Genomic DNA, 72,089 nt, shown 5'->3' with positions numbered 1-72,089 from the left:
GGGGATTCGAACCGCCGACCATGCGATCAGCAAGTCCTAGGAGCTGAGGTTTTACCCACAGCGCCACGCGCGTTACTGATAACCTATACTGATATACTGATAACGCTATACTGATAACCTACCTCTAAAAGACAACAGAATGAAATATAAAATGGAGAAAACACTGGAATGATAATTCGGATTTTGTTGTTGTTGTTATCATTATTATTATTATTTTAAGGACGAAGAAAAATTACAGGGGCATTGCTATACCTCACGCATCCCTTTCTGCATGAGAAAAAATAGGCTTTCAGAAAAGGGACCATTGACTCCAATGGCTGAGAAAATATAGCAACTTTCCTGAAGCTGAATTAGCTATTTCATTTTTGTTTAGTACATGTGGCTTGACAGTGGAGATAGAACATAGCCATTGTGTCTAGTAGTCTTTGAGTCTTGTCCTCCCTGAATTTGTTCAGTCTTTTGAAGCCATTGAAGTTGGTGGCCATCACTGACTCCAGTGGGAGGAAGTTCCACAGTTTAACTATGTGGTGCTCATGGAGCATATTGGGGCAGGGGAAGATATTTAGGCTGTGGCTTCTAACTGAAAAAAGTAGTTACTCTCAATATCTTGAAGTTGTCAGAAATATTGGGAGTATATACTACCTCCCCAGCAGTAAAAAAACCCCATGTAATTTATAGGGAAATTGATCTATTACATTATAGCTTGAGCAGGAAACCAAATAGCTAACAGAAGTATAGAGAGTCGATTTTTATAATATACTGGAATGATAAGTACAGAGATAATAAAGTTCTATGTTCAGTATTTTCTCTTTTATAGTTGATACTTCATATATATATATATATAGAGAGAGAGAGTCATCTGCTGAATATATATATTATAATAAATAATATAATAATAAAATATATAATAATAAAAAAGAGGGAAAGAAGATTGCAAGCATGGCTAGTCTACACTCAAATGAGGTCTCCTCCCTTCTTTTCTTTTCTCATTTGCTTTCTATCTTTTCCTAAGGAGTTCACGGTAACTTGTGTACATATCTTACATACCAATACATCTTTTCTTAGTTTTCTTTTAATTAGTACGTAGAAACCTGAGCTTTCTTCCAAAGAATTCAAGGGGGGCAAGCATAGCTCTCTACAATCTTTCCCCTCGCCACAACCCTGTGAGGTAGGCTAAGCTGAGAGATTTTGTGATGAGTGCAAGGTCACTCTGTCTTAGAGGGGGGAGAGAGCTTTTGCAGACTGAGTGATATAGCGGGGGGGGGGGCAGGACAACAGGGGCAGTTGCCCTGGGTGCAAAATGGTTAGGGGCGCAAAAATGTCAGTGCCCGGTGCTGCCTTAATACAGCTGCATGCTAATAATAATAATAATAATAATAATAATAATAATTTATATCCCACCCTCCCCAGCCAAGGCCGGGCTCAGGGCAGCTAACAAGCAATAATAAAAACAAGTTGAATGAATACAACTTAAAAACAAGATTAAAATACAACATTAAAATATTAAAATGCAGCCTCACAGGAGGAGAAAGGAAAAGAAAGAGGGGGAGGGAATCAAATTGGCTCCAAGCCAAAGGCCAGGCAGAACAACTCTGTCTTACAGGCCCTGAGGAAGGAAATCAGATCCTGCAGGGCCCTGGTCTCATGAGACAGAGCGTTCCACCAGGCCGGAGCCAGTGTTGAAAAGGCCCTGGCTCTGGTTGAGGCTAATCTGACTTCCTTACGGCCCGGGACCACTAGGGTGTTGCTATTTATGGACCTTAAGGTCCTCTGTGGGGCATACCGAGAGAGGCAGTCCCGTAGGTACGAGGGTCCTAGGCCGTGGACCCTCTTACCTACGGTCCAGGGTTGCTGGACCCTGTTGAAAACGGCTTCCCTGTGCAAACCAGACAACGGAATGATTCTTCTTTTCTTATCTCTGCAGCTGTGATATCCTGGGTGACACAGATGCCGTTAGGCAGTTGAATGGGGATGGGTACACCGTCTGTTTCCCTCCCTCCCAACCCTCTGCACAGCCTTGGGTTCTGGCAACCCATGCTACACCACTGCGCCGTTCTCATCTGCACAACCTTTTGGGCGCCTCATGCAAGTGGTGGGTGGAGCTAGATGCAAAAATGGACAAAGCAGTGGATGCCATTTTTACCCTTGTACAGCAAGCCAGTTTCTACACACCCTTCTCTAGCCTCCACTAATGCAAGCAGGAAGCATCGCTAGAGCTCAAGGACACATTTCAGCCAGACAAAAGCAGTCGGGGAAGGCATGAAGGGTGCGTGGGCTGAGAAGAAACTCCATGAAAGCGAGTGTTGGAAAATGCAAAAGAATGTACACAATGCATAGTTAGACCTTGGAATTTGCTCTTACAAGTGGCAGTTAAGGCGGTCAATAGCTACTAACCCCAATAGCAATGTTCCACCTTCATGGTTGGAGACAGCAATACTTCCATAACCCTCCAAGTGTCCCTATTTCCCAGGGACAGTCACTGATTTACAGAAGAAGTCCCGGTTTCTGATTTGATCCTGAAATGTTTTCCCCAAATTTCCTTAAAAAGGTCCCCTGACAGTTAAGTCCAGTTGCAAACGACTCTGGGGTTGCGGCGCTCATCTCGCTTTACTGGCCGAGGGAGCTGGTGGTTGTCCGCAGACAGTTTTTCTGGGTCATGTGGCCAGCATGACTAAGCTGCTTCATGCGAAACCAAAGCAGTGCATGGAAACACCATTTGCCTTCCCGCCAGAGTGGTACCTATTTATCTACTTGCACTGGCATGCTTTCGAACTGCTAGGTTGGCAGGAGCTCGGGCCGAACAATGGGAGCTCACCCCGTTGCAGAGATTCAAACCGCCGACCTTCTGATCAGCAAGCCCTAGGCTCAGTGGTTTACACCACAGTGCCTAATTTCCTTAGAGTGTCCCGATTTTCACTGGAGAAATGTCGGACGGTACTGTATTTGCTTCTGAATATCAGTTGCTGAAAAGCACAAGATGGGAGAGTGCTCGTGTGCTCTGGTCCTGCTTGTGAGTTTCCCACAGGCCTCTGACTGGCCACTGGGAGACCAGGATGCTCGATTAGGTGCCTCAAGGACCGCCTCTCCCCATATGAACTGACTTGTACCCTGCGATCATCATCTAATGCCCTTCTTCACATGCCTCCTCCATGAGAGGTCCAGAGGGTGGCAAAATGAGAATGGGGCCTTCTCTGTTGTGGCTCCCCGCTTGTGGAACACTCTCCTTGGGGAAGCTCGCCTAGTGCCTTCGTTACATATCTTTAGGTGCCAGGAGAAAACGTTTCTCTATCACCAGGCCTTTGGCTGATTAAACATTCTACAGTCTTTTAAACCGGGGGGTATTGTTTTTGTTTGTTACTATGTTACATGTTCTGTGTTTTTTATATTGCAGACCTCCCTGTTATCCTCGGATGAAGGGCAGTGTAGAAATTTTAATCATTATCATCATCATCATCAGTACTATTTTTCTAGAAAAAAGAGGTGCTGGAACTCAACATGAATTCTCTAATAATGGCAATGGCAATGGCAACGGCCTGAGAGGTGCCGGAACTCAGTTCTGGTGAGTTCAGGATAAAAAAACCCAATAATAATAATAATAATAGTAGTAGTTGTAAGTAGTAGAAGATGGGCTGCAGCCCTGATCCAGTAGGCTGTTCTTTTGTAAAATAGCAGCTGCCTCTTGGCAATGAGTGCCAGTTTTGAAAGAGGCCCCCAGGACAGACATAATCTCATTGGAGCTCTTGCAGCTTCCAGCGGTGCTGTGGGTTCCAAGGTATCATCGCGCAATGTGTACGTTCAATAAGCTTGCTTCCCGTGGTGCTCGGATCACACTGACCTTGACTGAAATATAGATGATGGGGGCAGAGTTCGCATTCCTTGGGGCAGGTGCACATCAGAACGCATCGTGGATGACTCCGACCGGCAGCTGTGCAGAGGCATTCTGCCAATTATTTACAGTGCAATTTGCTGCTTACTGGTGCACAAACGTAACACGCAAGATTTCGAGGAACTGACTGTATAATGAGCGCGAAGCGCCAGGCATTCCTCAGAATGACTTTTGCTCTCTGTAGTTTGCAAGACTTCATCAACAGCATGCTCCTGTCTCGGAGTCTGATTTACACAATGCTACACACACACACACACACACACACACACACAAACACATACATACACAGTCATATCTTATGTTACGGAAGCTTCAGGTTACGTGTTTTCAGGTTGCGGACCGCAGGAAACCTGGAAGTACTGGAACAGATTACTTCTGGGTTTCGCTGCTTGCGCATGCACAGAAGCGCTAAATCGCACTCTGTGCATGTGCAGAAGCGCCAAATTGCGTTGATGCCTGCACAGATGCGCGCTTCAGGATGCGAACTCCGCGGGTTGTGGACGTGCCTCCATCACGGATTATGTCCGCACCCCGAGGATCCACTGTATGTATGTACAGTATATGTGTGTGTGTGTATTGTTGTTGTTTAGGCGTTTAGTCATGTCCGACTCTTCGTGACCCCATGGACCAGGCACTCCTGTCTTCCACTGCCTCCCGCAGTTTGGTTAAACTCATGCTGGTAGCTTCGAGAACAGTGTCCAACCATCTCATCCTCTGTCGTCCCCTTCTCCTTGTGCCCCCCATCTTTCCCAACATCAGGGTCTTTTCCAGGGAGTCTTCTCTTCTCATGAGGTGGCCAAAGTATTGGAGCCTCAGCTTCAGGATCTGTCCTTCCAGTGAGCACCCAGGGCTGATATATATATAATTATGGCCAAAGGGAAATATATCTGCAGAAATATTTCAAAGCTTCTGGACCCCAAACTAGATTAGTACTGCCACTAAAAACAACCCCATCCCTGCAGTCCTGATGAGTTTGCAGATCAATAAATAGTTTGTTCTCCATTTCAAACACAGCATGGGAGGGATGGCCAAGTATATGGGTTTCTGGAGTAGTCATACCATCAGGCACATAATGCCTGCAAACCACATGGATCCCCTTCCTGAATACAGTGGTACCTTGATTCTTGAACTCAATCCGTTCTGGAAGTCCGTTCGACTTCCAAAACTTTGAAAACCAAGTCACAGCTTCTGATTGGCTGATTGGCCCCAAAAACAATGGCAACACCTGTAACGGATGTTTGGCTTCTGAAAAAAATTCACAAACTGGAACACTTACTTTTGGGTTTGTGGCGTTCGGGAGCCAATTTGTTTGTCAACTAAGCTGTTCGGGAACCAAGGTACCACTGCAATTGTGGTTTGTACCTAGATTGCCAAGCCAACAGGTGGGGCTGAACAGTGGTATGGAAGGCATAATAAGTCATGGCACCACTGTGCCTATAGCTCAGGGCTGTGTGAGGTCTTCTGCCAGCCCTACAGCACATTTGGCCTCATGCAGAAGTGAATGGCTATGACTGGCACAAACAAACAGAGCCATCAGAACCATGCAATGGCCATCCAAAGAGCTCTGATGTCGAGGTGCTAGTTTTACCTCTTTAAAAGGTGGTTATGCTATGAGCTTTCAAGAAAGGATCATAGGAACCTAGGAAGCTGCAGTATACCAAGTCAGAACATTGGTCTCACTAGCTCAGTACTGGTTTATCATGACTCGCAATGGCTCTCCAAGGTTGCAGATGGGAGACATACCTGGAGATGCTATGGATTGAGCGAGAGACCCTATGCATGGCACTCTCTCAATCTGGAGAAGGTGGTTTTTTTAAAAAAATAAAATAATCAGTGATGAAGAACTAAAGTCAGATCCAAAGACAGTGGCATTTCATACCAAATCAAACACGCAACAATGTCCTGCTTTGAGAGTGAAGGTTGACCATGATGCAACCACAAATCTAGAATCTAGCTTGCTGATGAAATTGGCCATGCCGGCTAGGGCCAATGAGAGTTTCAGTTCTGCAACATCTGCAGGGCCACAGGCTCACCCGCCCAACACAGCTCTGGAGCTGGCCCTGTCTAAGACAAACCACTGCATCCTCTGGCTTGCCATTGTCTGTTCCAGGAGCAAACAAGATTTTTGGCTTGGAAGAGCTAGTTTGTCTTTCACTAGAAGGTCCGCCAACAGGAGCCAAGTCCAAAACAGAGACTCAAGGAGGAAGACATGAGGATGGGCCATAACTCAGTAGCAGAGCATCTCCAAAGTTCAGTCTTTGGCATCTGCAGGCAGGACTGGGAGAGACTCCTGTCTGAAACCCTGGAGGACCACTGCCAGTCATTGTAGACTATTCTGAGCTAGATGGACCAATGCTCTGATTCTGTATAAAGCATCTTCCTATGTCCGTATCATAGATTTGAGGAATTAAGTGCTCTGAGCACATGCTCAGCCCAGAAATGTTGAAGAGTGCACATAGAAACCATTTCTCTCTCACACATCTATTTCTGTTCTCTCTCCCCCTCCCAGCTTTCTTGATTTCAGCAGCCTAATTTAGGAGGAATGGGGAGAAGCCTTTTTGTTGTCAGCATAGTTAAGCCATTAGGAGCCAGAAACTCTTGCTGTCGGCAAAGCCACTTCAGATCTTCCCAATAGTGTTGGGAAATTGGTGGTGGAGCTCACACACCCAGCGCAGGTTGGGATGATACTTCATGTGCCCCCGCTTCACCTCCCTCCTTTCAGCACTTTCACGGCCAGGATGGAATTTGGAAGAGGGCTAATTTATCTTTCTAATGCAGATATGCGATATGATCCAATCAGCACAACAGCTTCCCAAGAGTCACAATGCAACCGGATCAACTAGGCCTTTAAATTTTGGCTCAGAAGCACGCTCAGAGATTGCTTGGGGGGGTGAATATGGTCTGGATCAGCACGATCGCTTGACCCTGCAAAACTCTAACATCTGAAAATAGGTGCATGGCTTAGAGACGCAATGATATCACACTTTGCTTGAGCTATTGTTGCCTGGGGACGGAGGAAAGGGGATGGAACTACAAAGGGTTACGTTAGAGCTGGCCAAGCATCTGATAAGGTGCGATTCCAGCAAAGCAGTTTCTCCTCTGCCTGTAAAAAACCTCGCTGAGCCATCATCTTCATCAAAAATGGGAGATAAGCTGTCAGCCACAGCTCTAAGCTCCTCGACGCTAACAATACGTCTGAGAACCATCATGGATTTTATTTTTTTATCACTTCATTTATTGTCAAAGTTCTTACAGCCTTGCATTTTCCATTAGGCGATCCAGATATTTCAAGTCAGCACACCACAAGGTACGTATGGCCTGCATTAGTGGGATTGATTGTTTATCCATGTCAGTTGGCTGTTATCGCCCATCCATTTTGGAAGCTGACTTAAGATATCTACCAGGCTTTGGAGAGTTTCTGTTCTATCACATAACCGGAGCTTTGCACGTTATAGCACCTTAATTGCTTGCCTTTCCTGACATCTTTGTCTTCCGGGGAAATAAATGCGAGTTGGAAAGAGCCATTTGCAACATGGCGTGTGGGGAGGGAGGGCAGAAGAGGGAAGACAGTCTGAAAGCCCTGCGGCGGTCATAACAGGAATACACACACACACACACACACACACACACATATGTATGTGTGTGTGTGTGTATATATATATATATATATATATGCGCATCTCCAAGAGGTGCCTTGAAAGTCAAATTGAGGATGTCTGCCAAATCGTCACTAGAAGCAGGTTCCACAACAAGGAGGGTGGACATCTTCATTGCTTCTGTCCAGTTCTGGCCATATTGCTGCCTTCTTCAATTCCTGGATCGTGACGCCTGAATTCTGTGTCTTCTATTGCTCTCAGTTGCTGAAGAACAAAGACAGGACAAAGAGTTCTTTCAAAGGTCTTTAATGCTTAGATTACTACAGTATCTGCAAATTATTGTCTTAAGGCAAACACAGCTACAACAATGGCAGGTGCTCTAGCTGGCAAGCTTTGAGAGTTGACCTGGCACTGTCACACCCGTTGGGGTGGAATGGGATGGGCTTTTCTTAAGGCTGAAAGCATTTCTGCAATCTCTCGCTATGTGTAATAGGCAATGTTAAGTATAATTGCTTAATTGACATTGAAATGAAAAAACAAACAAACCTATGCATGTGTTTGAATGTATATTGCTGAAGGTTTAACATGGGAAATTCCACTGGGCTACACAAAAGCTAAGAAGAGCTCTCTGAGCATCTAGACAGGTTGATAATTAACTGCTGATGTTCTCTGCTAGCTTTCACATGGTGTTTAACTTTAGATCATGTGAGAGAGGTATTCAATTGCAAATTGATGTCTTGGGGAGTTGGTCTTTGAGTCTTTCTCTGGAAGCCACAGAGAACAAAGGATGTGATAATGAGGTTTCTCCAGGCTAATGGAGGCTGTGTGGAGAGAGACGGACCTCTGATATTAGGTCTGTTTGGAGTTATTTCAAATCAATAAGAAGATGAACCTGTGCTGGACATGCACAAGATATTATACAGCTATTATACATGTTTATATGTTTGTTTGTTTGTGTATTGTTGTTTGTAATGTCTTATAATATATGTTGAAAAACTAATAAAAATTTTATTAAAAAAAAGATATTATACAGCTATTTGGATGTATCATTATTTGCTTTTGTACCAGTTTTTGGAACATGTTCTGTAAGTAAAGCTTGTGAATCATATTTATGGCTCTGGACAACCTTTATTCCAAGAGGAGTCAGTTTTTATTCATCCTATTTGTTCAAGCTGCTCAATATTTATTGCTACATTAGGCAGAGCCCATTTGTTCCTTTCTCTTTTGATTCCTACTGGACCTAAGAGATGCGAGAGGTATACCCACCTCCTGAGAGGTGGCCAGGACCAGTGAAGCAACCCCCTCTGGGCAAGCAGGGGTACTCCAGGTTTCTGGTGGCACAAGAGTGGATGTGTCAGAGAGAGGCTAGGACTGAGGAGGTGAGAGAAAATGTTGGGGAAGTCCCACCTCCAGAATCCTCACTTGCAGATTCCCCCACTCCTGGCAGAATGCCCTACATCCTGCTGTAACCATCCCCCAGGTCCATGGCATAACCTCCATCTTCAGTGTTCTGACACAGCCAGCCCATGACATGTACCAGGACTTGCCAAGAAAGGCATGGAAGAGCCTCTGTTTGTGTCTGTTAGCTGGGGGTCAGGACAGAAACCTCAGAAAACCACTGCCAGGTAGAATAGACCAGGCAGAAGGTGGATCTCATAGCAGATATCCTGGAAATTTATAGTAGATCAGCAAGCAGTAGCTGCCAGAGTGGTGGGGCAGAACAGAACCAGACACATGTCTGTGGCCTCGATTATTGGTAAATTTGCAAAATGCTTTGCAAGATAATCAAACAAGGGGGTAAACGGTTTTACAACAAAGCCATTTCCGACTCAGGAGGAGAGGGGGTTGCGGGCAAAACCCCCTCCCACCCTCGCGGGGGCTGGCCCTTTGCCCCCGCGAGACCCAGGGAATTCCCGGGGTGTGCCTCCCAATCGGCCCGCCAATCGGCGGGCCGAAGGGGGCGTGGCCAAAGCCGTACTTAAGGCCAGGCACGCCCCGGGATCTCCCTCTTCCCCTCCTTTCGTCAGCTGTGAGGTTTCCGTCAGCTGTGAGATTCTGGTTCAGCGCTTCAGGATACCTGGTGAAGTATTTGGGGCGCGTTGGGGGCTTGGATCGGGGCGAGCTGCCGGAGGCGCAGTTTCTGCCCATTGGAGGCTTTTCCCCTGTCGTCCGTTTATTTTGCGGTGCAGTCTATCTCATACACAGGGCAGGCGCGATGCGCCTGGCACCTTTTTCCCTGTTAACTCCGCCAGATCTGCCTCCCTGCCCCGGGGCTTCGCTGCCCTTACCATATTAAAGCCGGCTCCCTTCCCCTTTTCGCCTATTTTACCTTCCCTCCTGCTAAAAACTCCAGCTGCCCCTGCCTGCTCCCTTCCTTTTCCGCTTGCTTACCTTACTGCCTGCTGCCTGCTAACTCCGGTCGGCGTGCTGGGCTGCATTGTTGCTAGGGATATCGTTGCTCCACGCTGCTGCGTGACGGGCATTGGGAAGCTTCAGCGGCCATTTTTAGTGAGGGCACCGGCGCCATCTTAGGTGCACACGTGGCTGAAGCGGGGGTGGCCATCTTTTGTCAGGGCACATGGTAAGGATCCCTTGTCGCTGCCATTTTGCATCACCACTCACTGAAGCCGAGGCAGCCATTTTAAGTGAGGCGCGGGCATTGGCAGGACAATTTTAAACAAAAAATTGTGGCTCTGAATTTCAGTTTCGCAGCGGTATTTTCTTTTTCTTTTATTTGGGTTTGGTTTTTCCATTATTGGGGTTATAGGAGGAACGGTTGGGGATTGTTGCAGGTATTAATATTACAGGGTTCTCCTGTGAGTGAGGCAGTGCTGAGTGCCAGCAAATATTAGGCGTCGCTTTGAGGAACGGTAGGGGATTATTGCAGGCATTAATATTACAGGGTTCTCCTGTGAGTGAGGCAGGCTGAGTGCCAGCAAATATTAGGCGTTGCTTCCCCTTGAGATCCTCAGTCCTTTGCGCATAGAGGGATGGGGCGTTGGTCGAGGATGTAAAAATATCCACCAACCAGGCCACTGATTTCATACTGGGGAACCATCTGTCCCAAAAGAAGAGGAATAAGATCCTCAACGGGGACTATGTCGATATCTTTACCCTTCTCCCCCCTGCCAAGCTAACGGGAAAAGGCGAAAAGAGGCGCACCTTTGGCAAAAGGAGGTATAGAACGCCTAGGGCGGAACGCACTTTTGAGAATTGGTTAGATGGGTACCAGGTCTTCATGGGAGTCGTTTGCGCCGCTTATCCCCGGCGATCTATGGATTTAGTGGCCTACCTGGCTCACGTGAGACGGGCGCACTCTCTCGCAGGAGAGAACGCTGCTTTAACGTATGATGAGAATTTCCGTAGGAATGCCTCTCTTCTGCCGTCCACCCGTTGGGACCTAACCGATCCTAATTACTGGGGAGAGGACGTCAATCCCTACATTGAAAAGAAAAACCTGGACCCAGCCAAAGCGGGTAAGACTGAAGCAAAACGGCGGCGACAGTGCTGGGAGTTCAATCGGGGTGTGGGTGCTCGCCCCTTTTGTAAGTATACCCATGAGTGCGAGCGGTGCTGGGGAAACCACCCTGCCTCCTCGTGTTTTAAGAATAAAAAGCAGCCCTTTCGGGGGGGCAGGGGGTACTTCCACGGCGATGCCAGAGGTGCCCCCGGACCCTCCCACCAGGGACCCGGTAGCCGCCAGTAATTACAACCTCGGTCTAGCTTCCTCCCCTATTCGTCTGCAGCCCCTAAAAACTATGCTTGATCAATATCCCGACAGAAAAGCGGCACAATACCTCTGGGAGGGGTTTTCGACGGGGTTCAGAATCCCCGTGGCTTCCTCCCCGAGCACTGGAGAGCCACAAAATCAAAAGTCAGTTAGGGAAAGACCTGATATAGTCAAAAAAAAAAGATAGAAAAAGAAATTAAAGCAGGGAGGGTCGCAGGCCCATTTACCGATCCTCCAGTGGTAGGACTTCACCTTTCCCCTCTGGGCATTGTACCAAAAAAGGCCCCGGGGGAATTCCGTATGATCCATAACCTCTCTTACCCTAGGGGGCACTCTGTTAATGACGCAATCCCCCAGGAGCTTTGTACAGTGAAATACGCCTCCTTTGATAAGGCAGTAAAAATAATCCGCAAGTTTGGGCAAGGGGCCCTTTTGGCCAAGTGCGACATTGAGTCGGCGTTCCGCCTTCTCCCAGTACATCCCGATGATTTCCGTTGGTTGGGTTTTAGATTTGAGGGGGCGTATTTCATTGACAAAGCTATGCCGATGGGCTGCTCCGTAGCCTGCGCTGCCTTTGAGACCTTCAGCACGTTCCTTGATTGGGCCTTACGCCACAGGACTGGATCGTCTGGGGTGTCTCATTACCTGGATGATTTTATTTTGGTGGCAAATAGTGCCCAACGGTGCTCTGCCCTCTTGGTGGCTTTCACTACCTTGGCAGGGGAACTGGGGGTGCCCCTGGCCGCCGATAAAACAGAAGGTCCAGCAACTACTTTAGTCTACCTGGGCATCGAGTTAGACACAGTGGCCCAAACATCTAGGTTGCCCAAGGAAAAACTGGCCGCCCTTAAGGCTTTGATCGAACAATTACTGCCACTAAGGAAGATTACCCTGAGGCAAATTCAGTCCCTTCTGGGTCACTTAAACTTCGCTTGTAGGGTGGTAGCACCAGGCCGCCCTTTCTGTGGCCGCTTGGCCAGATTGGCAGCGGGACTCAGAGCACCCCAGCACAGGGTTCGTCTCTCCAAAGAAGTTAAGGCGGATTTGGGTGTCTGGCTTCGATTCCTTGACAAATACAACGGGATATCCTTATGGCAAGATTCCATGGCGCTCGAGACAGACTTCCAGGTCCAGTCTGATGCTGCGGGGTCTTTGGGTTTTGGGGTATATTTTAGGGGCCAGTGGTGCGCACAGAAGTGGCCGGCTGAATGGCAGGGCCAGCCCATCACCCGGGACCTCACTTTCCTGGAGTTTTTCCCTATTGTAGTGGCAGTACACCTTTGGGAAGAGCAGTTTCGCAACCATAGGGTTTGTTTCAATACGGATAACCAGTCAGAAGTTGGGGTTCTGGCCAGACAGTCCGCGCGCTCCACCAGGGTAGGAAACCTTCTAAGATCCTTTGTCCTCCTGTGTCTGGAACGGAATATATATTTCTCGGCCAAATTCGTGCCTGGCGTTAATAATGACATCGCTCACGCTCTGTCTCGCTTTCAGATGGAGCGCTTCCGCTCATTAGCGCCGGACGCGGAGCCATCATCAATGCCTTTCCCGGAGCATCTCTGGAGTCTTGGGAGCGTGAAGTGATCAAGGGAGTATTCGGAGCCGTGGCCCCTTCCACAATGAGATCATATAAAAAGGCTTGGGCCGATTTTTTAAAGTTTAGGAGGGGTATAGCCAGCACAAGGCAGCATTCCATTCCCACAACGAAGGAGGTTCTCCGTTACTTAGCTCACCTGAAACAGCTTGGCAGGGCACCAAAGACGCTTAACATTCAATCTGCAGGAATATCTTATTTTTGTAAAGCCTTTTTCGCCACCGACCCGTGCGCTGCATTTATCGTGCGCAAGTCTTTGGAAGGTTGGCGTAGGCAGCAACCTCCCGGATCAGATAAGAGGAGGCCCATAACTTATGACATCCTGACCCGGATTCACAAAACTTTGCGAGCCATATGCTGGTCAAAATATGAAGCTCGCTTATTCTCGGCTGCTTACTCCATCGCCTTCTTTGGCGCCTTACGAGTCGGTGAGGTAGTCTGCGAGGGGGGTGACGCCCATTCCCAAAGGGGCATTATGTTAGGTGATATAACCCTCTCCGAGTCTGACCTCTTTGTTCGGGTCCGCAGCTCCAAGACTGACCAACAGGGAAAGGGGGCCCTCCTTCGATTACCAGCGGCACAGGGCAAGGGACCCTGTCCGGTTAGGGACTTGAGGCGCTTCCTATATTTAAGACCCAATGGCCCTGGCCCCCTTCTGGTACATGCGGATGGATCCCTCTTGGCCAGACACCAATTCACCCGTGTGATGCGCATGGCATTATCGGCGTGCGGACTGCCCGCGACCGAATTCGCGGCTCACTCCTTTTGAATTGGGGCGGCTACCACTGCGGTGCATTGGCAGGGGTTAATTGTTATGCAAATGGACGGGGGGGAAGGAACTGCCATCACCTTCCCCCAATGGAAGGGGTAGTCCGTTAGAGGACTCCGGGGGGCGTTGCCTTGTCCGAAACCTGGGAAGGTAAGGGCCTCCGGCACGCCCCCGAGCGGTGACACCCGTGGGATCCTAGTTGGCGTACTTCAACAGGACCCCCACGGCTTGTGGGCAACCCCCCTCCCGGTCACCATGCCGGGTAGTCGATAGGTGCCAATGCCTAAGGCCAATACCTTCAATTCTCTAATCAATAAAGTTGTGGCCTTTTACGCCCATTAACCTTAATTAACGTGTCCGTGTCTTTATTTCACATGGGGGAGGGGACTTGCCATGCAACCTATCCGCTAAATTTTAATGTCTGGAACATGGACTTTTCTGGTTTTTAAAAACAGAAAAAGAAATCTTGGAAGAACTAGGTCATGTTGTCTGATGGAGATGTTTGTCCTACAGTAATTCATGGCTGAGAGTTTAATTGAATTTTCATATGCATTATGAAGTCGAGACTGTAAGCTCCCTCCCACACTAGTCCAAATGCGTGACTCATTGGGACTTACAGTAGAAAAAGCGCTTTTATTTATAGTTTTCTTCCCACATTTGTCTGACGTTTGAGTGCCCATTGATTTTTTCCTATTGTCCCATTTAATTATGAGCATTAACATCAGTTAGAGGATTTATGCCTTTAATTAAGTGGGCCCCAATAGGAAAGCTTCAAAATAATACGTGGAGATATATTTTTCAAGCTGTTATACGACTGTACATTACTTTTCTTAATCAAGAGGTATGAATAACAAGAGTTAATTGCTTTATTTTCTATAATCAAGGAAGAGCATTTTTTTATTTATTTTCTAAAAGCCAAACAAATAAACAAAGGAAGTAATGAAAGCCCATCTCAACAGTAATTTAGATTTGAGGGTTTGTTTGTTGAAAGGTTAGCAAATGCATTTGTTTATTTATTAAAGCATTTATGCCTCACCCTCCAGTTTCAAAGGTATGACTAAGAATCAAAGTTATACTATTAAGCAATATCTTTAAAAACACACACATAAACAACAGGCAGAGCAATCCACATGGGGCGAGAGAGGAGATCAGCCCTGTTTAGGAAAGTTTTTAATGTTTGAGGTTTTATCACATTTTTAATTCTTCCTCTTCTTCTTCTTCTTCTTCTTCTTCTTCTTCTTCTTCTTCTTCTTCTTCTTCTTCTTCTTCTCCTCCTCCTCCTCCTCCTCCTCCTCCTCCTCTTTGGCGATCACACGTAGCCAAGTAAGATTGTCTTCCACAAACACCGTTTTAACAATGAGTCCGTAAGTGACTGTGGAGGCCAATTCTGGATCCACACATGGTGTGGATTAGCCAAGCGTGCTTTCCTCTTAGCACATTTCTCCCTGTGTCCTGAGTTCGAGTGTCTTCAAAGCCCATGGCACCTTGGGTGAAGCCTGTTCTCCAATTGGAGCACTCGCAGGCAAGTGTTTCCCAATTGCTGGTGTTTATACTACATTTTTTCAGATTTGCCTTGAGACAGTCTTTAAACCTCTTTTGTTGACCACCAGCATTACGCTTTCCATTTTTAAGTTCGGAATAGAGTAGTTGCTTTGGATCATCAGGCATCCGCACAACATGACCACTCCAACGAAGTTAATGTTGAAGAATCATTGCTTTGACACTGGTGATCTTTGCTTCTTCCAGTATGCTGGTATTAGTTTGCCTTTCTTCCCAAGTGATGTGGAAAAATTTACGAAGACACCGTTGATGGATTCTTTCGAGGAGTTGGAGATGGCGTTCATAAGTGGTCCATGTTCCAAAAGCATACAGTAAAATTGGTAGTACAATATTCTGTTGGGAGCCACCCAGAGTGGCAGCCAGATGGGTGGTGTATGTATGTATGTATGTATGTACGAATAAATAAATAATAGAATTGGAAGATACTCCAAGAGTCATCTAGTGAAACCTCCTAGACCAACCCCTGTGATGCAGGAATCTCAACTAAAGCATCCATGACAGATGGCCCTACAGACAAATTAGGATGAGTGCTCAGTGACAAGGTTGTCTGGAAGCAACCAAAACTCTTCAGATAGCCCTCCCCCTGAAATGGTACAGTCCAAAACAAAGCTTTACCCTACCGATGGAGCAAACTGGCATGGCCCTTGCTCGCACGCCTTTACCCTCATTGATCAGAATATAAGAAGATGGGAGCGGGTCATTGTTCCTTTGGGTACCACGCTTCTTTCCAAAGCTTTCTGCATCTACAACCTTGGTGGACGTGGCTTGTATGTTTTAAAGGGGCTTTTCAGCTCTCTCAAATAAGCAGATCTGATGCAACTGGAAAGCGCTGAATGTAGTTAATTATTAACCACTTTAAATAATTTATATTTTAATTTTCAAGTGCATTTTTTTAAATAAATAAAAAAGACTTCATTTAAATCTACTGTGATTTTTTTTTAAATTAAAAAAATAGGCTTTCGTGAATAAACTACTCAGCAATGCAAGGCCTTTGGAGAATGCGGAAGTTGCTGTGAGAGAACAAATGACAGAAAGATGGTCCAATTTATGGTCCTGGTTTCTTACTATTTTGTTTTTATATATGTTAATGGAAGTTTTAAAGATATAAGAAAAGGGGAATTTTACAGAAAAAGAGAGGAGAGGGAGGAGATTCCAAAGTGAAGCATTATACAGTATCATTGCAGACATGGAACATGAGTACTGCAAAATATTGTTGGACAAATATTTCTACATATCTGGAAAAGAAAAGACCGTGGTAATTACCAATATGCATGGTGGATCAAACAAAAATGTTAATCTTAATTCCCCTGGTCTCTTATCATGTATACACCATACGAATGACAAAAATAAAATATGATGAAATAAAATAAAAGATCATGGGTGTGTAGTATCTTATTGGCTGTATTTTCATGTAACCCATACTTTAGCATAAACCGGGAGGACCATTAGTCCATATACCTCCTTATTCAGAATTGAAAAGAAATCAAACCATATTGCAAAAAAACCTTTCTTTTTCTTCTAGACCCCCTAGATATTTTCGATTTATGGGATTCCCCACTCCCAACAAGGCTATCTCTCAGACCCTTTGGATACCAATAGTCCAAATTAACTAACTCAAACCACTCAACACTACTACTACTAATTTTATTAGTGTAGATGGCTTGTTTTTTTTTAAAAAAACCTCAAAAACCTCAAAGTGGTTTACAAAAAGACAAAAAAAGACAAACCTTCAGAAAGCAATTAAAATCAACAATAAGCTAAAAGAAAATTGATTAAAGAACGTGTCAACATTCTACATGTCTAGGAAGGCTTGCTAAAACAGATTTTTTTAAAGCACACACTCAAAAGAGTGTACTGAAGGCGCCCATGCCCTCCAACATTTCTCAAATGTAAATAGGGACAGCCTATTTAACAACAACAACAAAATTTTTACTATTTATACCCCACACTTCTTACTGGGTTTCCCCAGCCATTCTTTGCAGCTTCCAACATGTATAAAAAAACATAATGAAACATTAAAAAAACAAGAAAACGCCCCTATACAGGGCTGGCTTCAGATGGCTCGGGGGTCGGAGAACTCCATACCCTCCAACTTTCTCCGATGAAAATAGGGATGTCCTAAGGGAAAACGGGGCATTCCAGGATCATATCAGAAACCGGGACGCAGTGGTGGAGCTTCATACTTCGGCACCGGGGGGTGGAGAGCAGGCGGGGGCTTGGCTGGCGTGCGTCCCGGGGGCATGGCGCACCGCCCACAGAGGCGTGGCGAGCATCCTGAGAGTGTGGTGCGCCGCCCGCAGTGGCGTGGCGCCCAGTGCGGGCAGGAGGGGGCAGCGGCGATGGCACCCCACCAGGATCATGCTGCCGGGGGCGGTGTGCTCCCCCCCGCACTCCTCTTCCTCCACCACTGCCGGGACGACTTCTGTAAATCCGGGACTTTCCCTGGAAAATAGGGAGGGACACTTGGGCACTTGCCGGATCTCAATAAGCAGTGTCTTCCAAAGTGCAGGTGCTGCCACACTAAATGACCCAGTGGTTAGAAATGCAGAAAGGGTATTATGTGGCATCTGTAACAATGGTGGGGAGCAAATCTCACAGGTAAACTGGTCCCAAGTAACTGTTGGGATGCGTCCAAGGGAACAGGGGCAATTGGAAGGCCCCCAGCTGGCTCCAGCCCACCGGCCGGCAGCTGGTCGATCTCTGGTCCTTGGATCAGCATGTAAATGTGACTTGAGCTTCAGAAACTTTCAGAAGCTGAGCACGCAAACCAGCAGACAAAAAAGCCCCTTTGCAACAGAAGGGCAGATAGAGGCTGTGTAAAGCATACGTACAGACATTTTATTCAGCATCAGGACAAAGGGAAAAACATGTCTTCTCCCCTTCGTGTCCAAGCAAGCAGACATAGGCAAAAGGTATACACACAACAGAAGTTCCCAGCAAGCTGTGCTGGGATATAAACAGACATGTGACATACAACAATTCCACATATCTGTTAAGGTGGAACGGAATATTGTAACATCCTCCCCCTTTCCGTGTAACCTGTATCACCTGTGGTTCAACCCAATTGCAACCGCTGTACATAAACCCTAAGTTGTTCTCTGTTAAAAACCTTAACAGATCTGCAGGAATTTCATTTCCTTGCATGTAGGACACCTGAATGAGTCCTTTCTGAATACACTCTCTTGACCTTGGCCTGGCATCAAGCTGGCAACCAGTGCAAGTCGTCTCTGAGCGCACGTGTTATATGCTGGCAAGGTCTCACCCCAGTCTTGAAGTAACCACTGCATAATCCATGGGTAGGCAAACTAAGGCCCCTGGGGCCGGATCTGGCCCATTCGCCTTCCAAATCCGGCCTGTGGATGGTCCAGGAATCAGCGTGTTTTTACATGAGTAGAATGTGTCCTTTTATTTAAAATGCATCTCTGGGTGATTTGTGGGGCATATGAATTCATTCTCTCCCCCCCCCCCAATATAGTCAAGCCCCCCACAAGGTCTGAGGGACAGTGGACCGGCCCCCTGCTGAAGAAGTTTGCTGATCCCTGGATAATCTAATACTTAGCCCTCCCTCCTGGGGCAGCAAGGGATATTAGAACCTGACCTAAGATACTGGAATCGCAAGATGGATTCCTTTATGAAAAACCATTAAGGGCTGTGCCTCTCTAGAAGCACAAACAAAAACAAAGGCTGGACTTTGAGCGTATCCTGACAATCAACAGTCCAATAAATTTACGGGCTTAATGTGGGCTAAAGGGTCAAGCCTGCCAACACACCCATGGCAAGGAGAGAACTAACTGCTGTGCTTAGGAGCTGACAAACAGCGGATTTCTAGAGGACAGTGGTGAAACGATTAGCATAACAGATTACTGTTCTGTGGCTAACGTGCGGCATTTTTCATTCCTGTGTCTTTTGTCTGGATGAAAAGCAGATGCAGACGTATTATGTCACATTCCCACCGACTCTCATGCACTCATGTTTCTTATCAGCAAAATGAATTTGAAATGAACCGGAGGGGTTGGGAAATGGACGCTCCTTGTCTGAGCAATGTATATCGGTTAGCCATTCATCTGACATAATCCCTTGGTTATTTCTTCCCTGCTATTTCTCAGGGCTCATAAGATTTGTCATGTAAATAGCCGGCGGACTTTTTTATAGACCTAACGCGCCTGTATTTTTGGATGCCAGCACAATTCGCCCGCAAACAAATAAGGGGGGAAAAAATTAGAAATGAGCTTAGCAATAGATTTGGGATTTTTATTTATTTATTTGGGGCTCTTTTTTTTTTTTTGAAAAGGGAGAATCAAGCAGCAAGGTTTTGAAAGAAGCATGCAAGGTGACTTTTCAGTGAGAGAGTTATCAAAAGAGCGGAGATGTGACCGGAATCCACAAAGGAAGGCGCTGAAATGGTAGGGCAGGCAGCCAGCGTGCAGTTGACCTGCGCGGATTTCCCTGGAGTAGACGTGGCCTTAGAATTTGTTTGTGTGTTCTCTAGCTATTGATAGAGAAATGTTTCATCTTGGCATGCCAAGCAGGTTTTCGTTCCGGTAGCAAGCACAGTGCAAATATTTTTTTTTTTTTAAAAAAACCCCTGTGTTTGTATACTCTACAGTAGGGATGGAGGAGAAAAATTGGGAATGCATTCGGAAGGGAATCAACCTCATTTGCAAGGCCTGGACTTATATGTGGATGAGAACATAGCTATCAATCAGATTGCATATGTGTTTGATTTCGCCATGCAGTTTTGGCTGGGACACACACACACACACACACACACACACACACACACACTGTGTTTTATGGGGGAAAGTGTACAATGTACATCACTTAGCATTTGCTAACATTGAAAATTGTTTGCTGTTTTCCTGCCCATTCAGTTTGCAAAGATCTCTTTGGAGCTCCTCCCAGTTTCGTTGTTCACTTACCATTCTGACAATATGGTGTTCTCAATAAACCTTGTCACTCACTCCACTAATTGCTACTTTCTGCTTTCTCATCCTTAGATTAGTTACTGATCCATAAGAGGACCTATCCTCTTACCCTCGTAAGAGGACCTATACTTTATCCTCGGACTGCTAAGCTTACTCCAGATGCTTTGGTGAGGGACATTATTGAAAGCTTTTTGAAAGTGTGAGTACACAATTTACAGAAGCTGGAGGAACTGATATTGGATTAATGTGCTATGAGACACTTTTATTCATGCATCTGTCTTGTTGATCTAGGGCAGACCTGGGCAGAAGGTGGCTTGGGATCTTGTGTAGTAGATCTCTGGGTGATTTGCAGTAGATCGTCAATAATTGTCAAGCAATGGCAACAATTAAGAAAATTAAATTAGGTTCCTGGAAATTAATGGTTGGGGGGAACCCAGGAGTGGATTTTTGTGTAAAAGGACTTGTGTGTAAAAGGACTTGTGAGCTTGATTCTGATAAATCAAATAAAAAATCTAATAAAATAAAAATCTAATAAATAAATAATAATAATAAAAATCTAATAAAGTCAAATAACAAATCTAATACAATATCCATGTGCTGAGCATGTGCTCAGAGACATCATGCTCCTTAATACTTAGAGAATGTCTACCTAGCTGAGCCACCATTTTGCACCTGATTCTGCTAGCTAGACCTACTAAAAAAAGAAAAGAAGGTACAGCAGATCCTACAAGTCAATTAGTAAAAGTTTATTGCTCTAGCCAAAGGCCATGACAAACCTGCAGCAACAGCAGCAATAAAACAATGCAGATCATACATCTATAATGTCATCATGTAAAATCCTGTGATGGTGGACAGCAAGCCAAATCATGTTTTGTTGGAAGCTGAACTGCAGCAGAACAGACACAGTGCTGCATGTGACAAACATGGACTGGAACGGAAATTGATGCTCTCTTACAACCCTAGGTATGAGTTCTACAGAGGGTGGGAGATTTTCAAATGCAGCATTCTGCTGGATGCAGCTGCTTGGAGCAACATCAAGCAACGGCAATTGCTTTCCTCCTTGCTTATAAGCTCCACAGAGGTATCTGGTTGGCCAGACCCTGTAGGAGGCATGATGCTGAACTGGATAGAACATTGCTTCCAGTCCTTGAAGACCCAGTAGGGCTGATTACATGTTCCCTTCAATTTGCTTTTGACGCAGCTTAGCAGAATGCAGCCATCTCTTTTGCCTCAATTTTTGAGGCTATGTTGACGCAAGCTGTTGTGTGCTCAGCACATCTTTAAGAGTGGAGTACCAATTCTGGTCCATGGGGTCACGAAGAGTCGGACACGACTAAACGACTAAACAACAACAACCAATTCTTTTAGCAGCCCACTTTCACAAGGGTACCCTTGTCATTCTCTTGCTGCAAAACCAACAGAGAGTCTTCTTGCACTTTCAAGACAGGCAGAGCAATCCAAAGTATAGTTAGAATCCGGACTTCCGGGTTAGCGCCAGCGCTGAATGGCGGATTTCTCCCGGAGCTCCGGGAGAGATCTGCTTCGCGGGTTCGGGTCTTGTTGCTCACGGCGGAGCAAAGACCCTTAAAAGTCACAGGCGCGTAGCCTGTGAACCGGAGACTCGGCGGGCACCTTTGCCCCCCCCGACGTTGTGAAATAGCCTTTTTAAAGGCTATAGATCAGCGGAGGGGTGCGTGGAGCGGTGCTGAGAGTCGCTTTCACCCAGCCTGCGAAGCGAAGCCGCGTCGCCATCAGCGGAGAGCGCTGACTTCTTCCGAAGATTTTGGACTAAAAGAGAGCAACTTTCCGTGAGTAGGATTGAGTTTGCATTACAAATTGGACGTCAAAATTAATGAATTTGGGCACCGAGACGGATAAGTACTAAAAAGGAAGTCTGCTTACCGTCCTGCAGCAAGATTAAAGCGAAAGACAGTGAAGCTGTAACTTCTGACAGGAGCTTTTATGAGCTAAGAAACCCAACACCAAGCAAAGAACTCCCCCCCAAAAGGCAGGGGAGGGGGGGAAGAAGGCTTTAAAGGGATTTCCTGCCTAATTTAAAGGAGATTGAACTGATTACCGCTGCTTATCTACCTGGGGGTCGGACTGCCGGAGGAAAGACACCGGCTAAGGACGGTTGCTACAAATAAGGTTAGAAAGTAACTGACATATAGACTTTGGTTACTCTCAACTTGAAACACCGTATTTGGTTACATAGTAAGTCACTTGCAGGACACTTTTAATTTGGATCCTTTACAAAGTAAGGGACTTGGAGGGCTTTTGCTTTTTGGAAGTGTGGGAACAATTTAAATTTCAGAAACTGATTTTGCGCCCTCTAGAGGATTTGGTCAGCTTCAGGAACTAAGTGGAATTTAAAACCTGAGAACTTTTTATTGTTGACAGTTTAAGAGTGTGGGAATGACCTTGAACGAAAGACTTTGTTATGGCAGATGGTAAACAGAAAGAAGATCCACAAGAAACAACTTTGAGATCTGGTAGACAATACAAAGTGGACTCTTCTATGCAAAGAAGGGCCTCTGTATCAGGGGCCCCGGGAACTGCAGCTGCAACAAAGGCAAGAGTGAAAACAATGTCTTCAGAAGATGCGTTTACAAAGGCCTTGGGAAAAATAAGTGATTCTTTAGAGGAATTAAAGAAGCAAGGTGCTGAAACAAATAAGAAAATTGAAGAAATCTCTGGGAAAATTGATCTGAATACAAAAAGTATAACTGACCTTGGAAATAAAGTGAACTCTAATGCAGAAGCAATTGGGAAACTATTGGAAGATTCATCTACAACGCGAAAGATAGCCGAAGAAGCTAAGGAAATTGCCACTGCTGTTGAAGGGAAACTTCCACCGGTGTACAGGAAATTGGATGAGTATGATCTGACACTTTCTATGCAGGATATGCAACGCAAGGAGAAAAACCTAAGGATTAGACTTGTGCCGGAAAAAGAAGGAGACAACTTGGTGGATTATTTGACAAAAGAGTTTTCTGACTTTTGGAAGCAAGATTTGAAAGAAGAAGAGCTCAAAATTGAGAGTGCATTTAGGTTGGGAACAAGGCAGAAGAAGAATAGACCCAGAGACTGCTTGATAACTCTAAGATCCAAAGAAGAGAGGGATAAAATATTGAACCTGCATTATCAAACAACCCTTCGGATTGAGGATTCTTATATTGAGATTTTTAAAGACATCCCTAAAAGTATCTTGGATGCAAGAGGTCCTTACAAGGATTTGGTGACACTACTGAAGAGGAACTACATACTATTCAGGTGGGAGTTTCCCCAAGGCTTGTCTTTTAAATACAAAGGCAAGAAAAGAAGAATAAAAACAGTGAGCGATAAAGACAAGTTCTTGGGAGAACACGAAGAAGACCTACAGAAAGAGACCCATCCAGGAGAAGGACATCCTTCAAGATTAGACAAAGACACAGAACCACCGACAAAGGACGAACAACAATTGGGAGCTGTAGGAGGAATTAAATAACCCCATCATGGCTTTGCAACTTCTAACTTGGAATTGTAATGGTCTAAACAACCCCCGAAAAAGAAAAAATATATTTCATGCTTTAAAGAAAGATCATTTGGACTTGATTTGTTTACAAGAGACCCATGTGACAAGAGCACATAGAAAATTGTTAACAAATAAGAGACTGGGACAAGAATTTATATCTTCAGATAAAGTAAAAAAGAGAGGAGTGGTGATCTACGTAAAGGAAAATTTGCAGCCGAAACAAATCTTTAAAGATGACCAAGGAAGATATTTGGCAATTGAAATTCAATTTCAAGGAGAAAAATTTCTGATAGTGGGGGTGTATGCACCAAATGAAGGGAAAACAGAATTCTTTAAGAAGTTGCATGAGACTTTAATGGACTATATGGACTATAAACTGATTATGATGGGAGACATGAATGGAGTAGTTTCAACAAATATGGACAAAGCACAAAGACAGGTAGTCACAAAAGATGGAAGACTACCAAAAACCTTTTTTGAAATGACTGACAATATGGATTTGATTGACATTTGGAGAACAAAACACCCACTAGAGAGAGAGGGAACCTTCTTTTCTGAAGCCAAAATGACATGGACTAGGATCGACCAAATTTGGGTGACTAGCGGTATGGCGTCGAATATAAAGAAAGTGGAAATCTGCCCAAAAACTCTCTCCGACCATAATGCAGTAAAGATGGTGATGAAGCAAACAACAACTGGCTCTTGCAGATGGAGAATGAATGACACCTTATTTAGAGACGAGGAGATCTGTAAAAAGGCCCAAAAAACCCTGAAAGATTATTTTGAAATTAATCTAAGGACTAAAGTAGAAAAAAGAATAGTATGGGACGCAAGTAAAGCCGTGATGAGAGGGTTTTTGATACAACAAAATACATTAAAGAGAAGAAAGCAAAATGAGAGGAAGGAGAAAATTCTGGATAAGATAAAAGAAGGGGAAAGGAAATTAAGATTGAAGCCAAAATCGCAAGAGATTCTAAGAGAAATTAAATTGTACCAAACACAATATATGGAACTGATGAATCAAGAAATAGAATGGAAAATTAAACAAATGAGACAGAAGTCTTTTGAATCTGCAGACAAATGTGGCAAGTTATTGGCTTGGCAAATAAAGAAGAGACAAAAACTCAACACGGTAACAAACTTAGAAGTGGAAGGAAAGAACATATGCAACCCAGTAGAAATTAGGAATTGTTTTCAGAACTACTTTAGACAATTGTATACACAAGGGCCGCAGAATGAAACAGATATACAACAATTCCTCGAGAAAAATGGGCTGAAAAAGATTTCGCAGGAAAGTAAGACAATTTTGAATCAGGAGATATCAATACAGGAAATAGAAGATGCCATTCAAAACATGACGTTGGGCAAATCACCTGGACCAGATGGACTGACTTCCAAATATTACAAAGTTTTGAAGGAAGGACTTATACAACCTTTGAAGGAAGTCTGTAATGAGATCATGAAGGGGAAAAGGGCACCCGATACGTGGAGAGAGGCCTACATTACACTTATACCAAAGACAGAGACTGAAAAGACCCAACTTAAGAACTACCGACCCATCTCCCTACTAAATGTGGATTACAAAATCTTTGCTGATGTTTTAGCAAAGAGACTGAAAAGAGTTTTGATGGAGGAGATTCATGGGGACCAAGCGGGCTTTCTCCCGAAAAGGCATTTGTCGGACAATGTAAGGAATATAATTGACATTTTGGAGAAGTTGGAAGTGAATATAAACACTAAGGCTGTTTTGATATTTGTGGATGCCGAGAAAGCCTTTGACAACATTTCTTGGAGTTTTATGTTGAAGAACCTCCGGGGGATGGGGGTAGGCCAAGGGTTTGCAAATGGTATAGGTGCAATATATTCTGAACAGAAAGCAAAATTAATTGTAAATAATGTTGTAACAGAAGAGTTTAAGATTGAAAAAGGGACACGACAGGGGTGCCCTATTTCCCCATTACTTTTTATATCGGTCCTTGAGGTTTTGCTTAATATGATCAGGAGGGACCAGTTGGTTAAAGGCATTCAGGTCGGAGTCAAACAATACAAATTGAGAGCATTTGCAGATGACCTGGTGCTTACATTACAGGAGCCAGAAGCTAGCACGAAAAGAGTTTTGGAAATAATCCAAGAGTTTGGTCAATTGGCAGGATTTAAATTGAATAAGTTAAAGACTAAGGTATTGGAGAAAAATCTAACACAGATTGAAAAAGAAAGGTTTCAGAATGAGACGGGGTTGACGGTGGCTAAAAAAGTGAAATATTTGGGTGTGAATATGACAGCTAAGAATGTGAATTTATTTAAAGACAATTATGAAAAAACTTGGACAGAAGTGAAAAAAGATCTAGAAATATGGTCAAACTTGAAACTTTCCTTGTTAGGTCGAATTGCAGTTATAAAAATGAATGTTTTGCCAAGAATGTTGTTTTTGTTTCAAACATTACAAATAATGGATAAAATGGACTGTTTCAAGAAGTGGCAGAAAGATATATCTAAATTTGTCTGGCAGGGCAAGAAGCCCAGAATAAAATTTAAGATATTAACGGATTCAAAGGAAAGAGGGGGGTTTGCCCTGCCAGACTTTAAATTGTACTATGAAGCGGCAGCTTTCTGCTGGCTAAAAGAATGGCTGCTTCTTGAAAACACAGACATTTTGGATTTGGAAGGATTTAACAATATTTTTGGGTGGCATGCATATTTGTGGTATGACAAGGTTAAAGCGCATAAAAGTTTCAAAAACCATATTGTCAGAAAAGCACTGCTGAATGTCTGGGTTAAATATAAGGACTTGCTGGAAAATAAGACTCCAAGATGGTTATCACCAATGGAAGCTAAGGCAGTTAAAAAGCTAAATATGGAGTCGAAATGGCCAAGATATTGGGAAATCTTGGAAAAGGAAGGGGACAAACTGAGATTGCAGAGTTTTGAAAAATTAAAAGGGAAGGTGAGAGATTGGTTACATTATCACCAAATAAATGAAGTGTTTAAACTAGACAGAAAAATAGGCTTCCAGGTGGAAAAATCAAAATTAGAGACTGAACTGTTAGAATCCAGTACTAAGAATTTGTCAAAAATGTATGACCTGCTGCTGAAATGGAATACACAAGATGAAATGGTAAAATCAAGTATGATTAAATGGGCTCAGGACATTGGTCATAACATCATGTTTGCTGATTGGGAAAAGTTGTGGACCACCGGGTTGAAATTTACGGCGTGTAACGCCTTAAGAGAAAATATAATGAAAATGATTTACAGGTGGTACATAACCCCAGTCAAGCTTGCAAAGATCTATCACTTGCCTGATAATAAATGTTGGAAATGTAAAGAAAAGGAAGGTACATTCTTTCACCTCTGGTGGACGTGCCCGAAGATTAAGGCATTCTGGGAAATGATTTATAACGAACTGAAAAAGGTATTTAAATATACTTTCCCCAAGAAACCAGAGGCCTTTCTCTTGGGTATTGTCGGCCAGGGGGTGTTAAAGACAGATACAACTTTTTTTATGTATGCTACAACAGCAGCTAGAATACTTATTGCAAAGTACTGGAAGACACAGGATCTACCCACACTGGAAGAATGGCAGATGAAGGTGATGGACTATATGAGCTTGGCAGAGATGACGAGCAGAATCCGAGACCAGGGAAGAGAAGCGGCGGAAGAAGAATGGAAAAAGTTCAAGGACTATTTAAAGAAATATTATAAAATTGGAGACAGTTAGAATGATGTTGGATTAAAACAAATGGTTACTATCAGTAATGGTTATGACAAAGAGAATAAGGGTGATTAGCATAAATTTATAATAAAATAAGGCAAGATTTCGCTGAATAACTGTAAGATTTTGGAATACAGAAACGGGAAGTAAGAGGAGGTCGAGGAAGTAAGGTTTAGAAATTGGGTTATGAAATGGTACTTGTTTTATGTTTTATTATTGTTGAATGTTTGTTCATGTATGTTTTGTTTCTGTTATATAAAAAATTGTTCAATAAAAATATTATAAAAAAAAACAAAGTATAGTTAGAATCCCCAGCCCTGTTCCATCCCACCAAATGTCCATTTACGCTGGCATACGATCTTCCAGTCTGCTTACTTATTACCAGCTGGGATGTGTGGCTTATGTGTGGCATAGCCTAGCTGTGCATGAAATTAGGCAGCTGAGCAAGAGATCCTAGCTCACTTACCTTGGTGGATCCTGGATTTGGATCACTCCCGAACACATTCATCATGGCATCAGCTTCTAGAGTCTGCTTGCATCTGATGATGTGGATTCAACACAGTGAACGCTTATGCCACAATAAATGGTTTAGTCTTTAAAGTGCTGCAATACTCTTTGTTGGTTTTTCATCAGCTACCCATAATCTATCATGGGTCTGGAAAAAAACACCAAAGCATGTTCTCATGATATATTTAATTGCAAGCGTAAAGTGTCTGTAATATTTTCAACTCCTGCTTTGTAACCACCATGCAATCCATCCCAGGCTCATAAACCTTGTCTACCAATTTATATGACCCCCATCGGCAAATGTAATTTTTGATACCATAATGCTGCACCGTGCTGAGAAGTACATTGGAAAATATTACAGAAACTATGCGCATTTACGACACTCGGGAGCACCGTTCTCTATCAATCAGATACCAATCATGTACTATCCATTTCCATTTTATTAGATTTTTATGAAAATAACAAGAATATGAAGTCGGTAGGTCATAATGTACACTTAGAGTGCATTAGATGCCTCGTATATACGCTGCAGATAACGACAATAAAGTGAGACAATTTGCTTTTCACAATGGCCACGTTACTTCTCTTATCCCAATAGTTTCAAATAAAAAGTTAGCATCTATCATTATGCGTATTTGCAATTTGTCTTCCTTAACGTACGCACAAGTGGTAAATTCACGACATTATTGCCGTATCCCATAATTTAAATAACCGTATTTCTCAAAGCCTACCAGTGCCTGCTCTCAAACTAGCCTAGCTGTAAGTAACGTCAACAACAGTGCAACCCTACCCATACGGAGCTGGCACTGTGCATGCCAGTGCAAAAGAGGCTGGGTGAGGCCACATCAGATTCTGAGCCCATTCAGAAGACCAGGGAAACACCAGCGGAGGCAGCAGAGCAGGAATTTACAAAGCTGCAACACAATATGGTGGACTTGGCATCACCATGGCAACTGAGGCCTACAGGGGAGCTTTCCCAAGCCCAGCTGAGAGTAGATGCCCTGTGAGGCCATACAGAGATAGGTTGCCCTGATGTCCCATTCAGAGTCCCTGGGGATGTTAGGGCTGCCTGGTGAGTTTGTGCCTGAGTTCTGAGCATTGGGCTCGCCCCATTGACTTCTATGGTAGGATTTTCCTTAAGGTAAAAGGACCCCTAACCATTAGGTCCAGTCGTGACCGACTCTGGGGTTACGGCACTCATCTCGCTTTATTGGCCAAGGGAGCCAGCGTACAGCTTCCGGGTCATGTGGCCAGCATGACTAAGCCGCTTCTGGCAAACCAGAGCAGCTCACGGAAATGCCGTTTACCTTCCCACCTGAGTGGTACCTATTTATCTACTTGAACTTTGGTGTGCTTTCGAACTGCTAGGTTGGCAGGAGCAGGGACCGAGCAATGGGAGCTCACCCTGTCGCGGGGATTCAAACCGCTGACCTTCTGATCGGCAAGTCCTAGGCTCTGTGGTTTAACCCACAGTGCCACCCACATCCCCTAGGATTTTCCTTAGACCCGCCTTTTTGCCAGTGCAAATTATGCTGGGTGCCTGGAGTCCCGTGGCCACAATGAAGGGGCTTTGGATGCAGTGCATGTCCACCTCTCTCTTGTCACACTTCTGGGCTGCCCTCTCCACAGGGCTTGTGCCAGCTTCAGATCCACCAGTCTTGGATGGACTGGCTGGATCCTGGATCCACAGGATCCTGGAGCCAGCGGTGTTGTTTCTGGCTGCTCTGGGCATGGGGACTTGGGCTGGGGTAGCCTGGCCGCACCAGGGACCTGCTGCATCCTTTGCCACTCACATCAGTGGATATTGCCATAGGCCTGCCCCCTAAATACTAATTCAGCAGCTTTGTTGCCTATTGTAGAATTTACAGGTTAATAAAAATATTAATGCATGCAATTGACAGTGTTTCCTGTTGTTTCCTTTATTACACTTGATACGTTTCTAGTAATGTGTAGCTGCTGGATATAATGCTCACCTTCTTGGTCCTTAACATTTTCATCAGCCGTGCTGGAAAAAAAATTCCCTTTCCCTGTTATTTTATTAGCATTTGTTGGGGCAAGACAGGCTGGAATATGAAATTTGGGTGGTCCCTAGATTAATGAAGGAGTAGCAGTTTGTTTATCTGCTGTATATTGCAGCTTGCTAGGCTGTATATCTGTATAATAATAATAATAGTAATAATAGTAATAATAGTAATAATAATAATAATAATAATAATAATAATAATAATAATAATAATAATTTATACCCTGCCCATCTGGCTGGGTTTCCCCAGCCACTCTTGGCGGCTCCCAATTGAATATTAAAAAATATTTAAAAAACTATACAGCATTAAACTTTAAAAATTTCCCTAAACAGGGCTGCCTTCAGATGTCTTGTATCTGTCTTTTAACTGCTATCAATATTATTATTGATAGTGCTATTGATACAATAGCCATACAATTGTGAAAAGCAGACAGAGGGGAGGGGGCAAGCACTTTGCTTCACTCACCCAGTGCATAAACATTTTTTTTTTCAAATTAAGCTTTAATTTAGCATTTGTCATTTCAAGATGCTCAGATGATGTCTTTGTCACCCAGATAATATAAAACCCTACTCTCTCTCTGAATTATGATTATTAATCATTATTGTCAAAACATGATGTGTTGCAGAAAGCCAAGTGTGTAATGAAATCAAATCAACTTGCCTTGATTACCCATAAACAGGAGGTTAAGACACTTTGAAACCACTCTGAACCACATTTTCAGAGTGGTTCAATGGTCAATCCCTTTTCACAGGGAACTCTGGGAACTGGAACTCTGGGAGGATGATGGGGGTACTTGAACAACTCTCAGCACCCTCAACAAACTACAGCCCCCATAATTCTTTGGGGGAAAGCCATGGCTGTTTAAACTGATGTCACAGTGCATTCAATGTATGATGTGGATGTGGTCTTCAAAGCATCTTCCTATGTTCCCACCATCCCTGATCATTGCCCATGCTGGCTGGGACAGATGGCGTTTGGGATCCCAACAACATCAGGAATGGCCACAGGCTCCTCATCCCTGATGTAAAGGAGTTAAATGACCTGCAGAATCTACAACCAAATTATTGTTGTTTTTGTTAAAGCCAAAGAGTTTGCTAAAGTGCGGCTTGAGTTTGCTATGGTCTGCAAACTGAAAACAGGATTATTATTTCTTTTCAAATGCTTGCTCTGAATAAGACATTTCACATCTTATGCCTGCATCTCTTCATTATGGTAAGATTTCACTTGGCCAAACTGCTCCTGTGCAGATCTCAATTGGCTAGAGCCTGGTGCTGATAATGCAAAGTTTGCTGGTTCGATACCCATAATTCTAAGCCTTTTCAGATCCTGGGCATTGCTGAGATGTTTCTAGATTTGGGAGAGGTGTATGAATTCTTTTTAGGCTACCCAGGGCTGTGACTACAACAGGGGCTGGGGGGAGAAATTCGATTCCTTTTACACTTCATAGAATTGTAGAGTTGGGGGGGATCTGAGGGGCATCTAGACAACCCCCTGTAATGCAGGAATCTCAATTAAATGATACATGACTGATGGCCACCCACCCTCTACTTTAAAACTTCCAAGGAAGGAGAGTCCAATGCAGCCACTTATTATTATTATTTTGAATATTTTTTGAACTTTATAACAATGATACAAATCTCATTCATTGTGTTATTTACAATTATTCTCCCTCCCCTCCTCTGGACTTCCCTCAACTCCCCCTCTGCTAAGTTATTTAGTTTTACAGTGGTACCTCGGGTTAAGTACTTAATTCGTTCTGGACCTGGTCCGTTCTTAACCTGAAATTGTTCTTAACCTGAAGCACCACTTTAGCTAATGGGGCCTCCTGCTGCCACCACAATTTCTGTTCTTATCCTGAAGCAAACTTCTTAACCTAAAGCACTATTTCTGGGTTAGCGGAGTCTGTAACCTGAAGCGTATGTAACCTGAAGCGTATGTAGCCCGAGGTGCCACTGTATATATCACATCCTGCTTTTCCTACACAAAAATAAAATCCCTTATCATTTCTCTGAAATATCTGTTACTCGAATGAAATTGTGAAAGTTTATTCAAATCCTGCCAGTGAATCCAGTCCATTCTGTTGTTTCTGCAGATAAACTGTAAATGGTTCCCAGACTCTTTTGAAGTCCTTCTTGTCCTTCTCTCGTAGTTTGTCTGTTAGCTTAGCCAATTCTGCATAGTTCATCAGCTTTTCTTGCCATTGTTCCTTTGATGGTATTTCTTCCGTCTTCCAATATTGTGCCAATGCAGCCACTTAAACGTGAACAAAAAATGCATGCTGTGTCCATAAAAATGCACATGTTAGCGAAAAACAACTTACAAAAATGTGTTATATTTTGGGGAAATTGATCTGCCAAAAAAAATAAATAAAAAGGGGACGCTATGAAAAATTACCGTATTTTTTGCTCTATAAGACTCACTTTTTCCATCCTAAAAAGTAAGGGGAAATGTGTGTGCGTCTTATGGAGCGAATGCAGGCTGCGCAGATATCCCAGAAGACAGAACAGCAAGAGGGATCGCTGCTTTCGCTGTGCAGCGATCCCTCTTGCTGTTCTGGCTTCTGAGATTCAGAATATTTTTTTTCTTGTTTTCCTCCTCCAAAAACTAGGTGCGTCTTGTGGTCTAGTGCTTCTTATAGAGCAAAAAATACGGTACATACAAAGTGTCTATACTATCAGAAAGCCAACAAAAAATGCTGATGACTTTTCCGCCAGGGCTTAAAAAAGAATTTGCAAACTGGTGTGGAAATCTGGAGAAGCGAACTGAAGGAGGGGGGAAATGAGAAATGAAAACTGACAGGTGCCTCCATCTCTAGACTCTAGACAGCACCTGAATCAATCTCCCACCTCCTACCTCCAGTTCATTGACACACATGTCCAGAATGCAGTCACCGGCCAAAGCCCAGAGAAGTCGTTTTGCAGGCCTGCGAGGGGAGTCAGCAGCCAGCCAATACCATGCACATTTTATGTATACATAATATGAATTAAATTAGCATGGTGGTGCCACACCACGGGTTCTGATCCTGTTTTATACACACGCTGTAAAAAGAAGATAAGGGATTAAAATAAATAAATAAACAAACAAGGTCTCCTTAAAACTTGCTGACGACAAGGAGCTGCAGAAATGATGACTGTGAATCGCTTGAACGGTTAAGTCCTTGGTATTACCACTGTGATGGTTTTAATTGGGTTTTAATTACGTTTTAATATGATGGCTTTTATTGACATTCTAAACTGCTCCTCTAGTTGAAAAGGCAGATTAGACATTTGAAGGATTTTTTTAAAGAATAAATTGTTGTTGCAATTGACATCCAGGGCTGTTTTCTTTTGGCTTAGACGTTGCAGATATAAATACATCTGTCAAGGCAAAGGTCTATGGAAGGGGCTGTCAATACTGTGCCCTTCAGATGGGAGAGTACAGCTCCCATCATCCCTCATGCTGGCCTTACTGGCTGGGTCTCATGGGAATTGTAGTCCAATATTGGCTTCCCCTGGTCTAAAGCTGTTGTTGTTGTTTAGTTCTTTAGTCGTGTCCGACTCTTCATGACCCCATGGACCAGAGCACGCCAGGCACTCCTGTCTTCCACTGACTCCTGGTCAAACTCATGTTCGTAGCTGCGAGAACACTGTCCAACCATCTTGTCCATCTTGTCTTCTGTTGTCCCCTTCTCCTTGTGCCCCCTATCTTTCCCAAGATCAGGGTCTTTTCCAGGGAGTCTTCTCTTCTCATGAGGTGGCCAAGGTATTGGAGCCTCAGCTTCAGGATCTGTCCTTCCATTGAGCACTCAGGGCTGATTTTCTTCAGAATTGATAGGTTTGATCTTCTTGCAATCCATGGGACTCTCAAGAGTCTCCTCCAGCACCATAATTCAAAAGCGTTGATTCTTCGGCGATCAGCCTTCTTTATGGTCCAGCTCTCACTTCCATACATCACTACTGGGAAAATCATAGCTTTAATTATATGGACCTTTGTTGGCAAGGTGATGTCTCTGCTTTTTAAGATGCTGTCTAGGTTTGTCATCACTTTTCTCACAAGAAGCAGCCGTCTTTTAATTTCGTGACTGCTTTGAATGCAGGAGTGAAATAGGCATACACATTTCTCCCACTAAAACCAATGAGGTTTACATATGCTGGACTTTGGATTGTGCCCATTGAGTGCTATTTTGTTTTTGTTTTTAAAAATTATTTATACTTTCCAAGTTTATACATTTCAATAATTTTATACATTTCACTAACTTTACAATCATTTTGACATTTCAAAACATGACTTCCTTCCCCGTCTTTCCACAGTTCCTTAAATTTGTTTTTAATATCTTCTGCATATCCAAATTAACTTAATTTGCTCATTTATTCATCTTCTTTAAATATATACTATTATGAAAATGCAGGTTGTTACAATAATCCTGCCAATGTTTTCATCTGTTTCTAATTTATCCGTAAATATTCAGTAAACCATTTCAATTCTTTTATTAAAAAATTGTTATCTTGATTTCTTATTGTTCTGGTATGTTTCGCCATTTCTGCATATTCATCCTTTGCTGGGACTTCTTCTTCTTTCCATTTTTGGGCAGGTAACATACTTGCCGCTGCAGTAGCATACATGAATGAGTTTCTATACATTTTAGGTAGTTCTGTCCCTATAATTCCAAAAGAAAAGCTGCTGCTGCTGCTGCTGCTGCTGCTTCTTCTTCTTCTTCTTCTTCTTCTTCTTCTTCTTCTTCTTCTTCTTCTTCTTCTTAACGTCCTTTTCATTTCATTATATATCATTTCCCAGTAAGCTTTAACCTTACTACAAGACCACCACATATGATAAAAAGAACCTTCTTTCTCTTTATATTTCCAACACTTATTTGATTTAGATTTATACATTTTTGCCACACTGTGTGGTATTTTGAATGCTAATAGTACAAAAAGTCTACTTGTTTCTCCAAAGGTGATGGTTGGGGGGGGGTGCATGCACTAATTGCAGTGCATTGTCTATGTGAGTCACAGCATAAAGAACCAAAAACAAAACTTGACAAAGTTATGAGCTCTTTGCAAACACATGATGGATGAAAAGGGAAATCTAGCCAAGGGCTGAGGAACACGATCTGGTTGAGAAACGCGTGATATCAAAATCTCACAGAGATTTAGTGCCGATTAGATGAGAGCTAATGAGAGGACTTTAGGCATAATTATCCGCTGGTGATTAATCACTAAGGTTTCCGACTCTGAATTTGTTATAAAAGCACCCACCATGATCAGCAGGCTCCAATTTCTCCATCAGATAACGGTTTTGGGAAATCTTTCCAAAGCGGCTTTGCTCTGATTTAAGCGGAGATCTTATTTGCGATGTCACCAAAACTCACAATTACCCGATTTGGAATATCGATTCGGCACTCTTGCAGTGCCCACTGGCATTCTAATCGATGTGCCACTCCTCCAATTGTTTCTCTCTGGTTTGGGTTCCAGTCCAAGCTAGAGAAGAATTCCTGACTTGTAGACCAAGTTGCTTTGTACGAGAAATGCACACGTGTCAGATTCCTCAAGTTTCCCACTCCTTCTCCAAACAAGGCCAATGGAGAGGGATTATGGGAGTTGCCACCCCAAATATCTGGAAGACAGCAGGTTGGGGAAGTCTGCTATACATATCTGTATAGGGAGAAATTTCCATCGAACACACTAGGCTTGCTTCTGAGTCCTCACATCTAGGACCTCTCTGTAAATCCATAGTGTAGACCAGTGGTTCCCAAACTTTTTGAGCTCTGGAGAGAAATTCAGCATGGATGGAGCCCTTACGTCATAGGCACATATTTATTTACTTTTTCTTTCCAATCTCAGAGCACTTGGAGATGCTCTGGGGAGCACCAGGTGCTTCATGGAGCACAGTGTGGGAACTGCTGGTGTAGACATAACCAGGACTAGATTTAGTGACACTCAACAAAAACCATCATGTCTTGAGCAATCATGATGTAGTGCAGGACTAAGCTACCCCGCTTCTCTCCAGCTGTTTTGGACTACAACTCCCATCATCTCTGACTTTTGGCCACCCTGGCTCTTGGGTGTTCAGAGTGAAAGTCCCAAACATCTGGATTGGGGAGGGGAGACCAGCTTCGCAAAGATTTCAATACAGGAACATATATGGGTACATACGATTATTTATCTTGTCCATTCGATTATGTTTCAGAGATGCCTTAATGGAACAAAGCTCTTGCAGAGCAATCCTAAGTGCATCTACTCAGAAACAAGTCTTCTTAAGTTCAGAATGTCTTTCTCCCAGGTAAGCGTGTAGGACTTACTGTGTTTTTTTATTATCATTTCTTTTCTCTTTTTAAAACCAGCATCCAGATTTTTTTAAAGCTTTAATTTGCCACCTTTCCAGCGAATGAATGTTCTTTCTTGGGACCTCTACTGATGTTGTTTTAATCCTGCCTGTGTAGAAAGGAGAGGGATTGGCTTTTGATATGCGATTTTTATTCATGTCCAGCTCTTTGTGATTGCCTAGATAGAAAGAAGGCGGGGGGAGGGGGGAGCCGAGTTCATGCTAGAGAAGGCGAAAACAATAGCTTCTGTGTTGATTCTGTCAATGCACACAAGATACATTAGCCACCGAATTTACTCAACAGACAGAGAAAAGGCCAGCAGGGATTGTTCCCCGAGAAGAAAGTTTGTTCTACAATGTCTCGGCAGAATGAAAGATGGTTTGATCTAGTGCCTTTCATTTTCAAGGTGTCCCAAAGCACTCCGGAATAATGAACTCTATACCGATAGCGTACCAAGTGACTGAGGCCGTAGAGAAATATGACAGGCTCTGCATTTTCAACAGCTGTCCATAACCTTGGGCCTTCTATCCATCTTAGGGGACACACATAGCCCAAAGAACCGTTAAACGTCTAAGCGCCTTAACCACTTTAATGCATTAATTCCACGCCCGAACCAAGGACATCCTCCGCGAGTCGATCTCATTGGGGCCAGGGCAAGTGATGTGCACCAGGGTTAGCTTGCAGGTCTATTCGATAAAGTTATTTGGAATTCATAAAGAAATGAATGCACCTGCATGAAATATCCCCCAGGATATTCCTGGCTTGGCCTGAGATTGGCACAGTTTATTTATTTATTATATTCAGAGTTCTCCATCCTGCTTTATTAGACACCGCGGTTTGCACGGCAAGATAAATCCTGTGAAACAAGGACTGCAATGAAAAGAGTGTTAAGAACCATAACACAATGCAGTAGAAAAACCCGAAAGCAAATGGGGAACAGGCTCCCTCTTAACCCGAAACCTAGCTGTAGTCACATGGGCTGGGAGGGGGAAATTTAAAAAGAAACTTCACCGCTCTTTTCACGGTGTTCATATTGCTGTTGTTGTCGTTAACCTGCCTCAGACCCTCCAAGTGTCCCTATTTTCCAGGGCCGTCCCTGATTTAGAGAAGCCATCCCGGTTTCTGATTTGATCCCAGAATGTCCCAATTTTCCTTAGGATGTCCCTATTTTCAATGGAGAAATGTTGGAATGTATGGAGTTGTCTGATCCCTGAGCCTTCTGAAGGCAATCCTGTATACGGAAGGTGTTTTAAAAAAAATAATAATTATGTTTTTTATGTATGTTGGAAGCTGCTCCGAGTGGCTGGGGCAACCCAGTAAGATGTGTGTGGGGTATAAATAGTAAAATTATCATAATGGAATGGGGCACCCTTTTTTCATCAGAGAAATGTTGGAGGGGTTGCTGCCCTTCCTCCTAAGGTCCAGTAATGGGTGAGAACAGTCAAAACACACACACACACACAAAACAACAATAGGTTGAAGCAGACACAGATATAAGGTGTTTATAAAGTCCTAAGCCACTTAGGACCCAAATACAATGGTGCCTCGGGTTAAGAACTTAATTCATTCTGGAGGTCCGTTCTTAACCTGAAACTGTTCTTAACCTGAGGTACCACTTTAGCTAATGGGGCCTTCCGCTGCCGCCACCACACGATTTCTGTTCTCATCCTGAAGCAAAGTTTTTAACCTGAGGTACTATTTCTGGGTTAGAGGAGCCTGTAACCTGAAGTGTCTGTAACCTGAAACGTCTGTAACCCAAGGTACCACTGTATCAGAATGAACAACTCCATCCTTACAGACCCTCTGGTGTGTTAAGATGGGCAGACAGAAGCCTCTTGGAAGTTCCACCACCCTCAGAAGCTCATGTGAGTGTGGTGGCCCAGGACTGGCCTTTATCTGTAGCATCCCCTAAACTGTGGAACTCCCTCCCCACAGACATGCAGCTTTTGCTGTATGCAGATGTCAGTTATCCTCATCATTAAGAGCAGAAGCGTATCTTGTAAAACCAGCAGGGGTCCTATCAACCGACTCCTCCTCCCCTTCTCTCCAGAGAAGTGGAGTGTGCTCAGTAAGTGTCTCTTCAGAGGAGGTCCAGAAGCCAGCCTGGAAGACGAGACCTGGATTTTTCGTTTGTTGTTGTTGTTGTTGTTGTTGAAGAAGAAGAAGAAGAAGAAGAAGAAGAAGAAGAAGAAGAAGAAGAGGAGGAGTTTGGATTTGATGTACCGATTTATCACTGAAGGAGTCTCAAAGCGGCTAACATTCTCCTTTCCCTTCCTCCCCCACAACAAACACCCTGTGAGGTGAGTGGGGCTGAGAGACTTCAGAGAAGTGTGACTGGCCCAAGGTCACCCAGCAGCTGCATGTGGAGGAGCGGAGACGCGAACCCGGTTCACCAGGTTACGAGTCTACTGCTCCTAACCACTACACCACACTGGACTCCTATTACTACATTCCTTGAAAAATGGGAGAGTGAAGGGACTAAAATTCAGAGTCTGAGTGCTGGTATTCCAGACCCTACAAGTGTCCCTATTTCTCAAGGACAGTCCTGGATTTACAGAAGCTGTCCCGGTTTCTGATCTGATCCTGGAATGTCCTGCTTTTCCTTAGGACGTCTCTATTTTCACCGGAGAAAAGTTGGAGGGGAAGGCATCCAATCCACTAATACTTACACTTGCACCGCAGAACTTGTCCCCCCTCTCCTGCCCCACATTCCAGCACCCTTCCCAAATCTTCTGGAGAGGATTGGGGAGCCTCCAGAACAGATTTTGGGGGGCACACAGGGGGAGGAGAGGGAGGAAAGTTTTGTTGTGAAAGCATCAACCCTTTCACCAGTGGAAATAGCTGCTTAGCACAGTACTGGACGCAGCCTGGGTGGCCTGGGCAGGTACCCAGTGGAGCTCTCTGGTGCAGGGGATGTATGCCAGAAAGCTTTTGACAATACAATGGACGGAAAAGGTGGGGGGGGGGAGTATTGAGAATGGCATCCAGACATGAAAAGTGATGCAATCTGTTGTTCTGGGCAATTAGTTAGCTTCTCTGAGCCCTTTTGCAAAAGCAGCAAGCAACAGCAAGTTACACTTTTGTTCTATTTTTGGTAAATTATTTTGCCCTAAAAAAAAGTTGCCTAATCTGATTAATCTTCCTTTCCCCACTCCCCCCCCCTTTAAAGCCGTATATTAATTTGCAAACAGAAACACCTCCAGGTTGTAAAACATCTTGTTATGCCACTTATAACAAGCCGATGTGACAACTTGCGAGATGAGACAGCTTGGCCCATATACATTAGAAGGAATTATATGTCAGTTAAAGATAGGTTAGGACAAGTTCAGGATGGGGGGGGGGAGGGGAAATCATACTAATTTATAACACCTAATATTTTTAAAGTGTCAGAGTGTCTGGCTCAGAAAGATGGAGCAAATGTAATTAAATAGCCAATGGTAAAGAAAATAAAAGTCAAAAGTGAAATAAACTTGTTGGCTTACAATGATACGGTGAGGGAAGACACTGCACCATTTTGCTGCCTTGCCTGCAATGGAAAAGGAAAGAAACTGGTTTTTAAATGTTGGTGGCATTGGAAGGGCATAAGAACGGCTCCATGACATTAGACTAAAGGACCATCTAGTCTAGCACCCTTGGAGAGCTTAATTTGGCCCTGCCGTTTGAAGTTTCCCCACTCCTGGCTTTTTACATGAACGATTTCTCTTACAGATGGAAAAGTAACAGGAAAAACCGTGTCCCTGGACCCAAGAGTCTCTGAGTGCATTCAGACATGGGGAATATTTCATTAGTTCCCCTAATTATGGTGCAGACAATTCTGTCCCATTTGCTAATATTCCTTTTGCACCGCAGTATCTGTTGCATTGGATGCGGGTGGTGCTGTGGGTTAAACCACAGAGCCTAGGACATGCCGATCAGAAGGTCGGCAGTTCGAATCCCCGTGACGGGGTGAGCTCCTGTTGTTTGGTCCCTGCTCCTGCCAACCTAGCAGTTCGAAAGCACGCCAAAGTGCAAGTAGATCAATAGGTACTGCTTCGGTGGGAAGGTAAACGACGTTTCCGTGCACTGCTCTGGTTTGCCAGAAGTGGCTTAGTCATGCTGGCCACATGACCCAGAAGCTGTACGCTGGCTCCCTCGGCCAGTAAAGCGAGATGAGCGCCACAACCCCAGAGTCAGTCATGACTGGACCTAATGGTCAGGGGTCCCTTTACCTTTACCTGTTGCATTATGCAACTGTGGTTTTTGGCTGAAATACCAGCTTGTCAAGCTAAATTTCATTCACACCAGCGGGCAGAGGGTATAAGCTCCTGGGGGCCAAGGCACTTTGGGGCCCCTGCATTATTTTAAGGGGGCTGGGGCCCCTCAATGTTCAGAGGGCATTTGGCTCTTCCCCCTGGCTCCTTGCGACATTGGAATGTTGCAAGAGAGACGTCAGAATGTTGAGTATGTGTGACAGGATGTTGTGTTGGGCCCCCTCAATCATCTTGAGAAGGTGGTGCCTCTGGTGGAGTGTGACACTAATGTCATATAATCCTAGAGTTGGAAGGGACCCTGAGGAACATCTAGCGCAGGGACGTCCAGCTCCCAAGAGACTGCAATCTACTCCCGAGGAAAAAAAACCTGGCAGTGATATTTTGGGAGGGGGGCGAACAGGTCAAAGTTGAGCTTTTTTAAAACAGTAAAAGGTAAAGGACCCCTGACAGTTAAGCCCAGTCACCCACTCTGGGGTTGTGCGCTCATCTCGCTTTACTGGCCGAGGGAGCCGGCGTTTGTCCGCAGACAGTTTTTCTGGGTCATGTGGCCAGCATGACTAAGCTGCTTCTAGCGAAACCAGAGCAGCGCACGGAAACGCCATTTACATTCCCGCCATAGCGGTACCTATTTATCTACTTGCACTTTGAAATGCTTTCGAACTGCTAGGTTGGCAGGAGCAGGGACCGAGCAACGGGAGCTCACCCCGTTGCGGGGATTCGAACCGCCGACCTTCTGATCGTCAAGTGCTAGGCTCAGTGGTTTACGCCACAGCCCCACCCATGTCCCTCTTTTTAAACAGTAAGTGTGCTTAATTAAAACAAACACTCACCAATAATGCAACTGCTAACAGACGAACGCGGCGCTACAGCAGGCAACAAAGGAACGCACCCTAAACGCGACGCAAGGAAAGACAGAGGGGGGTAATGGGCGGAGACATGATTCTAAACAACGTGAGCGTTAAGGATCCCATGATCGACCACAGTCATCCGGGGATCGACCTGTTGGACACCCCTGATCTAGTGCAACCCCCTGCAATCCATGACTATGAAGCTGTCCTATATGGAGATCAAACCTGTAACCTTGGTGTTATCAGCACCACACTTTAACCAGCTATCACTGGACAACACTGTTACTCAATGCCTGCTTTTGTTCCCCTCTGATTCTTCCAGGAAAACAGCAGGGAAGAACTGTTTACTGATATACTGCCCCAATTTTCATCATTTTGCTCCCAACAATTTTCTAGGTTAAGGGGGCTGCAAACAGATGTGGTTTTCCCCAGTTGAATCAAATGGCACGGAAATAAATGCCAAACATGTACTATATTCCATTTTTTCACCCCAGGAGTGGCTTTTATGTCATGTGAAAGCTGAAACATTACGTGGAAATTAACAATTAGGGAAACGTCAGGGAAATGGAGTAAGCTGCCATGTGGACGCAGCCTTTGAAGAAACACTTACATTATTCAAATATGAGAAGAGGTGGATACAAAGAGAATGGGCAAAGTCGAAGGATAATTTTGTGACGAACCATATCAAATTAAGTTTCAACAGAAGACAAAATGACATTGATGGTATCGGGTCCTTCCCCCTTATTATGCTACAGATAATAAAAGTTGTTAACACTTCCACAATATTCCAGTTCTATTAATATATTCTAAGTGTTAAGCTTGCATCATGTCTTGGCTTGTACAATTGTTCTCAGTCTCCTAACAACAACAACGAAAGTCTAGGTGTAAATAGAAACTCATTAAAATCTCTGTCACAATGTGCTACAACCTCATTTATCTGCAGGGCCTAAAAGAATTCAAAACAGACTTACAGCTTCTCAATAGGGGTGTTAGCTGTAGAGTATTACTTCGACACCGGGCTGCTTGGCTAGAAAGGGATGCGAGGAAGAAGACACGGGAAACAATCAGTTTGGATAAACTGGATCAATTGGGTTGTGATTCAGTGCTCATGAGGCAACCTGAACTTCCCCTGTGGGATATGCAGAAATTTTGAGCAGTGGCTTATTTTACTTGTCTCCTTTTGCTGAGTCCATCTGTTCCTTACTCAGTCATGTCTCAGTCTAGAGAAGGTTTCCAAAACTTGGGTCTCCAGCTGTTTTTGGATTACAACGCCAATCATCCCTAGCTAGCAGGACCAGTGCTCAGGGGTGTTTCCTGCATTGCAGGGCGTTGGACTAGGGTCACCTCACGGTCCTTTCCAACTCTACAATTCTATGATTCTATGCAAGTCACTTTTCCTCATGAGCAAACTTCTAGGCATGCTGTGTACCTGTGGTGGGGGCCTGAGCTGGTGTGGCATGTGGCCTGGGGCCAGTCAGTGAGAATTTTAGGGCTGCATTTGGCCCATGGATCTGAGGTTCCCCACGCTTGTTTTAACCAGTGGGTTGTTTTTATAGCTTCTACAAGGGGTCAAATCCCAAACTTCACAGCCTGACATTTGAGATGTTCTTAATCTCTAAGGCAGTTTGAAGCTTATCAGCAATGTTGGTCTCCTGCTTTTGGACTTTCTCCAATGAACAAAATGAATTCTGCTCAAATGAGATCACAGGATGATTTTTTAATTTTTTTTTTACTACAGCAAACAAAAATGTAAAACAGCAGAGAAGTGGGGTCTGTACAGACTCAGGGAAGATGTTAGTAAGCTCCTGTCTTTCATATCCTACCACAAGGCTTAGCTGCTCCCACAACCACTCAGGTTATATTATAAAAAGCTCAGGGTTTTTTTAAAAAAAATAAGTGCAATCTCATCTCAAGACTTAAGAACTTACTTGGAAGCAAACTCCCTGTTAATGCTACCTACTACCAGAACCATTCCGGTGTAGGTTGAATAATTCCTTAAGGAGAAACAAGGGTGGAAGGAGATATTTGATTTCATTAAAGGTGGACCCACATAACAGTAAGGGACCTGCAAAAATATGTGAGCCTTTGAAATTCGCACTCCTCCGAATTTTGCAAAAGAGGTATCTAATCAAGTATGGAAGTGAGAGCTGGACCATAAAGAAGCTGGTCGCCGAAGAATCGATGCTTTTGAATTATGGTGCTGGGGGAGACTCTTGAGAGTCCCATGGACTGCAAGAAGATCAAACCTATCCATTCTTAAGGAAATCAGCCCTGAGTGCTCAATGGAAGGACAGATCCTGAAGCTGAGGCTCCAATACATTGGCCAACTCATGAGAAGACTCCCTGGAAAAGACCCTGATGGTGGGAAAGATTGAGGGCACAAGGAGAAGGGGACAAAAGAGGACGAGATGGTTGGACAGTGTTCTCAAAGCTACCAGCATGAGTTTGCCCAAACTGCGGGAGGCAGTGGAAGACAGGAGTGCCTGGCGTGCTCTGGTCCAGGGGGTCACGAAGAGTCGGATATGACTAAACGACTAAACAACAACAACAATCAAGTAATGTTAACAGGATGCCCCCTGTCACCAGCTCTGCTCCACAGCCTCCTTGGGTGTTCTTGCCTGGGCCAAATATGTCCTTTGACAGCAATCATGCCTCTCTTCCTTGGCTGAGTGGTGAGGAGTGTTTACATGTGTTTAGAAACCTCTGGCTCTTGCGTGGCTGGAATATGCCTGACAGAAGGGAAGAACTGTGTCCATTGTTCCTCTCACCACATCCACCACTGGCCCTCAGAAGGTTGAGCACAAGAGAATGTGGCCCCCTAGGCTGAAAAATGTTCCCCACCTCTGCTAGGAGGAAATCAGGAAAAATGTGCAGCTTGGACTGTAGAACAAGCATGCTCTGTCTTTACTCATCAACCAGAGGATTATTGGGGGTGGGGACTACCATGATTTTCCCTTTTATTACTATTATTATTACCTGTTTGTAAGCTGCCTTGAGAATCACTCGACTGAGAGGCATAGCTGTCAACTTTTCCCTTTCCTTGCAAGGAATCCTATTCGGAATAAGGGAATTTCCCTTACAAAAAGGGAAATGTTGACAGCTATGTTGAGAGGTGAAGCATACATATTCTAAATAGCTGATCCCCCCCCCTAAAGTAATGTGTACAAAAAAAAGAGCATATCCTGGGACAGAGTGTGCATGAAAATGCATATATTCATGAAAACAACATACAAAAAACACACATGGTTTGTTTTTTTAAAAAGATGTAGTATCTGGCAAAATTGCAAAGTGTATGATAGGAGAGGTTACGCTAAAATGCTTGTGAAATTTCATGGGAACTTAAAAAATAACCATAAAAAGATGTGGAAAATTTGAGATTGGAGAAGCTGAGAAACTGAGTGGACCTGAAACTGTCAGATTTGCACATCCTTAGGAAAGACCACGACACGTAGCTATGGAGCAATTGGAGTGGGTAGGTAAGAATCGCCAAGCGAGAAACTGAAAATAATTTTCCATCTCAGATTTTAATCCAAGCTGGAGAGGATTTGGAGGGCTTGCAAACTTGCCCCTCCCCAGATCTCAGTTTGGGAGACCATTGCTGCAACTATAATACAGATTAGGGTGGATTTTGGGTGGTGGTTAGGAATCGCATGCTTTCAAAACCTTCCTGTGTACTTTAGTGATGTAAGGTTCTCATGCATTCTCCCCTGACCCTGAGAGTTGTAGATTTTTCAAAGTTTTCCTAATCGCAGTGCAGCAGAAGATAGGTTGGCTGGTGGAGGCTGAGGCTGGCATTCAGATGCCTTGATGCTTAATATCTGTTTATATGCCGGCATCCCTCTAGAATGTCCTTGAACAATTTCTTTTCTCTGTAGCACAGCCTGTATAATTTACAGAGCATATAGTCTATGCTAATGAGGTACTGGAAATATCAACAGCTTTTGCAAATTAAAAATTAGAAATAAGCTGTGCAAATGAGCCTTCGGAATGCAATGTATATTTGCAAGCATGAGCGTACATGTTGTCTGCCAGCTGTTGATAACAAATATTCTTTTTTATGCTATAGAGTTTATTTAACAGACATTTATTTGCTCCCTTAAAAGGCAATTGGTATACATTATCTTTATTGCCGTTTTCATCTGAGGAGATGTTGCTTATGGAAAAGCACACTTTGAGCTGCAGTCATCCGCAGCTGCTCCACATGTGATACCAAAGATGTGATAGAGAGCACCCAAGTCACCTGCATGGTTACTCCCAAGTGGGTTTTTTTATGGGGGGGGATGCGGGGCTTGTGCATATGGAAATGCACAATAAGGAAATAAGGAAATGGATGCATCTAGATGGATGTGCTTGTGTGTTTTACTAATAGTGATAACCTGATCCCACCCTGCACAACATCTTCGAAGTCTAGGAAAAGGATGCAAAGATCTTTTGTCCATATTTGTTGTCTGCTGCCACATCTCATTGCAAAGCCAGTTTTTTTGCAGTGCCAAAATCTGTAGTGCCACCCTTCACCCTAAGGTCTCAGGGTGGATTACAGCATTAAAAGGTAAAGTAGGTAGCGCTGTGGTCTAAACCACTGAGCCTGTTATTATATATAACCTTGGGTTACAGATACTTCAGGTTACAGACACTTCAGGTTACAGACTCCACTAACCGAGAAATAGCACCTCAGGTTAAGAACTTTGCTTCAGGACGAGAACAGAAAGTGTGGTGGCAGCAGGAGGCCCTATTAGCTAAAGTGGTACATCAGGTTAAGAACAGTTTCAGGTTAAGAACGGACCTCCAGAACAAATTAAGTTCTTAACCCGAGGTACCACTGTGTGTGTGTGTGTATTCATTTCATGCACACTCCATTAACATGAGTTGGTCTGCCAATTGGCCTGGTGCTGGAAGCCAGGTCCCCATAGAGCATGTCCGCTGGATGTGGGTGGCGCTGTGGTCAGAACCACTGAGCCTCTTGGGCTTGCCGATCAGAAGGTTGGAGGTTTGAATCCCTGCGATGGGGTGAGCTCCCATTGCTCTGTCCCAGTTCTTGCCAACCTAGCAGTTCGAAAGCACGCCAGTGCAAGTAGATAAATAGGTACCATTGTGGTGGGAAGGTAAACAGCATTTCTGTGCGCTCTGGTTTCTGTGCACTCAGCGGTGTTCTGTTGTGCCAGAAGTGGTTTAGTCCTGCTGGCCACATGACAGGGAAAACTGTCTGCGGACAAATGCCCCCATAGTCACCTTTGACTGGACTTAACTGTCCAGGGGTCCTTTACCTTTAACCTTTAGAGCATTAAAACACAGTTTGAAATAACTGTGGCTACTAAGAGGTACGCCAACTCCAGGGGGTGGAGGTGTCACCTGCCCCCTCAATATTCTTTAGCAGGGGGCTCAGCCTCCCCCCCCCAATATTGAGGGGCAGAGGAGGCCAAACCACTAAGCCTCAAAGGCAGGCTTTTGCTGAGTGAGAGAGAGGAGGAGCCATGACTGAGATGGACAAGAAAAATTAGGAGAAGGATTTCTAGATAAGATGCATGGATACGAGTGAACCTGTTCAGCTAGTTGTGGCCTGCCCTATTCAGTCTATATCCCTGTAGAGTTTGCATGTGGGCTTAGGTTTTGTTATTCAGAAAATCCAGCTCTGCCTCCTGTCTCAAAAGTGCATCGAGGCCTACAGTGCAGTCAAAAAGCAAAGTGGAAAGAAGTACCATTATTAATTTTTAACCAGCCCACTGAAAATTTATGAGGATAAATACCTGAGGGGCAGTTGAGCTTACCCAGTAGGCAAGGTACTATATCACTGTAATGTTTCGTGGATCTGCTTATTGACTAAGCAGGTCTGATTCATTTTTAATTCTTAATGCGAGTTTTTGACATGCCTCTTCATGCCTATGGTATGTTGTCATCCCTTCCTCCCCATGGAAGGGAGATGATGGTAGTAGAGGGAGGGGAAGAAGAGTAAATGGATGTGCCAGGAAACCTTTCAGAACTTAAAATGTGTTCTTCCTGGAAGAGCACGGAAGACAACTAATTTTTCCTTGAGGCAGACTGATGGCAGCGGCAGAAATGTACAATGGAGATCATCAAAGGGTTTCTTGCATCAAGGTGATATTTTGTGATGTACTGATAGGCTTGCTCGTACAGGTAAGACATAGGTGCATCATGCCAAGACAGAACCACATAATTGTAGAGTTGGAAGGGACCACAAAGGTCCAACTCCCTGCATTGCAGAAATCCTTTACCCAATGTGGGGCTCGAACCCACAACCCTGAAGATTAAGAGTCCCATGCTCTAACCATCTGAGCTATCAAGACAAATCAGTTGACATAGTTGGGGAAGGGTGAGCAGGAGGACCTCCTTGGAGAGGATCCATAGCTTTGTAATAGAACACATGTAATAGTCCACAACATCTCTATGTTGGGCTGGGACTGTCCTGTGTCTGAAACCCCAGAGAGTCACAGCCAGTTGATGTTGACCATACTGAACTAGATGGACCAAGGGGTTGACTTGGTCTAAGGTAGCTTCCTATGTTCCCAATAATCTCCAGTTGAAAAGATTGGATAGCAGGTGATATGAGAGGCAGTCTCTGCTTTGTGCCACTGGGAAGACCCATAGCTCAGCGGTAGGTGATGTGTCCTGCATGCAAAAGGTTCCCGGTTCAATCCCTGACACCTCCAGATAGGGCTGGGGATGCCTCCAGTCAGAGACGCCAGAGAGCTGCATCCATCATTGATAATACTGAGCTAGATGAAGCAACTGTCTACAGACAATGTTCCTTTTGGCAGAGGAATGCTCTGTACAAGTAGCAGGAGAAATGAAACATTTATAGTAAAGGACTTTCAGATATAGAATCTTACTAAGGACTTTAAGTAGAAGTGCTATTGTTTTGTTATGCAGATTTGTCTTACTTGAGACCCACTAAGCAGGGCACATTTCCCTCACCATCCATGCCTTGTGGACTTCTGGACACTTCATAACCCCACTGTTCATACAATCCAGGGCTTATGGAATGGCTAGCAGGCTTCCATATGTGGCAGGTAAATAGTGTTTAGCAAGTCATGGAAGCCTAGATTAGGGAATCCAGAACGGAGAGACCATTGGTTGGCCTTGGTGACGTTTCACAAGGAGTGAGGTGTCAGGAACATTTGTTTCCTGTAGGTTGCAACCACAACAACAGAGATCACAGAGAACAACCACTGTCAATCTTTTTGTACTAATACACTGAATGCATAAGGATTCTTTTATGACACAGACTCCCGTCTGTTATCTCTTCAGCTTCTGACACCTCCTCTCCATCTTCTCTCTCTTTCCCCTCTGACCACTCATCGCCATCCCACCACCAATCCTTGGGCTCTGAGTCTTCTACCCTGGGGGGTTTCTCAGCTGGTTCCTCCCATTATTCTTCTGTGTCCAACCAGTTCCTGACATTTACCATGCTCTTTAAGGTCCTTGGGTTGTGAATTATGACATCAAGAAGTTTTTTGAGAGACTACGATGGGACATAAGAATCAAGGAAAGAGATGTGTTTTGGGTTTGGAGGACTCAAGAATTCTTACCTTTCAATCTCAGCAACAGAACTATGGTTTATTCCTGTAGAGCAGGCATAGGCAAACTCGGCCCTCCAGATATTTTGGAACTACAACTCCCATCATCCCTAGCTAACAGGATCAGGAATGATGGGATTCCCAAAACATCTGGAGGGCTGAGTTTGCCTGTGCCCACTGTAGAGGCTGAATTAGGTTGAGTTCAGAAGGCAGGCTGGATTATGGAAGAGGGAAGGTGAAGGGGTATCCTTCTGACACCTGTTGCATTGCACCAGAGAATAACTCCAGCATAAGTAAGTTTGGAGTTTTCATAAATAATGGGTTGCAATTGATTCAGAAAGTAATTATGCCTTAATGTGAACTGGAACAAATGTTACATGGATTTTAGATACTGCATTCTAGGCCAGTGACAAGAAAGATGAGGAAGATGGGTATGGTGCATATAAACCAAGCAAGATAATTATTTTGCTCTCCACAGCACTGCTGAGTCAATAATTGAAATACTATGTTTTATTATGAGCGCAGTGCCTCCCTGAAGACTTAGACAAATGAGAAAATGCTCAGACAAGGGGTAGGGAATCTGATTTGAAAAAGTTTAAGGGGTCAGATCCAGAGAAAGTTAGTCAAGTTGAGGTCCTGCTGAAAACAAGGGGGAATATTTATCACGATGAACTTAAGCCTAAATCAGGGATTGACAATCTGTGACCCTCAAGGTGGTCCTGGTCTCCAACTCGCATCAGCTCCAGCCTGCATGACCAATGATCATGGATGAAGGAAGCTGTCATATAGTAACAGCTGAGAAGCAAAAGTTTTTCCACCTCTGGCCTAATTGATTTGAAACAGAACTTTGGCTCAGCTAACATGTCTCTGAACAAGTGGATTAAAGCCCAGCAGACAACGTGCTATAGAGAAGATGCTTATTGTTTTTGAAAATTAAACACAAATATTGATTGTGGAGGAAAGGTTGAACATTTTAATGGTGGTAGCCTAGTTAATGGTCCAAATGGCACCATTAAAAGCTTCCTTGTATTGATTCAGAACATTGGAGAATTTTGCAACGCAGGTCTCCAGACATGTACAAAAATTGTGGAATACAGTGTTACCTCGGGTTACATATGCTTCAGGTTACATACGGTTCAGGTTACAGACTCCACTAACCCAGAAATAGTGCTTCAGGTTAAGAACTTTGCTTCAGGATGAGAACAGAAATTGTGCTCCATTGGCGCGGTGGCAGCAGGAGGCCCCATTAGCTAAAGTGGTGCTTCAGTTTAAGAACAGTTTCAGGTTAAGAATGGACCTCCGGAACGAATTAAGTACTTAACCCGAGGTACCACTGTATCAGGGTAAAGTTTTTTGTTACGTGGAAAAATGCATTACATCAAGGAAAGCTGTGTGCTAGGTAAAATAGCATATGCAAATGTGTGTTAGCAGGAGAAAGTCTCACTAGCATGTTGATGAATTTCCTAAGGATGTTTATTTATATATATATATATATATATATATATATATATATATCTCACAAACTGATATGGTGAACTGAACTTGGAGAGAAACTGAAATGGACAGATCCATCCATCCCTAGTTGTGAGCACCTAAATATGAAGGTGAGTTCTTCTAGAATAGGATACAGCCTTCTTGGGACTCAGCCACTTCAAATACGGAGGTGGGGAGAAAATCATGTTTGACTGATCTGAGGTATCAAACATTTCATGTAGAAAAGTAGCACGTAAGGACCCATGCAAGCCTGGAAACAGCCCCTTGATCATCTGCCTTTCCATGACCAGGTTTGATGTGAAAGCCACTTCTGCCTACAAAGGAGGTGGGATTGCGGGAGTCATGGCCCCACCACGCGCGCAGAGGCTGGAGCCCAGCCCCCGGGCGATTGGGGGAATCCCCAGCCGCGTCATCCCCTGGCCAGACAATCAGCTGGATTTGGGGGCATGGCCCGCCCAATTTAAATGCAGGCGCAGCTGGGGATCGCCCTCTTTTCCCGCACACCAGCTGTTCCTGCATCAGCAGGACTCCCCCTACTGGTGGTTAACCCTTCCCGAACTTCAAGCAAACAGGCTGAAGCCGGATAGTCTGTTAGGACCAATGCCTAAGCCGATACCGCTCATCACCTGTAACCAATAAAGTTGTGGCCACATTTAGCCCATTAACCTTAAATAATTGTGTCATGTGTCTTTATTTCCACTGGGGGGGATGGGAACTCACCATGCAAACAACACACAATCTTGCAGCCCTCCACCAGCAGTGAAGTGGTACAATCCAGGAAGAGTTGGTAAGAATATAAACATAAGAACACGAGAAGAGCCTGCTGGGTCTGGGCAGTGACCCATCTAGCTCAGCATCTTGTTCTTCCAGTGGCCAATCAAATCCCCAAGGGATGTCTGCAAGCAGGATTCTTCCCTCCTGTGCTTTCCAGCAACTGGTATTCAAAGGCATGCTGCCTCTGCCAGTGGAGGTAGAACTTGAATGTTGGTAGCTACCCACAGCCCTCACCTCCATGAATTTGTCTTATTCTCTTTTAAAGCCATCCAGACTGGAGGCCATCACTGCCTGCTATGGGAGCGAATGCCTCTTGGGCTTGCTGATCAGAAAGCTGGCAGTTTGAATCCCCGCGATGGGGTGAGCTCCCATTGCTCTGTCCCAGCTCCTGCCAACTTAGCAGTTCAAAAGCACACCAGTGCAAGTAGATAAATAGGTACCGCTGTGGTGGGAAGGTAAACGGCATTTCCGTGCGCTTTGGTTTCCGTCACTGTTAAATGTTTGGAAAAAGTCAGAAGCCCAAGGCAGTATAAGTTCCTCAACTAAGTTTATTCAACATACAAGAAGGATTTGGGATAATTTAGCTATGACAGAAATGCGTCAGAAACAGCTTCATTTAAAATTTAGGGGAGTAGGTGAGGAGATGAATGAAGATATAAAAGAAAAAATGACTAAAGAATTATCTAAGTGGCTGGGAATAAAAGAAGAAGATGTGGCCTTCTCTATAGAGAATGCATTTAGAATAAAGGTGAAACCGCAACAAATCAAGTCAAGGAAACTCCTTGGAGATTGTTTAGTGATCTTTAATTCAATTGAGATGAAAAATTTAATCCTGAAAACGAGCTACCAAAAAAAAACTTATAATTGAAGGTAGACCTATTATTATTTACAAAGAAATACCAGTTAGGTTGTTACGTAAAAGAGAAGGGTACAGACAAGTGGTAGGTGTCCTAAAAAGAAATGACATACAATATAGATGGGAGTTCCCTGAAGGGGTCACCTTCTTCTATAAAGATAAAAAATTTAAGTTGACGGACACTCAAGAGGTGGAGAAATTTCTAAGAAGGTATGAGAAGGAGCTTGGCAAGGCCGAAATCAGGTTAGGAGACAGGGGGGAAAGTAAAGATGAGAGAAGAAGAAAGAAGGAGAGGGGAAGTGAGAAAGATGAGAAAGAAGAGGAAGAAGAAGTTGATGAGGAAGAAGCCGCGGTGGGAAAAGATGCGGCAGAAGAGGAGGAACTCTTAGGGAACAGGGGTTCCAGACTATAAGATTGGTAACCCGGTTAGAGTAAATAAAAGTTAAACATAACAGCATCGCTGAAATTTCTGTCCTGGAATGTGAATGGGCTAAATGAAAAACTTAAAAGGAATAAAATTGAGAAGGCTTTGAAAAACAAGAACTATGATGTGATCTGTTTTCAAGAGACACATGTAGCCAAAAAACATAAACATATTTTGATAAATAAAAGGTTGGGGGTGGAATTTATTAACTCAGATGTAAATAAAAAAAGAGGAGTAGTTGTTTACGTTAAGGAAAAATGGGACCCCGTATTAACTTGTAAAGACGATGAGGGAAGAATACTGGGAATACAACTTAATCATCAAGGGGAAAAAATCAATGTGGTAACAGTTTATGCCCCAAATACAAACAAAGCAGAGTTTTTTGAAAAATTGGAACAAATATTACTAGATTTGGAAAATTACAAATTAATTCTACTTGGAGACATGAACGGTGTACCAATACCAGAACTTGACAGAAGTGGAAAAAAGGGGAAATCGAATCAAGGGAAGCTCCCAAGATCATTTAGTAATCTTGAGGAAAATTTAGATTTAATAGATATATGGAGGCATAAAAACCCAATAACGAAGCAGTTCACACATTTTTCAGAACCCCACCAGAGTTGGGGTAGAATTGATCAGATTTGGGTGTCACGTGCATTATCGACAAGAATAACGAAATGTGAGATCCAGCCTAGAACCCTTTCTGATCATTGTCCAATAGTTTTGGAAATAAAACGTGAAATATCGGGAGTGTACAGGTGGAGAATGAATGAATATCTATTCGAAATTGACGAGGTGAACGAAAAGGCTAAAAGTACTCTGAAAAATTATTTTGACTTAAATCTGAATAAAGAAACCCCAATTAATATAGTTTGGGATGCGAGTAAGGCAGTGTTAAGGGGTTTTTTAATACAACAAAACAATTACAGAAGGAAACTTAGAGAACAAAAGAAAGAAGAAATTATTACCCAACTGAGAGACTGTGAGAAAAAATTAACAATAAACTCGGGAGATGAAAGGACTAAACAAATAGTTAAAGTGTTACAATCACAATATTCAGCATTACTAAACCAAGAAGTAGAATGGAGAATTAAATCCATGAAGCAAAAATATTTTGAATCAGCAAATAAAACGGGGAGATTACTGGCGTGGCAATTAAGAAAAAGGAAAAAGCAAAATGTGATTAATAGAATAAAATCGGGAGATATGATAATAGAAGATCCAGATGAAATAAAAAAAAAGTTTCTCCAATTCTATGAAAAGTTGTATGAAAAAGGAGAGGAAGATAATGTAGAAATAGGAAAATACTTGGAAGAGTATAGAGGGGAATATTTAACTGATGAAGAAAGAGCTCAATTAAACAAGAAGATTACAATGGAAGAGATTAATGAGGCTATTAAGAAGATGAAACCCGGAAAAGCACCCGGACCGGATGGACTGTCAGCAAAGTATTATAAGGTTTTAAGGGAATATCTTGCTCCGGTGCTTAGTGAAGTGATTAATGATGTTCTACAAGGAGGGAAGATTCCAGATTCATGGAGAGAGGCACACATCACATTAATACCAAAAGCGGATGCTGAAAAGATGGACGTAAGTAACTACAGGCCGATATCGTTACTTAACTGCGATTACAAAATCTTCGCAGATATTTTGGCGAACAGACTCAGGAAATACTTAACAAAATCTATTCATAAAGATCAAGCGGGATTCCTCCCTAACAGGCAATTAAAAGATAACGTTCGGCATATACTGGACATTATTGAGTACTTGGATCTTAGGACCGACATTCCTGCGGCGATGATTTTTATCGATGCCGAAAAGGCTTTCGATAATGTTTCTTGGAGGTTTTTAATACAATGTATGAAAACAGTAGGAATAGAAGGACCATTTTTGGAAGGTATTAAAGCAATATACTCAAGCCAAAGGGCCAAACTGATAATTAACAATAATCTCACTAATTCTTTTACAATTGCAAAGGGCACGAGACAGGGGTGCCCGTTGTCTCCCCTTTTATTTATTATGGTTTTGGAAATAATCACAAATAAAATAAGGAAAACACCAAAAATAAGAGGTATAAGAATTGGAGAAAAAGAATATAAATTAAAGGCTTACGCCGATGATTTGGTATTGTCTTTAGAGGACCCAATAGAAAGTGCCAGTAATGCCCTGGAGTTATTAGAGGAATTCGGTAAATTGTCTGGGTTTAAGTTAAATAAAATAAAAACTAAGATCTTAACAAAAAATTTGGCCGAAGATGTAAAAAACCAGCTAGAACTAAAAACAGGTATTAAAGTGGTGAAAAGGGTAAAATACCTGGGAATATGGATCTCCCCGAAAAATATAAATTTAGTGGAGGATAACTACACTAAGGTCTGGAGAGAAATTAAGAAAGACTTAGATACCTGGAATAGGTTAAAATTGTCCTGGACAGGAAGGATGGCCGCGATTAAGATGAGCATTCTTCCGAGACTACTGTTTTTATTCCAGAATATCCCGGTAATTAGAGGTACGGCATGTTTTAAGAATTGGCAAAGAACTTTAGCTAAATTTATATGGCAAGGGAAAAGGGCAAGAATTAAATTCAAACTCCTCACGGATCTAAGAGAAAGAGGGGGTTTTGCAGTTCCGAACTTAAAACTTTATTATGAGGCCGCTTGTCTTTGTTGGATAAAAGAATGGGCCATTTTAAAAAACACGGATTTGTTGGATCTAGAGGGATTTAACATTAGATTCGGCTGGCATGCTTATTTGTGGCATGATAAAGGAAAGATCCACAGAGGCTTCTCTAATCATATCATTAGAGGCTCGTTATTAGAAGTTTGGAACAGGAACAAAAAGCTGATTGAAAGAGACACCCCTTGGTGGCTTTCACCAATTGATATCTTAACAACAAAAAAGTTAAATCTGGAATGTGAAAGATGGACATACGAAGATCTCCTAGTTAAATCAGAAAGAGGGTGGAAAATTAGACCGTACGAAGAGCTAAAGGATAAATTAACTGGATGGATACAATTTCACCAAATTAATGCGTTATGGTACGATCATAAAAAAATAGGAATGAGTGAAAAAAAGTCCAGGTACCAGGTGGAAATCTTAGAAAGTAATACTAAACTTTTATCCAAAATGTATAACCAACTGTTAGACTGGGATACTAAAGATGAAGAGGTGAAAGGAGTCATGGTCAAATGGGCCAGAGACCTTGGATATAATCTGGAGTTTGACAGATGGGTAAAACTTTGGAAGAAAGGTATGAAGTTCACAGCATGTGCTGCTCTCCGAGAAAACATGGAGAAAATGATGTATCGTTGGTACATCACCCCGGCAAAACTGGGGAAGATGTATAAGACCGGAGACAGCACATGCTGGAAATGTAAAACTAAAGAGGGTAATTTCTTTCACATGTGGTGGACCTGTGACGAAGTGAAAAGATTTTGGGGACAAATTTACGATGAATTAAAAAGAATACTGAAATACACCTTCCCCAAAAAACCTGAAGCGTTCCTTTTAGGTATGATCGGAGAGGAGATCAAAAATGAAGACCAAACATTCTTTCAATATGCAATGGTGGCCGCCAGGATTTTGTTAGCGCAAAACTGGAAAACTTCCAATATCCCCACCATTAGAGAATGGCAAATGAAATTATATGAGTATATAGAATTAGCTAGAATGTCACAAAAAATTAGGCATCAAAAAATCGTTAAGTTTACGAACGACTGGAGTAAATTTGTAAGTTACATTGAAATCAATCTAGGTATTACCAAAATCACAGTGGGCGGAATCTAAAACCTGCGATGTAAAGAGCTGATATAATACAATCTGCAGATAAGCGATGAGTTTATTTTGCCTAAACTGAGATGGAAGGAAGTCAATTGAGTGATGTTATGTTGGTTTGTTTGTTTTATGTTTATAGGCGTTGTTTGTTGTTGTTGTTTGTTTGTTTGCTTGCTTTTCTTCTTTTCAGTCTTTTTTCTTTTTTGTATTGTTTGATGTCGTTTCCAAAATATCAATAAAAAGATTAGTAAAAAAAAAAAAAAAGTTTATTCAACATTTGTCAGTGGCAACAGCTCACTCATAGGAACACCAAACTAAGTGGACAACACGATAATAATCACAAGCATGAATTGACTGTTGACAGTTGAAAGAGCCTGCGCTTACTTGCCATTAGAACGTTCGTCTACCAACGCTTCTGCGATTGGTTAGAACGTGTCTTGTAACATAAAATGTGTTAAACCCAATACATAACAGTCATGGTGTTCCTTTGCACCAGAATCAGTTGAGTTATTCTGGCCACATGACCCGGAAAGCTGTCTGTGGACAAACGCCGGCTCCCTTGGCCTGAAAGCGAAATGAGCGCCGCAACCCCATAGTCGCCTTTGACTGGACTTAACCATCCAGGGCTCCTTTACCTTTACCTCTATCTGTGTTCATTAGGATTTTCTTTTGTCTGCTACGACTTGCCCATGTTTCTGGATGCACAAGTCATGGGATCAAGAGCTGTTATATAGGGCGTCTTTGCCTAGGCACCGGGGCAGTGCATAAGAGCATGTTACCGTGGCAACATGCGACAACAGCTTCAAATGAGCATTTTCTTTCTATAGCAGGAGCCTCACTCTGGGGGCGGCAGGGTTAGAAATGCAACAATAATGGTGTGCGCAACATGTTGAGGATGTGTACAAAGCCACCTTAGCTTTTTGTTTTCCAATCTCATTTAAAACAATTCAGTATCATAAACAGAGTTGTGTGGGTTTTTTAAAAGCTATGCTAAGTGAACCTTCCGCAAGAACACAGCTGTATTAAGAACTGCAGAGATGCTGTTAAATAAACAACAATCTCTCTGGAACTGGCGTATAAATATTAATTAGGGATGGTAACAAGGCAGCATCTAAACTGTTTCTATTAATTTTTTGGCTCAGATCCAGTTTCCCCCCACAGCATATGGGACTTTCTCCCCCATTTCGATTCTCCCAAACAATCTGTCTGTGGCTTAATTTTAGGCTGCAGAAGGAATCTGGGAACCAGCAAAAATAAATAAATAAATGCTCAGCTGTACAACCTTTTCTTGCCTTGGTGGAGACAGAAGGAAATGGATGGACAGAGAGTTTATGCAACTTCACTGGGTGGCAGGTTCTGTTTCTGCCCTGTGAGCCCCACATTGCCCTATGGAAAAGCCAGAGGTCTTGCAATTCCAATTCAAATTAATAATAAAAAAAAATCTGCTTCAGATGCAACAATTAAATTTGGCATGGCAATTTACAGGTGAGCCTTTCTTTAAAAAACAACAACTCAAACACCAACACTTTGAATTGTGCTTTGAAACATACTGGGAGCCAATGTAGGTCTTTCAGGACCAGTGCTGTTCTGGCAGCTGCTCCCAGTCACCAGTCTCGCTGCTGCATTCTGGATTAGCTGCAGTTTCTGAGTCACCTTCCAAGGTAGCGCCACATAGAGCATGTGGCATGTGCCACTCTGGCGAGACAGTGTGCAGGCAGGTAGAATTCCTCAGGCATCATTAACCACATGCCCAGTATTCCTCTCCTCCATCAGCAACAGTCAGTGTCTTGCATGTGCCTTACAGGATAAAAACACTGTGCGCCAGGCAGTGTACAGCCGGGTTGATCGCCAGTCACACCAGCCTGACATAACCTCTCCTTTGCGATGCTTTTCAGCAGCAACACGGTCTGTTATTTACTAACCCTGAAGGGACGAGGAGTGAAAGGAAACTGTGGAGGATGCAGCTTGCGTGACCTGCATGCCAGTGGCGTGAGTGGCAGGCTGCGCAAAGTCAGCTGTGACCCCTCACCTCTCCTTTACTCTGTGCCTCCCCAGATCACAGCCTGAACAGCTGGTTGCTGACACAGTGCAGGTGTGGGTCTTCCAGTTCACAAGCATGTGGGGCAAACTCTGCTCTTTTATTTACTCGTTTTAATGAATGACCCTCAGCCTCTAATGCACTGGGTTTGAAATAAATGGTTTGAAATAAATTGAACAACAAGATATCTATCATCTATCTATCATCTATCTCTATCATCTATCTATCTATCTTCATCATCATCATCATCATTATCTATCTATCTATCATCTATCTATCATCTATCTATCTATCTATCATCTATCATCTATCTATCTATCTATCTATCTATCTATCTATCTATCATCTATCTATCTATATCTATCTATCATCTATCTATCATCTATCTATCTATCTATATCTATCTATCTATCTATCTATCATCTATCTATCATCTATCTATCATCTATATCTATCATCTATCATCATCTATCATCTATCATCTATCATCTATCATCTATCATCTATCATCTATCTCTATCTATCTATCATCTATCTATCTATCTATCTATCTATCTATCTATCTATCTATCATCTATCTATCTATCTATCTATCTATCTATCTAATCATCTATCTATCTATCTATCATCTATATCTATCTATCATCTATCTATCTATCTATCTATCTATCTATCTATCTATCTATCATCTATCTATCTAATCTATCTATCTATCTAATCATCTATCTATCTATCTATCTATCATCTATCATCTGTCTATCATCTATATCTATCTATCATCTATCTATCATCTATCTATCTATCTATCTATCTATTATCTATATCGATCTATCATCTATCATCTATCTATCTATCTATCTATCTATCATCTATCTATCTATCTATCATCTATCTATCTATCATCTATCTATCTATCTATCTATCTATCATTTATCTATCATCTATCTATCTATCTATCTATTATCTATATCGATCTATCATCTATCTATTTATCTATCTATCATCTATCTACAGTGGTACCTTGGTTTTCCCCCTTCATGGATCACTGCCTTGCCGTGGCGAAGGGGCTTGAAGAACTCAGAGAAGCTATGAACTACGCCGAGCAGGGCACACAAGATGAACAGGTCATAGTGGAGAGTTTTGACCAAACGTGATCCACCTGGAGGAGGAACCGGCAAGCCACTCCAGTATCCTTGCCAAGAAAACTCCATGGACAAAGACAACAGGCATATAAAAGTTATGACGCTGGAAGATGAGCCCCTCAGGTCAGAAGGCATCCAACATGCTACTGGGGAAAAGCGGAGGGCAAGTACAAGTAGATCCAGAGCTGATGAAGCGGCTGGGCCAAAGCCGAAAGGACGCTCAGTTGCGGATATGCCTGGAAGCGAAAGGAAAGTCCAATGCTGTAAAGAAAAATATTGCATAGGAACCTGGAATGTAAGAACCATGAACCTGGGTAAGTTGGAGGTGGTCAAAAATGAGATGGCAAGAATAAATATTGACATCCTGGGCATCAGTGAACTAAAATGGACGGGAATGGGCGAATTCAGTTCGGATGACCATCACATCTACTACTGTGGGCAAGAAACCCGTAAAAGAAATGGAGTGGCCCTCATAGTCAACAAAAGAGTGGCGAAAGCTGTACTGGGATGCAATCTCAAAAATGATAGAATGATCTCGATACGAATCCAAGGCAGACCTTTTAACATCACAGTAATCCAAGTTTATGCACCAACCACTGGTGCTGAAGAAACTGAAATAGACCAATTCTATGAAGACTTACAAGACCTTATAGAAGTGACACCAAAGAAGGATGTTCTTCTCATTATAGGGGATTGGAATGCTAAAGTAGGGAATCAAGAGATAAAAGGAACAACTGGCAAGTTTGGCCTTGGAGATCAAAACGAAGCAGGGCAAAGGCTAATAGAGTTCTGTCAAGAGAACAAGCTGGTCATCACAAACACGCTTTTCCAACAACACAAGAGACGACTCTACACATGGACATCACCAGATGGGCAGTATCGAAATCAGATTGATTATATTCTCTGCAGCCAAAGATGGAGAAGCTCTATACAGTCAGCAAAAACAAGACCTGGAGCTGACTGTGGCTCAGATCATCAGCTTCTTATAGCAAAATTCAAGCTTAAACTGAAGAAAGTAGGAAAAACCACTGGGCCGGTAAGATACAATCTAAGTCAAATCCCTTATGAATACACAGTGGAAGTGACGAACAGGTTTAAGGATTTAGATTTGGTGGACAGAGTGCCTGAAGAACTATGGATGGAGGCTCGTAACATTGTACAGGAGGCAGCAACGAAAACCATCCCAATGAAAAGGAAATGCAAGAAAGCAAAGTGGCTGTCCAACGAGGCCTTACAAATAGCGGAGGAGAGAAGGCAAGCAAAATGCGAGGGAGATAGTGAAAGATACAGGAAATTGAATGCAGATTTCCAAAGAATAGCAAGGAGAGACAAGAAGGCCTTCTTAAACGAGCAATGCAAACAAATAGAGGAAAACAACAGAATAGGAAGAACCAGAGATCTGTTCAAGAAAATTGGAGATATGAAAGGAACATTTCGTACAAAGATTACCATAATAAAGGACAAAAGTGGTAAGGACCTAACAGAAGCAGAAGACATCAAGAAGAGGTGGCAAGAATACACAGAGGAATTATACCAGAAAGATATGGATGTCTCGTACACCCCAGGTAGTGTGGTTGCTGACCTTGAGCCAGACATCCTGGAAAGTGAAGTCAAATGGGCCTTAGAAAGCACTGCAAATAACAAGGCCAGTGGAAGTGATGGTATTCCAGCTGAACTATTTAAAATTTTAAAAGATGATGCTGTTAAGGTGCTACACTCAATATGCCAGCAAATTTGGAAAACTCAGCAGTGGCCAGAAGATTGGAGAAGATCAGTCTACATCCCAATCCCAAAGAAGGGCAGTGCCAAAGAATGCTCCAACTACCGCACAATTGCACTCATTTCACACGCTAGCAAGGTTATGCTTAAAATTCTACAAGGAAGGCTCAAACAGTATGTGGATCGAGAACTACCAGAAGTGCAAGCTGGATTTAGAAGAGGCAGAGGAACCAGAGACCAAATTGCAAACATGCGCTGGATTATGGAGAAAGCTAGAGAGTTCCAGAAAGACATCTACTTCTGCTTCATTGACTATGCAAAAGCCTTTGACTGTGTCGACCACAGCAAACTATGGCAAGTTCTTAAAGAAATGGGAGTGCCTGATCACCTCATCTGTCTCCTGAGAAATCTCTATGTGGGACAAGAAGCTACAGTTAGAACTGGATATGGAACAACTGATTGGTTCAAAATTGGGAAAGGCGTACGACAAGGCTGTATTTTGTCTCCCTGCTTATTTAATTTATACGCAGAATACATCATGCGAAAGGCTGGGCTGGATGAATCCCAAGCTGGAATTAAGATTGCCGGAAGAAATATCAACAACCTCAGATATGCAGATGACACAACCTTGATGGCAGAAAGTGAGGAGGAATTAAAGAACCTTTTAATGAGGGTGAAAGAGGAGAGCGCAAAATATGGTCTGAGGCTCAACATCAAAAAAACGAAGATCATGGCCACTGGTCCCATCACCTCCTGGCAAATAGAAGGGGAAGAAATGGAGGCAGTGAGAGATTTTACTTTCTTGGGCTCCATGATCACTGCAGATGGTGACAGCAGCCACGAAATTAAAAGACGCCTGCTTCTTGGGAGAAGGGCAATGACAGGCCTAGACAGCATCTTGAGAAGTAGAGACGTCACCTTGCCAACAAAGGTCCGTATAGTTAAAGCCATGGTTTTCCCAGTAGTGATGTATGGAAGTGAGAGCTGGACCATAAAGAAGGCTGATCGCCGAAGAATTGATGCTTTTGAATTATGGTGCTGGAGAAGACTCTTGAGAGTCCCATGGACTGCAAGAAGATCAAACGCATCCATTCTTAATGAAATCAGCCCTGAGTGCTCACTGGAAGGACAGATCGTGAAGCTGAGGCTCCAGTACTTTGGCCACCTCATGAGAAGAGAAGACTCCCTGGAGAAGACACTGATGCTGGGAAAGATGGAGGGCACAAGGAGAAGGGGGCGACAGAGGATGAGATGGTTGGATAGTGTTCTCGAAGCCACAAACATGAGTCTGACCAAACTGCGGGAGGTAGTGGAGGACAGAGGTGCCTGGCGTGCTCTGGTCCATGGGGTCACGAAGAGTCGGACACGACTAAACGACTAAACAACAACAACAACAACACCTTGGTTTTCAAACACTATGTTGATACATGTTCTCTATGCTTTCATTTTACATTTAACAGGCTGGCAAACTGAAAGAGATTTCCAGAAACTGATAGCCTCCTCAACGGTGACTCACACAGAGTTCTCTATCACCTGAACCAGCACCAAGAGGAGAGGACAGACTCAAGTCTTGAGATTCTCATCATGCAAATGTATCTCTATCCTGCTTTGCTGTTTGTGGATGTTGGAAGGAGACAGTGTGCAGAACTAAAATGTGGCTGTAATTTTTGCTTACGTTATGGAAATCTGAATACTGATCATTTGTGTGTGTGTGTGTGTGTTTAAATGGATACAGAGTCTTTTTCATTAGCTGGTTAGTCATTAGTTAATAATTCATTAGTTCATTAGTGGGAGCCGTGCAGAGATGCGATGCAGCCTTGCAGAGCATCACAAAACTCTTGCCAGTCATTCAGCTGACCTACAGAGACATTGCTATACAGGTCTCAGCTAGGGATGGAAGGATTGGTCAGTCTTAGTTCTCGCGGTTTCCCATCCTTTTGAATTTGGTTCTCCACACATCTGCAGCAATTTTAAATGTTTCTTTTAAAATAATTCCTTGAAAATTCTTCAGCAAGGTCCCCTGATATAATATAATGCAATTTTGCATGTTATTTTTAATCTATCTATCTATCTATCTATCTATCTATCTATCTATCATCTATCTATCTATCATCTATCTATCTATCATCTATCTATCATCTATCTATCATGATCTATCTATCTATCATCTATCTATATGTATTATCTATCTATATGTATTATCTATCTATCATCTATCTATCATCTATCTATCTATCTATCTATCTATCTATCTATCTATCATCTATCATCTATCTATCATCTATCATCTATCTATCTATCTATCTATCTATCTATCTATCTATCTATCTATCTATCATCTATCTATCTATCTATCTATCTATCTACCTATCATCTATCTATCTATCATCTATCTATCTATCTATCTATCTATCTATCTATCTATCTATCTATCTATATCTATCATCTATCTATCTATCTATCTATCTATCTATCTATCTATCTATTATCTATCATCTATCTATCTTCTATTCATTTCATGCACACGCCATCATCATGAGTTGATCTGCCAATTGACCTGGTACTGGAAGGCAGTTCCCCGTAGAGCATGTCCACTGGATGTGGGTGGCACTGTGGTCTAAACCACTGAGCCTCTTGGGCTTGCCAATCAGAAGGCTGGCGGTTCGAATCCCCACGACGGGGTGAGCTCCCGTTGCTCTGTCCCAGTTCGTGCCAACCTAGCAGTTCAAAAGCACACCAGTGCAAGTAGATAAATAGGTACTGCTGCGGCAGGAAGGTAAATGGTGTTACCATGTGCTCTGGCTTCTGTCACGGTGTCCCGTTGCGCCAGAAACAGTTTAGTCATGCTGGCCATATGACCCGGAAAGCTGTCTGTAGACAAACACCAGCTCCCTCGGCTTGAAAGCGAGATGAGCGCCGCAACCCCATAGTCGCCTTTGACTGGACTCAACTGTCCAGGGGTCCTTTACCTTTTTACCTTAGATCATGTCCTTGGGGATCTTGACATCTTCCATTCTGTGGACATGAACAAGCCAAAACTGGCACTACCTCTAAAGCCACCAGGTTTGGACCAAAGAAAATCCTTCACCTCAACCAGGGCTCAGATCTTCTCCCTTTCCATGCAGTGCAAAATAAGAAACGAATGAAGTTAACAGCTGATATCTTTCCATGCCCAGTTCCCCAAAGTTTGCCAAAGGAAGCCCCGCCCCTCCACTGACCACTTGATTGATCCTCCAATGTACTTTTGCTCTAATGTAATTTGTTATTATTATTGATCATTCAAGCTCCCCATCTAGTGGTAAACGCTGGAAGCAAAGACTGAAGGCCGAGCAGCGATTTTCAAGGAATTTCTCCTCTCCTCTTCTGCCAAAATTAAATAGGGATGAATGGGCAGGAAAGCAGGACCACCGCCTGCCCCCCCCAGCTGTCTCTACTGGGTTTTTCACCAACATTTTCCAGGTCTACCCTCCCTACAAGGCTCAGCCACCCAACATGTTTCAGAGGTGGTCTGTTAAGCTGAACGGTAAAGTCATCATTTTAAAACCTTGCAGCGGTTACTGTTCCCCCTCCTTTCCCTTCCTTGTGATTAATTGGATACATACTGTGTAGTCCTTTAGAGAAGCTTGTCTGCACGTCCCTAGATACAGATCACTGCCTTACATATAGCAGAGAGTGAATCTCAGACTGTTCAAGGACTACAGCATTGCTGCTTGACCCTTCAAGTCAGAGATGCCAGCACGGCGCTCCTTGCTGGAATGCTTTCTACTGAAAATATTTGATTTCAAAAGCTGAAGTCAATGCCAGAAGGCGAAACAAGGTTCCCAAGAGGGACGAAATCGTGACCACCATTGCATCGTTGCAGAAGGAGAAATGATTGCACTGAAACAACATTCTGACTTGTGCTATTTTGAATATATTTCCAGTGGTAAGTCCTGTTGGATTTAGTAGGGATAATTCCCAAGTAAGCAGAGTTAAGAGTTGCAGCCTTAGTTCCTACATGGTGCTCCCCCCATTCTTTTTGTGAGAATAAGGACAAGGTTGTAGTGAAGATACAATTGACAACTCACCTGGAACAGAATTATGCTTAGAATCATAGAATTGTAGAGTTGGAATAGACCCCGAGGGTCATCTAGTCCAACCCCCTGCAATGCAGGAATCTCAACTAAAGCACCCATGACAGATGGACACCCAACCTCTGCTTAAAAGCCTCCAAGGAAGGAGAATCCACCACCTTCTGAGGGAGCTCGTTTCACTGTTGAACAGCCACTACCATCAGAAAGTTCTTCCTGAAGTTTAGTCGGAATCTTCTTTCTTGTAACTGGAAGCCACTGGTTCCTGTGCTACTCTCTGGAGCAGGAGAAAACAAGATTGTTCCTTCTTCTATGTGACAGACCTTCAGATATTTGAAAGTGGCCATCATATCTCCTCTCAGCCTCCTCTTTTCCAGGCTAAACATGCCCAACTCCTTCAATTGTTCCTTATAAGCTTTGGTTTTCAGACCCTTGACCATCCTGGTTTCCCTCCTCTGCACACACTGTGAATATCTTTCTTGAATTGTGGTGCCCAGAACTGGTTACAGTATTCCAGGTGTGATCTGACCAAGGCAGGATAGAGTAGTACGATTACTTCCCTTTACACAATACTTCTGCTGATGCAGCCCAGAAGAGCATGAGCTTTCACTCCGTTGATTCATGTTAAAGGTAAAGGGACCCCTGACCATTAGGTCCAGTCGTGACCGACTCTGGGGTTGCGGCGCTCATCTCGCTTTATTGGCCGAGGGAGCTGGCGTACAGTTTCCGGGTCATGTGGCCAGCATGACTAAGCCACTTCTGGCGAACCAGAGCAGCACACGGAAACGCTGTTTATCTTCCCAACCAGTATTTATCTACTTGCAGTTTGATGTGCTTTCAAACTGCTGGTTGGCTGGAGTACGGCCCGAGCAATGGGAGCTCACCCCATCATGGGGATTTGAACCACCGACCTTCTGATCGGCAAGTCCTAGGCTCTGTGGTTTGACCCACAGCGCCACCCGTGTCCCTTGACTTGTGTTAAGCTTGTGATTAAGCTTCCTGTCCTTCCCATCTGTTCAGCACATTCCCCATTGAAACTATTAATATTTGGCATCACTGCTGGAGTGGAAGAGTGCTTGGGAGTGAAGATCCACCACTTCCTTGGCCTGGGATGGAGAACTAATCTTCACCGCACCGACTCAAATCCACAACACCTTTTCTAATGGTTGCATTGACAGGTACACCTACTGCTGCTGGAAGAGAGAGACATCCTCGTTTTATTTATTTATTGCATTTCTATTCTGCCTTTTTTCTCCAAGGAGCTCAAAATGGTGTGCATGGTTCTCCCCCATCGCCTTCAGTTTCCACGGCTACCTTGTAAGGTAGGTTAGGCTGAGAGACAGCGACTGGTGCTAGATCACCCAGTGAGCTTCATGGCAGAGTAGGGATTTGAACCCTGCTCCCCCAGTTCCAAGTATGACGCTACACGGCACTTAGGTCTCCAACCAAGGCCCTGGAATGGCTGTCCACTTGGGCAGAGCTTTAGAGACACCACTGCATTTGAACTTTGGTCCTTTAAATTCCCAGCCCACCTGGCAGCACCTCTTCAAAAAAATTGACATCTGGCATGCGACTGCCTGTACAAAGCATTGAGCTTTGGATGGTGTTTTTGGAACACAGGGAGTTGCTTTCTATTGAGTCAGACTCATTAGTCCATCTAACTCAATGTTGTCTACACAGACTGGCAGAGAGGCTCTCCAGGATTTCAGTCAGGGGTTTCTCTTGGCTCAACCTAGAGATGCTGAGGATTAAACCTGGAAAGCAGGTGCGCTCTCTCTCTCTCTCTCTCTCTCTCTCTCTCTCTCTGAACCATGTCCCTATCCTTAGCCTGGTTATTTGGCTCCCAGTACGTTTCCGAGCACAATTCAAAGTGTTGGTGCTGACCTTTAAAGCCCTAAACGGCCTTGGCCCAATATACCTGAAGGAGCATCTCCACCCCCATTGTTCAGCCCGGACACTGAGATCCAGCGCCAAGGGCCTTCTGGTGGTTCCCTCACTGCGAGAAGTGAGGTAATAGGGAACCAGGCAGAGGGCCTTCTCGGTAATGGTGCCCGCCTGTGGAACGCCCTCCCATCAGATGCCAAGCAAATAAACAACTATCTGACTTTTAGAAGACATCTGAAGGCAGCCCTGTTTAGGGAGGTTTTTAATGTTTGATGTTTTATTATGCTTTTAATTCTGTTGGGAGCTGCCCAGAGTGGCTGGTCAAACCCAGCCAGATGGGTGGGGTTGTTGGCTGTTTAGTCGTTTAGTTTTGTCCGACTCCTCGTGACCCCATAGACCAGAGCACGCCAGGCACTCCTGTCTTCCACTGCCTCCCGCAGGGTGGGGTATAAATAATAAATTATTATTATTACTAACCATTTGATTTCCTATGTCTGTGATCCACTTGGGGACAAAACTATTACAACTTAGGGAAAACTGCCATCAGCTGCCATGAGCCCATGAAATAGAATGAGACATCAGTCAATCAATCAGTCAATCATACATACATACATATGAACAAATGAACAAATGAACAAATAAACAAATAAACAAATAAACAAATAAACAAATAAACAAATAAACAAATAAACAAATAAACAAATAAACAAATAAACAAATAAACAAAAACAGCTTACCAAATGTTAGTATTGCTGAGGTATTGTCAGGGAACTGCCATCGGAGCTAGAGGAAGGCTCCAGAGGGATGCCGGAGAGGGTCCCAGCAGGGAGAGAGGCAGCCCATCTGCTGGGGAAGGAAATCAGCGTAACACCAGTGGAGAAGGGGGGCAGATGGGGGAATCGGAGAGGAGGCTCCAGGACTCTTCACTGGAGACCAGCGGGGAGAGCACGGGTCCTCCGCTGCCCACACCCTCCCTGCGCAGAAGACTTCCGCGCAGGGAGAGTAAGAGGAGACTTGGCGTCAAAGAACTTCTTTGCTGGAAGAAGTTCAAGAAACGCCCACTGACGGATTCTGCCAGCGACTGAGACAGCCACGAAGTGAAGGGCTGTCCAGACAGAAAGGGTTCAACCAGGTAACCTAGCCAGGAGTGGTGGCAACTTGCGCACGAGCAACCCCTAGAACCATTACAGGTATCTATAATGTTCATCTGTTCACTAGCATTTAGTGATATCCAGCTAAGTTTTTCTCAGAGGAGACCCGTTGAAATTAATGGACTTAAAGACATGTTCATGAATTTAATGGATCTACCTCCAGTAAACTTTAATTGAATACCACTCTTTGCTCAGGGTTAAGAGCCACGCTGCTGTTACTTTCCATCTCCTAATTGCTCCTTCGGTTACATTTTTTAAAGACTCGTTTGGTGAAAGCAAAGTGAAAATTAAATGGTAATTAGGGAAACAATAACCAGAACTGCACAATACAAGCCAACATTGCATCAAGCAGGAAAATGTCAGGGTTTTTAAAAAGCATATTTAGCTTCACAAACACTGTACCTTCTTAATGCATATAGAAAGTCCAACATCTTAGTTAACTGCCATCTCTTGCGGCAAGGTGCTGTGGAAGAAGGCACATTTTTACATTCTTGGGATGAAAGTCGAGAGCTCCGATAAATGACAAATAGTTTAATTTTCTCTCTTGCAGATAAAGAGTTTCCCGTGGTAATATAATGTATTAATTTGGCCGGTGAGCACTTAAAATATGAAAAGCGGCAGAGCTCATGTGGTGCGATACAGACCCCCGAAAACAAATATGCTATAGCCCTAAACATATGTTTGATCCATAAAAACTTTTAATCTCAGTCTCCAAAATGTATACCACAAATCATTCAAAAACTTAAAGATAAGCAAGATTTTTGTTGATAAAAACATAATGGGACATATCCTCTTTGGCTGCTGGAGGAAATGAGCAGGGAGGGGGGAAAAACCCTTCCCTGATGTATAATCAGAAGAAATAGCTCGATTTACTATCCCTGTCCTGTGCCAATATCCCCAGAAGCCCCCATGGAATGGGGACTTCTGGAAGCAAATAGTTGAGCCTCTGTAGCACGAACCACGCTAACCAAAGATTGAAACGACTTCCAAGTGTCCTTGTTCTGGAAGGAAACATATGGAGAATCCCAAGTGTAAGGATAAAGTAGTTGATATTCTAAAGGAGCCTTCTGGAAGAAGAACTGAAAAAAGGTTCTCTCTCTCTCTCTCTCTCTCTCTCTCTCTCTCTCTCTCTCTCTCTTTCTTTCTCCCCTTTTAAAAAAGCAACTCTTCTGTGGACATCTACCCTGCAGGCTGACCTTGGTTGTTCTTTGTCCGCCTACTCCAAGCCATGCAATCGAAAGCCAGCCACATATAATTCATGCTTTTAACGGTTACAAAACCAGTGCCGTTTCTCGACTGCCGTCTACAAAGAAACAAAGGCACATTATGCGTGGAGTTCTTTTTTAATAGTCTGATATTGCTGGTCTCTGTAATAACGCACTGCCTTTCCAACTACTTGGTGGGTAGAACATTGAGGGTGGAAAAAGAGGAATTGCACTGCCGTTTTGGGGAGTTGTGACTGGCCCATTATCATCCTGGAACGCTAGGCTGAACACCTGCTAGATTTATCCACCGAAGAACAGATGGGGGACCTGTGGTCTTCCAGAAGTTGCTGGACTACAACTCCCATCACCCCTCCCACCTTTGGCCATGCTGGATGGGTGTTGGAGTCCAACCAGAGGACCACAGGTTCCCCATCCTTCCACTAAAGAGTGGGTTGATTATGATAGGTGGAGCAATTCAGGAAAAAAATGACAGTGATTTATGGATATCTTTTTTGAGTTTGTGCAGGAGAGGACTATTGATGGCTACTGGTCATGATGGCTACGGTCTACCTTCACAGTTGGAGGCAACAATGCTTCCAGATACCATTTGCTGGAAACCACAAGAGGGGACAGTGCTCTTGTGCTTGAGGCATCTGGTTGGCCACTGTGATGGCCTGGGACTCGGGCTCGGACTCGGAGCCAGAGGAGTCTCAGTCCGCACCGGATCCTTTGCCTCAGGCGGCAGCTGAACCTAGTCTGGGGCCTGATTCTGAAGAGTCCCAGTCTGCACAGGTTCCCCTGCAACAAGCACCAGCTGGGCCAGGTCAGTGGCCTGAGCCTGCCCTGGCTCCAGATGCAGGGAATACCTCGTTGCCTTCAGCTGGGCCATCACTTACAGCTGCTCCACTACCGGTTGGGTCAGGAGAGGCTGAGGTGGCCCCTGGGTCTAGTAACCCACTGACATCTCCCGAGCTGCAGAGACTGAGGTTTGAGAGAAGGAGAGACCTGAGTACTCGCAGGAGTGCTCGCTTTTGGGCGAGACAGGGAGGTGAGTCACTGGGGGATCAGGACTGGCTGCTACCCCGAAAGAGATAAAAGGCTGCTGGACCCCACCCCAGGTTGCGGGAGCAATGTTGCTGTTTGCCAGAACCTGCCTGTGAGCCTGTCCCTGACCTTGCCTGGTTTCCTGCCTTGGCCTTGTCAGACTGGCTCCTCGCGGAACCCTTGGATTCGGGACTGGACCTGGACTGCGTTACTTGGGTTACCCCCGGGCCCAGCACAACCACGGTGAGAGCAAGATACTGCACTGGGTTGACAATTGGCCTGATCTAGCAGACTCTTCTTATGAGTGCTGATTTCTGGCTGCTATGTACTTGTTTGAACAAGTTCCTTCCTTCTGTCTGCCTGCCCATCATTAGTTGGGGTTGGCTGGGCAAAGAGACAGAGAATTAAATTCAGTTCACATTTTTATGCAAACTGACTTATTTCTCTCATTCCCAAGTAATACATAGATAAGAACATTATTATTATTTGGGTTTCATACTTCTCCAATTTCTGCAATATGGTTCTCGGCAGAGAGAGAGAGATGCCAAAATGCAAATAAATATGTATTTTAGGATAAACTATTTATGGAAATGCATGCAATGAGATAAAGTATGCATTTAAATACAGGTTCTGCGATAAAATGTGTGTTTCAACATTCTTGCATTTTGTGATAAACTATGCACTGGGGTGTGAATTTTCACCGATTGGTGTGGAAATGAGATGGAATGGACTTATGAATGAACGCATGGGAAATTATTTGTTATTATTTTATTATTTATTCAATTTCTACACAGCCCTTCACCCAAGGATCACAATGCAGTTTACAATATAAAAACACAAAAATACACAACATAGTAACAAACAAAAACTATCCCCTCCATGCAGTATTATTGTTACACATCACTTGGGAAGACAGGTGAACTAATGCCAGTGCACTGGAAGAAGCAAAGATCACCAGTGCCAAAGCAATGATTCTTCAACATCAACTTTGTTTGACTGGTCATGTTGTGCGGATGCCTGATTATCGTATTCCAAAGCAACTACTCTATTCCGAACTTAAAAATGGAAAGTGTAATGCTGGTGGTCAACAAAAGAGGTTTAAAGATTCTCTCTAGGCAAATCTAAAAAAATGTAGTATAAATACCGACAACTGGGAAACACTGGCCTGCGAGTGCTCCAGTTGGAGAACAGCCTTTACCAAAGGTGTCATGGGCTTTGAAGAAGCTCGAACTCAGGACAAAAGGGAGAAATGTGCTAAGAGGAAGGCACATTTGGCAAACCCTCACCATGATCAACTCCCACCCAGAAACATATGTCCCCACTGTGGAAGGATGTGTGGATCCAGAATTGGCCCTCACTATTAAAACTGTTTATGGAAGACAATCTTACTCGGCTACGAGTGCTCGCCAAAGAAGAAGCAGAAATTAAGGCTGATATGGGTCAGGACCATAAAGAAGGCTGGACCATAAAGAAGGCAGATCGCCGAAGAATTGATGCTTTTGAATTAGGGTGCTGGAGGAGACTCTTGAGAGTCCCATGGACTGCAAGAAGATCAAACCTATCCATTCTGAAGGAAATCAGCCCTGAGTGCTCACTGGAAGGACAGATCCTGAAGCTGAGGCTCCAATACTTTGGCCACCTCATGAGAAGAGAAGACTCCCTGGAAAAGACCCTGATATTGGGCAAGATTGAGGGCACAAGGAGAAGGGGACGACAGAGGACGAGATGGTTGGACAGTGTTCTTGAAGCTACCAGCATGAGTTTGACCA

At 43.6% G+C, this 72,089-nt stretch overlaps 1 long non-coding RNA gene across 1 annotated transcript; it reads right to left on the bottom strand.

The window, feature by feature from the left end:
* Nucleotides 1-36,126: 36,126 nt before the first annotated feature.
* Nucleotides 36,127-40,517, bottom strand: LOC128412537 (uncharacterized). The gene is made up of 3 exons (XR_008330102.1): nt 40,327-40,517; nt 39,601-39,644; nt 36,127-36,296 (listed from the first exon to the last, which is right to left on the bottom strand). It is a non-coding gene; the product is annotated as an uncharacterized LOC128412537 (long non-coding RNA).
* Between the last annotated feature and the right edge of the window lie 31,572 nt (nt 40,518-72,089).

The sequence above is a fragment of the Podarcis raffonei genome, chromosome 4, assembly GCF_027172205.1.
Source record: "Podarcis raffonei isolate rPodRaf1 chromosome 4, rPodRaf1.pri, whole genome shotgun sequence".
Taxonomy (NCBI): domain Eukaryota; kingdom Metazoa; phylum Chordata; class Lepidosauria; order Squamata; family Lacertidae; genus Podarcis; species Podarcis raffonei.
Note: the sequence above shows the minus strand (reverse complement) of the source record. Positions and strands in the feature narration are given on the sequence as shown.